The following is a 69,831-nucleotide window of genomic DNA, read 5'->3' on the forward strand; positions in this document are numbered from 1 at the left end:
TTTGAGGGCTGATTTCTTGTCCTGTGATAAAAAGCCTTCTGTTTCCATCGCCAAAGCTTTCAGGGGATCATTTGTAAGCTTCTGGCACCATTTTTGAGTGAATTGCCAAAAGTCAGATTTTTGCTGAAATTGTGATCCCGCGGCTTAGAGATTTTTTCAAAAAAATATTTTCTGCCGCTTAAGTTTTGGAGGGCTGATTTCTTGTCCTGTGATAAAAAGCCTTCTGTTTCCATCGCCAAAGCTTTCAGGGGATCCTTTGCAAGCTTCTGGCACCATTTTTGAGTGAATTGCCAAAAGTCAGATTTTTGCTGAAATTGTGACCCCGGGGCTTACGGATTTTTTCAAAAAAATATTTTCTGCCGGTTAAGTTTTTGAGGGCTGATTTCTTGTCCTGTGATAAAAAGCCTTCTGTTTCCATCGCCAAAGCTTTCAGGGGATCCTTTGCAAGCTTCTGGCACCATTTTTGAGTGAATTGCCAAAAGTCAGATTTTTGCTGAAATTGTGACCCCGGGGCTTAGGGATTTTTTCAAAAAAATATTTTCTGCCGGTTAAGTTTTTGAGGGCTGATTTCTTGTCCTGTGATAAAAAGCCTTCTGTTTCCATCGCCAAAGCTTTCAGGGGATCATTTGTAAGCTTCTGGCACCATTTTTGAGTGAATTGCCAAAAGTCAGATTTTTGCTGAAATTGTGATCCCGCGGCTTAGAGATTTTTTCAAAAAAATATTTTCTGCCGCTTAAGTTTTGGAGGGCTGATTTCTTGTCCTGTGATAAAAAGCCTTCTGTTTCCATCGCCAAAGCTTTCAGGGGAGCATTTTTAAGCTCTTGGAACCATTTTTGAGTGAACTGCCAAAAGTCAGATCTTTGCTGAAATTGTGACCCCGGGGCTTAGGGATTTTTTCAAAAAAATATTTTCTGCCGGTTAAGTTTTTGAGGGCTGATTTCTTGTCCTGTGATAAAAAGCCTTCTGTTTCCATCGCCAAAGCTTTCAGGGGATCATTTGCAAGCTTCTGGCACCATTTTTGAGTGAATTGCCAAAAGTCAGATTTTTGCTGAAATTGTGACCCCGGGGCTTAGGGATTTTTTCAAAAAAATATTTTCTGCCGGTTAAGTTTTTGAGGGCTGATTTCTTGTCCTGTGATAAAAAGCCTTCTGTTTCGAGTGCCAAACCTTTCAGGGGAGCATTTTTAAGCTCTTGGAACCATTTTTGAGTGAACTGCCAAAAGTCAGATCTTTGCTGAAATTGTGACCCCGGGGCTTAGGGATTTTTTCAAAAAAATATTTTCTGCCGGTTAAGTTTTTGAGGGCTGATTTCTTGTCCTGTGATAAAAAGCCTTCTGTTTCGAGTGCCAAACCTTTCACGGGATCATTTGCAAGCTTCTGGCACCATTTTGAGTGAATTGCCAAAAGTCAGATTTTTGCTGAAATTGTGACCCCGGGGCTTACGGATTTTTTCAAAAAAATATTTTCTGCCGGTTAAGTTTTTGAGGGCTGATTTCTTGTCCTGTGATAAAAAGCCTTCTGTTTCCATCGCCAAAGCTTTCAGGGGATCATTTGCAAGCTTCTGGCACCATTTTTGAGTGAATTGCCAAAAGTCAGATTTTTGCTGAAATTGTGACCCCGGGGCTTAGGGATTTTTTCAAAAAAATATTTTCTGCCGGTTAAGTTTTTGAGGGCTGATTTCTTGTCCTGTGATAAAAAGCCTTCTGTTTCGAGTGCCAAACCTTTCAGGGGAGCATTTTTAAGCTCTTGGAACCATTTTTGAGTGAACTGCCAAAAGTCAGATCTTTGCTGAAATTGTGACCCCGGGGCTTAGGGATTTTTTCAAAAAAATATTTTCTGCCGTTTAAATTTTTGAGGGCTGATTTCTTGTCCTGTGATAAAAAGCCTTCTGTTTCGAGTGCCAAACCTTTCACGGGATCATTTGCAAGCTTCTGGCACCATTTTTGAGTGAATTGCCAAAAGTCAGATTTTTGCTGAAATTGTGACCCCGGGGCTTAGGGATTTTTTCAAAAAAACATTTTCTGCTGGTTAAGTTTTTGAGGGCTGATTTCTTGTCCTGTGATAAAAAGCCTTCTGTTTCCATCGCCAAAGCTTTCAGGGGATCATTTGCAAGCTTCTGGCACCATTTTTGAGTGAATTGCCAAAAGTCAGATTTTTGCTGAAATTGTGACCCCGGGGCTTAGGGATTTTTTCAAAAAAATATTTTCTGCCGGTTAAGTTTTTGAGGGCTGATTTCTTGTCCTGTGATAAAAAGCCTTCTGTTTCCATCGCCAAAGCTTTCAGGGGATCATTTGCAAGCTTCTGGCACCATTTTTGAGTGAATTGCCAAAAGTCAGATTTTTGCTGAAATTGTGACCCCGGGGCTTATGGATTTTTTCAAAAAAATATTTTCTGCCGGTTAAGTTTTTGAGGGCTGATTTCTTGTCCTGTGATAAAAAGCCTTCTGTTTCCATCGCCAAAGCATTCAGGGGATCATTTGCAAGCTTCTGGCACCATTTTTGAGTGAATTGCCAAAAGTCAGAGTTTTGCTGAAATTGTGACCCCGGGGCTTAGGGATTTTTTCAAAAAAATATTTTCTGCCGCTTAAGTTTTTGAGGGCTGATTTCTTGTCCTGTGATAAAAAGCCTTCTGTTTCCATCGCCAAAGCTTTCAGGGGATCCTTTGCAAGCTTCTGGCACCATTTTTGAGTGAATTGCCAAAAGTCAGATTTTTGCTGAAATTGTGACCCCGGGGCTTACGGATTTTTTCAAAAAAATATTTTCTGCCGGTTAAGTTTTTGAGGGCTGATTTCTTGTCCTGTGATAAAAAGCCTTCTGTTTCCATCGCCAAAGCTTTCAGGGGATCCTTTGCAAGCTTCTGGCACCATTTTTGAGTGAATTGCCAAAAGTCAGATTTTTGCTGAAATTGTGACCCCGGGGCTTAGGGATTTTTTCAAAAAAATATTTTCTGCCGCTTAAGTTTTGGAGGGCTGATTTCTTGTCCTGTGATAAAAAGCCTTCTGTTTCCATCGCCAAAGCTTTCAGGGGAGCATTTTTAAGCTCTTGGAACCATTTTTGAGTGAACTGCCAAAAGTCAGATCTTTGCTGAAATTGTGACCCCGGGGCTTAGGGATTTTTTCAAAAAAATATTTTCTGCCGGTTAAGTTTTTGAGGGCTGATTTCTTGTCCTGTGATAAAAAGCCTTCTGTTTCCATCGCCAAAGCTTTCAGGGGATCATTTGCAAGCTTCTGGCACCATTTTTGAGTGAATTGCCAAAAGTCAGATTTTTGCTGAAATTGTGACCCCGGGGCTTAGGGATTTTTTCAAAAAAATATTTTCTGCTAGTTAAGTTTTGGAGGGCTGATTTCTTGTCCTGTGATAAAAAGCCTTCTGTTTCCATCGCCAAAGCTTTCAGGGGATCATTTGTAAGCTTCTGGCACCATTTTTGAGTGAATTGCCAAAAGTCAGATTTTTGCTGAAATTGTGATCCCGGGGCTTAGAGATTTTTTCAAAAAAATATTTTCTGCCGCTTAAGTTTTGGAGGGCTGATTTCTTGTCCTGTGATAAAAAGCCTTCTGTTTCCATCGCCAAAGCTTTCAGGGGAGCATTTTTAAGCTCTTGGAACCATTTTTGAGTGAACTGCCAAAAGTCAGATCTTTGCTGAAATTGTGACCCCAGGGCTTAGGGATTTTTTCAAAAAAATATTTTCTGCCGGTTAAGTTTTTGAGGGCTGATTTCTTGTCCTGTGATAAAAAGCCTTCTGTTTCCATCGCCAAAGCTTTCAGGGGATCATTTGCAAGCTTCTGGCACCATTTTTGAGTGAATTGCCAAAAGTCAGATTTTTGCTGAAATTGTGACCCCGGGGCTTAGGGATTTTTTCAAAAAAATATTTTCTGCTGGTTAAGTTTTTGAGGGCTGATTTCTTGTCCTGTGATAAAAAGCCTTCTGTTTCCATCGCCAAAGCTTTCAGGGGATCATTTGTAAGCTTCTGGCACCATTTTTGAGTGAATTGCCAAAAGTCAGAGTTTTGCTGAAATTGTGACCCCGGGCCTTAAGGATTTTTTCAAAAAAATATTTTCTGCCGGTTAAGTTTTTGAGGGCTGATTTCTTGTCCTGTGATAAAAAGCCTTCTGTTTCCATCGCCAAAGCTTTCAGGGGATCATTTGCAAGCTTCTGGCACCATTTTTGAGTGAATTGCCAAAAGTCAGATTTTTGCTGAAATTGTGACCCCGGGGCTTAGGGATTTTTTCAAAAAAATATTTTCTGCCGGTTAAGTTTTTGAGGGCTGATTTCTTGTCCTGTGATAAAAAGCCTTCTGTTTCCATCGCCAAAGCTTTCAGGGGATCATTTGCAAGCTTCTGGCACCATTTTTGAGTGAATTGCCAAAAGTCAGATTTTTGCTGAAATTGTGACCCCGGGGCTTACGGATTTTTTCAAAAAAATATTTTCTGCCGGTTAAGTTTTTGAGGGCTGATTTCTTGTTCTGTGATAAAAAGCCTTCTGTTTCCATCGCCAAAGCTTTCAGGGGATCATTTGCAAGCTTCTGGCACCATTTTTGAGTGAATTGCCAAAAGTCAGATTTTTGCTGAAATTGTGACCCCGGGGCTTAGGGATTTTTTCAAAAAAATATTTTCTGCCGGTTAAGTTTTTGAGGGCTGATTTCTTGTCCTGTGATAAAAAGCCTTCTGTTTCCATCGCCAAAGCTTTCAGGGGATCCTTTGCAAGCTTCTGGCACCATTTTTGAGTGAATTGCCAAAAGTCAGATTTTTGCTGAAATTGTGACCCCGGGGCTTAGGGATTTTTTCAAAAAAAAAATTTCTGCCGGTTAAGTTTTTGAGGGCTGATTTCTTGTCCTGTGATAAAAAGCCTTCTGTTTCGAGTGCCAAACCTTTCAGGAGAGCATTTTCAAGCTTTTTGCACCATTTTTGAGTGAATTGCCAAAAGTCAGATCTTTGCTGAAATTGTGACCCCGGGGCTTAGGGATTTTTTCAAAAAAATATTTTCTGCCGGTTAAGTTTTTGAGGGCTGATTTCTTGTCCTGTGATAAAAAGCCTTCTGTTTCCATCGCCAAAGCTTTCAGGGGATCATTTGCAAGCTTCTGGCACCATTTTTGAGTGAATTGCCAAAAGTCAGATTTTTGCTGAAATTGTGACCCCGGGGCTTAGAGATTTTTTCAAAAAAATATTTTCTGCCGCTTAAGTTTTTGAGGGCTGATTTCTTGTCCTGTGATAAAAAGCCTTCTGTTTCCATCGCCAAAGCTTTCAGGGGATCATTTGCAAGCTTCTGGCACCATTTTTGAGTGAATTGCCAAAAGTCAGATTTTTGCTGAAATTGTGACCCCGGGGCTTAGGGATTTTTTCAAAAAAATATTTTCTGCCGGTTAAGTTTTTGAGGGCTGATTTCTTGTCCTGTGATAAAAAGCCTTCTGTTTCCATCGCCAAAGCTTTCAGGGGATCATTTGCAAGCTTCTGGCACCATTTTTGAGTGAATTGCCAAAAGTCAGATTTTTGCTGAAATTGTGACCCCGGGGCTTAGGGATTTTTTCAAAAAAATATTTTCTGCCGGTTAAGTTTTTGAGGGCTGATTTCTTGTCCTGTGATAAAAAAGCCTTCTGTTTCCATCGCCAAAGCTTTCAGGGGATCATTTGCAAGCTTCTGGCACCATTTTTGAGTGAATTGCCAAAAGTCAGATTTTTGCTGAAATTGTGACCCCGCGGCTTACGGATTTTTTCAAAAAAATATTTTCTGCCGGTTAAGTTTTTGAGGGCTGATTTCTTGTCCTGTGATAAAAAGCCTTCTGTTTCAAGTGCCAAAGCTTTCAGGGGATCATTTGCAAGCTTCTGGCACCATTTTTGAGTGAATTGCCAAAAGTCAGATTTTTGCTGAAATTGTGACCCCGGGGCTTACGGATTTTTTCAAAAAAATATTTTCTGCCGGTTAAGTTTTTGAGGGCTGATTTCTTGTCCTGTGATAAAAAGCCTTCTGTTTCAAGTGCCAAACCTTTCACGGGATCATTTGCAAGCTTCTGGCACCATTTTTGAGTGAATTGCCAAAAGTCAGATTTTTGCTGAAATTGTGACCCCGGGGCTTAGGGATTTTTTCAAAAAAATATTTTCTGCCGGTTAAGTTTTTGAGGGATGATTTCTTGTCCTGTGATAAAAAGCCTTCTGTTTCCATCGCCAAAGCTTTCAGGGGATCATTTGCAAGCTTCTGGCACCATTTTTGAGTGAATTGCCAAAAGTCAGATTTTTGCTGAAATTGTGACCCCGGGGCTTAGAGATTTTTTCAAAAAAATATTTTCTGCCGCTTAAGTTTTTGAGGGCTGATTTCTTGTCCTGTGATAAAAAGCCTTCTGTTTCGAGTGCCAAACCTTTCAGGGGATCATTTGCAACCTTCTGGCACCATTTTTGAGTGAATTGCCAAAAGTCAGATTTTTGCTGAAATTGTGATCCCGGGGCTTAGAGATTTTTTCAAAAAAATATTTTCTGCCGCTTAAGTTTTGGAGGGCTGATTTCTTGTCCTGTGATAAAAAGCCTTCTGTTTCCATCGCCAAAGCTTTCATGGGAGCATTTTTAAGCTCTTGGAACCATTTTTGAGTGAACTGCCAAAAGTCAGATCTTTGCTGAAATTGTGACCCCGGGGCTTAGGGATTTTTTCAAAAAAATATTTTCTGCCGGTTAAGTTTTTGAGGGCTGATTTCTTGTGCTGTGATAAAAAGCCTTCTGTTTCGAGTGCCAAAGCTTTCAGGGGATCATTTGCAAGCTTCTGGCACCATTTTTGAGTGAATTGCCAAAAGTCAGATTTTTGCTGAAATTGTGACCCCGGGGCTTAGGGATTTTTTCAAAAAAATATTTTCTGCCGGTTAAGTTTTTGAGGGCTGATTTCTTGTCCTGTGATAAAAAGCCTTCTGTTTCCATCGCCAAAGCTTTCAGGGGATCATTTACAGGCTTCTGGCACCATTTTTGAGTGAATTGCCAAAGTCAGATTTTTGCTGAAATTGTGACCCCGGGGCTTAGGGATTTTTTCAAAAAAATATTTTCTGCTGGTTAAGTTTTTGAGGGCTGATTTCTTGTCCTGTGATAAAAAGCCTTCTGTTTCCATCGCCAAAGCTTTCAGGGGATCATTTGTAAGCTTCTGGCACAATTTTTGAGTGAATTGCCAAAAGTCAGAGTTTTGCTGAAATTGTGACCCCGGGCCTTAAGGATTTTTTCAAAAAAATATTTTCTGCCGGTTAAGTTTTTGAGGGCTGATTTCTTGTCCTGTGATAAAAAGCCTTCTGTTTCCATCGCCAAAGCTTTCAGGGGATCATTTGCAAGCTTCTGGCACCATTTTTGAGTGAATTGCCAAAAGTCAGATTTTTGCTGAAATTGTGACCCCGGGGCTTAGGGATTTTTTCAAAAAAATATTTTCTGCCGGTTAAGTTTTTGAGGGCTGATTTCTTGTCCTGTGATAAAAAGCCTTCTGTTTCCATCGCCAAAGCTTTCAGGGGATCATTTGCAAGCTTCTGGCACCATTTTTGAGTGAATTGCCAAAAGTCAGATTTTTGCTGAAATTGTGACCCCGGGGCTTACGGATTTTTTCAAAAAAATATTTTCTGCCGGTTAAGTTTTTGAGGGCTGATTTCTTGTCCTGTGATAAAAAGCCTTCTGTTTCCATCGCCAAAGCTTTCAGGGGATCATTTGCAAGCTTCTGGCACCATTTTTGAGTGAATTGCCAAAAGTCAGATTTTTGCTGAAATTGTGACCCCGGGGCTTAGGGATTTTTTCAAAAAAATATTTTCTGCCGGTTAAGTTTTTGAGGGCTGATTTCTTGTCCTGTGATAAAAAGCCTTCTGTTTCCATCGCCAAAGCTTTCAGGGGATCATTTGCAAGCTTCTGGCACCATTTTTGAGTGAATTGCCAAAAGTCAGATTTTTGCTGAAATTGTGACCCCGGGGCTTAGGGATTTTTTCAAAAAAATATTTTCTGCTAGTTAAGTTTTGGAGGGCTGATTTCTTGTCCTGTGATAAAAAGCCTTCTGTTTCCATCGCCAAAGCTTTCAGGGGATCATTTGTAAGCTTCTGGCACCATTTTTGAGTGAATTGCCAAAAGTCAGATTTTTGCTGAAATTGTGATCCCGGGGCTTAGAGATTTTTTCAAAAAAATATTTTCTGCCGCTTAAGTTTTGGAGGGCTGATTTCTTGTCCTGTGATAAAAAGCCTTCTGTTTCCATCGCCAAAGCTTTCAGGGGAGCATTTTTAAGCTCTTGGAACCATTTTTGAGTGAACTGCCAAAAGTCAGATCTTTGCTGAAATTGTGACCCCAGGGCTTAGGGATTTTTTCAAAAAAATATTTTCTGCCGGTTAAGTTTTTGAGGGCTGATTTCTTGTCCTGTGATAAAAAGCCTTCTGTTTCCATCGCCAAAGCTTTCAGGGGATCATTTGCAAGCTTCTGGCACCATTTTTGAGTGAATTGCCAAAAGTCAGATTTTTGCTGAAATTGTGACCCCGGGGCTTAGGGATTTTTTCAAAAAAATATTTTCTGCTGGTTAAGTTTTTGAGGGCTGATTTCTTGTCCTGTGATAAAAAGCCTTCTGTTTCCATCGCCAAAGCTTTCAGGGGATCATTTGTAAGCTTCTGGCACCATTTTTGAGTGAATTGCCAAAAGTCAGAGTTTTGCTGAAATTGTGACCCCGGGCCTTAAGGATTTTTTCAAAAAAATATTTTCTGCCGGTTAAGTTTTTGAGGGCTGATTTCTTGTCCTGTGATAAAAAGCCTTCTGTTTCCATCGCCAAAGCTTTCAGGGGATCATTTGCAAGCTTCTGGCACCATTTTTGAGTGAATTGCCAAAAGTCAGATTTTTGCTGAAATTGTGACCCCGGGGCTTAGGGATTTTTTCAAAAAAATATTTTCTGCCGGTTAAGTTTTTGAGGGCTGATTTCTTGTCCTGTGATAAAAAGCCTTCTGTTTCCATCGCCAAAGCTTTCAGGGGATCATTTGCAAGCTTCTGGCACCATTTTTGAGTGAATTGCCAAAAGTCAGATTTTTGCTGAAATTGTGACCCCGGGGCTTACGGATTTTTTCAAAAAAATATTTTCTGCCGGTTAAGTTTTTGAGGGCTGATTTCTTGTTCTGTGATAAAAAGCCTTCTGTTTCCATCGCCAAAGCTTTCAGGGGATCATTTGCAAGCTTCTGGCACCATTTTTGAGTGAATTGCCAAAAGTCAGATTTTTGCTGAAATTGTGACCCCGGGGCTTAGGGATTTTTTCAAAAAAATATTTTCTGCCGGTTAAGTTTTTGAGGGCTGATTTCTTGTCCTGTGATAAAAAGCCTTCTGTTTCCATCGCCAAAGCTTTCAGGGGATCCTTTGCAAGCTTCTGGCACCATTTTTGAGTGAATTGCCAAAAGTCAGATTTTTGCTGAAATTGTGACCCCGGGGCTTAGGGATTTTTTCAAAAAAAAAATTTCTGCCGGTTAAGTTTTTGAGGGCTGATTTCTTGTCCTGTGATAAAAAGCCTTCTGTTTCGAGTGCCAAACCTTTCAGGAGAGCATTTTCAAGCTTTTTGCACCATTTTTGAGTGAATTGCCAAAAGTCAGATCTTTGCTGAAATTGTGACCCCGGGGCTTAGGGATTTTTTCAAAAAAATATTTTCTGCCGGTTAAGTTTTTGAGGGCTGATTTCTTGTCCTGTGATAAAAAGCCTTCTGTTTCCATCGCCAAAGCTTTCAGGGGATCATTTGCAAGCTTCTGGCACCATTTTTGAGTGAATTGCCAAAAGTCAGATTTTTGCTGAAATTGTGACCCCGGGGCTTAGAGATTTTTTCAAAAAAATATTTTCTGCCGCTTAAGTTTTTGAGGGCTGATTTCTTGTCCTGTGATAAAAAGCCTTCTGTTTCCATCGCCAAAGCTTTCAGGGGATCATTTGCAAGCTTCTGGCACCATTTTTGAGTGAATTGCCAAAAGTCAGATTTTTGCTGAAATTGTGACCCCGGGGCTTAGGGATTTTTTCAAAAAAATATTTTCTGCCGGTTAAGTTTTTGAGGGCTGATTTCTTGTCCTGTGATAAAAAGCCTTCTGTTTCCATCGCCAAAGCTTTCAGGGGATCATTTGCAAGCTTCTGGCACCATTTTTGAGTGAATTGCCAAAAGTCAGATTTTTGCTGAAATTGTGACCCCGGGGCTTAGGGATTTTTTCAAAAAAATATTTTCTGCCGGTTAAGTTTTTGAGGGCTGATTTCTTGTCCTGTGATAAAAAAGCCTTCTGTTTCCATCGCCAAAGCTTTCAGGGGATCATTTGCAAGCTTCTGGCACCATTTTTGAGTGAATTGCCAAAAGTCAGATTTTTGCTGAAATTGTGACCCCGCGGCTTACGGATTTTTTCAAAAAAATATTTTCTGCCGGTTAAGTTTTTGAGGGCTGATTTCTTGTCCTGTGATAAAAAGCCTTCTGTTTCAAGTGCCAAAGCTTTCAGGGGATCATTTGCAAGCTTCTGGCACCATTTTTGAGTGAATTGCCAAAAGTCAGATTTTTGCTGAAATTGTGACCCCGGGGCTTACGGATTTTTTCAAAAAAATATTTTCTGCCGGTTAAGTTTTTGAGGGCTGATTTCTTGTCCTGTGATAAAAAGCCTTCTGTTTCAAGTGCCAAACCTTTCACGGGATCATTTGCAAGCTTCTGGCACCATTTTTGAGTGAATTGCCAAAAGTCAGATTTTTGCTGAAATTGTGACCCCGGGGCTTAGGGATTTTTTCAAAAAAATATTTTCTGCCGGTTAAGTTTTTGAGGGATGATTTCTTGTCCTGTGATAAAAAGCCTTCTGTTTCCATCGCCAAAGCTTTCAGGGGATCATTTGCAAGCTTCTGGCACCATTTTTGAGTGAATTGCCAAAAGTCAGATTTTTGCTGAAATTGTGACCCCGGGGCTTAGAGATTTTTTCAAAAAAATATTTTCTGCCGCTTAAGTTTTTGAGGGCTGATTTCTTGTCCTGTGATAAAAAGCCTTCTGTTTCGAGTGCCAAACCTTTCAGGGGATCATTTGCAACCTTCTGGCACCATTTTTGAGTGAATTGCCAAAAGTCAGATTTTTGCTGAAATTGTGATCCCGGGGCTTAGAGATTTTTTCAAAAAAATATTTTCTGCCGCTTAAGTTTTGGAGGGCTGATTTCTTGTCCTGTGATAAAAAGCCTTCTGTTTCCATCGCCAAAGCTTTCATGGGAGCATTTTTAAGCTCTTGGAACCATTTTTGAGTGAACTGCCAAAAGTCAGATCTTTGCTGAAATTGTGACCCCGGGGCTTAGGGATTTTTTCAAAAAAATATTTTCTGCCGGTTAAGTTTTTGAGGGCTGATTTCTTGTGCTGTGATAAAAAGCCTTCTGTTTCGAGTGCCAAAGCTTTCAGGGGATCATTTGCAAGCTTCTGGCACCATTTTTGAGTGAATTGCCAAAAGTCAGATTTTTGCTGAAATTGTGACCCCGGGGCTTAGGGATTTTTTCAAAAAAATATTTTCTGCCGGTTAAGTTTTTGAGGGCTGATTTCTTGTCCTGTGATAAAAAGCCTTCTGTTTCCATCGCCAAAGCTTTCAGGGGATCATTTACAGGCTTCTGGCACCATTTTTGAGTGAATTGCCAAAGTCAGATTTTTGCTGAAATTGTGACCCCGGGGCTTAGGGATTTTTTCAAAAAAATATTTTCTGCTGGTTAAGTTTTTGAGGGCTGATTTCTTGTCCTGTGATAAAAAGCCTTCTGTTTCCATCGCCAAAGCTTTCAGGGGATCATTTGTAAGCTTCTGGCACAATTTTTGAGTGAATTGCCAAAAGTCAGAGTTTTGCTGAAATTGTGACCCCGGGCCTTAAGGATTTTTTCAAAAAAATATTTTCTGCCGGTTAAGTTTTTGAGGGCTGATTTCTTGTCCTGTGATAAAAAGCCTTCTGTTTCCATCGCCAAAGCTTTCAGGGGATCATTTGCAAGCTTCTGGCACCATTTTTGAGTGAATTGCCAAAAGTCAGATTTTTGCTGAAATTGTGACCCCGGGGCTTAGGGATTTTTTCAAAAAAATATTTTCTGCCGGTTAAGTTTTTGAGGGCTGATTTCTTGTCCTGTGATAAAAAGCCTTCTGTTTCCATCGCCAAAGCTTTCAGGGGATCATTTGCAAGCTTCTGGCACCATTTTTGAGTGAATTGCCAAAAGTCAGATTTTTGCTGAAATTGTGACCCCGGGGCTTACGGATTTTTTCAAAAAAATATTTTCTGCCGGTTAAGTTTTTGAGGGCTGATTTCTTGTCCTGTGATAAAAAGCCTTCTGTTTCCATCGCCAAAGCTTTCAGGGGATCATTTGCAAGCTTCTGGCACCATTTTTGAGTGAATTGCCAAAAGTCAGATTTTTGCTGAAATTGTGACCCCGGGGCTTACGGATTTTTTCAAAAAAATATTTTCTGCCGGTTAAGTTTTTGAGGGCTGATTTCTTGTCCTGTGATAAAAAGCCTTCTGTTTCAAGTGCCAAAGCTTTCAGGGGATCATTTGCAAGCTTCTGGCACCATTTTTGAGTGAATTGCCAAAAGTCAGATTTTTGCTGAAATTGTGACCCCGGGGCTTAGGGATTTTTTCAAAAAAATATTTTCTGCCGGTTAAGTTTTTGAGGGCTGATTTCTTGTCCTGTGATAAAAAGCCTTCTGTTTCCATCGCCAAAGCTTTCAGGGGATCATTTGCAAGCTTCTGGCACCATTTTTGAGTGAATTGCCAAAAGTCAGATTTTTGCTGAAATTGTGACCCCGGGGCTTACGGATTTTTTCAAAAAAATATTTTCTGCCGGTTAAGTTTTTGAGGGCTGATTTCTTGTCCTGTGATAAAAAGCCTTCTGTTTCCATCGCCAAAGCTTTCAGGGGATCATTTGCAAGCTTCTGGCACCATTTTTGAGTGAATTGCCAAAAGTCAGATTTTTGCTGAAATTGTGACCCCAGGGCTTAGGGATTTTTTCAAAAAAATATTTTCTGCCGGTTAAGTTTTTGAGGGCTGATTTCTTGTCCTGTGATAAAAAGCCTTCTGTTTCGAGTGCCAAACCTTTCACGGGATCATTTGCAAGCTTCTGGCACCATTTTTGAGTGAATTGCCAAAAGTAAGATTTTTGCTGAAATTGTGACCCCGGGGCTTAGGGATTTTTTCAAAAAAACATTTTCTGCTGGTTAAGTTTTTGAGGGCTGATTTCTTGTCCTGTGATAAAAAGCCTTCTGTTTCCATCGCCAAAGCTTTCAGGGGATCATTTGCAAGCTTCTGGCACCATTTTTGAGTGAATTGCCAAAAGTCAGATTTTTGCTGAAATTGTGACCCCGGGGCTTAGGGATTTTTTCAAAAAAATATTTTCTGCCGGTTAAGTTTTTGAGGGCTGATTTCTTGTCCTGTGATAAAAAGCCTTCTGTTTCCATCGCCAAAGCTTTCAGGGGATCATTTGCAAGCTTCTGGCAGCATTTTTGAGTGAATTGCCAAAAGTCAGATTTTTGCTGAAATTGTGACCCCGGGGCTTAGGGATTTTTTCAAAAAAATATTTTCTGCCGGTTAAGTTTTTGAGGGCTGATTTCTTGTCCTGTGATAAAAAGCCTTCTGTTTCGAGTGCCAAACCTTTCAGGGGAGCATTTTTAAGCTCTTGGAACCATTTTTGAGTGAACTGCCAAAAGTCAGATCTTTGCTGAAATTGTGACCCCGGGGCTTAGGGATTTTTTCAAAAAAATATTTTCTGCCGGTTAAGTTTTTGAGGGCTGATTTCTTGTCCTGTGATAAAAAGCCTTCTGTTTCGAGTGCCAAACCTTTCACGGGATCATTTGCAAGCTTCTGGCACCATTTTTGAGTGAATTGCCAAAAGTCAGATTTTTGCTGAAATTCTGACCCCGGGGCTTAGGGATTTTTTCAAAAAAACATTTTCTGCTGGTTAAGTTTTTGAGGGCTGATTTCTTGTCCTGTGATAAAAAGCCTTCTCTTTCCATCGCCAAAGCTTTCAGGGGATCATTTGCAAGCTTCTGGCACCATTTTTGAGTGAATTGCCAAAAGTCAGATTTTTGCTGAAATTGTGACCCCGGGGCTTAGGGATTTTTTCAAAAAAATATTTTCTGCCGGTTAAGTTTTTGAGGGCTGATTTCTTGTCCTGTGATAAAAAGCCTTCTGTTTCGAGTGCCAAACCTTTCACGGGATCATTTGCAAGCTTCTGGCACCATTTTTGAGTGAATTGCCAAAAGTCAGAGTTTTGCTGAAATTGTGACCCCGGGGCTTACGGATTTTTTCAAAAAAATATTTTCTGCTGGTTAAGTTTTTGAGGGCTGATTTCTTGTCCTGTGATAAAAAGCCTTCTGTTTCCATCGCCAAAGCTTTCAGGGGATCATTTGTAAGCTTCTGGCACCATTTTTGAGTGAATTGCCAAAAGTCAGAGTTTTGCTGAAATTGTGACCCCGGGCCTTAAGGATTTTTTCAAAAAAATATTTTCTGCCGGTTAAGTTTTTGAGGGCTGATTTCTTGTCCTGTGATAAAAAGCCTTCTGTTTCCATCGCCAAAGCTTTCAGGGGATCATTTGCAAGCTTCTGGCACCATTTTTGAGTGAATTGCCAAAAGTCAAATTTTTGCTGAAATTGTGACCCCGGGGCTTAGGGATTTTTTCAAAAAAATATTTTCTGCCGGTTAAGTTTTTGAGGGCTGATTTCTTGTCCTGTGATAAAAAGCCTTCTGTTTCCATCGCCAAAGCTTTCAGGGGATCATTTGCAAGCTCTTGGCACCATTTTTGAGTGAATTGCCAAAAGTCAGATTTTTGCTGAAATTGTGACCCCGGGGCTTACGGATTTTTTCAAAAAAATATTTTCTGCCGGTTAAGTTTTTGAGGGCTGATTTCTTGTCCTGTGATAAAAAGCCTTCTGTTTCCATCGCCAAAGCTTTCAGGGGATCATTTGCAAGCTTCTGGCACCATTTTTGAGTGAATTGCCAAAAGTCAGATTTTTGCTGAAATTGTGACCCCGGGGCTTAGGGATTTTTTCAAAAAAATATTTTCTGCCGGTTAAGTTTTTGAGGGCTGATTTCTTGTCCTGTGATAAAAAGACTTCTGTTTCGAGTGCCAAACCTTTCACGGGATCATTTGCAAGCTTCTGGCACCATTTTTGAGTGAATTGCCAAAAGTCAGAGTTTTGCTGAAATTGTGACCCCGGGCCTTAAGGATTTTTTCAAAAAAACATTTTCTGCTGGTTAAGTTTTTGAGGGCTGATTTCTTGTCCTGTGATAAAAAGCCTTCTGTTTCCATCGCCAAAGCTTTCAGGGGATCATTTGCAAGCTTCTGGCACCATTTTTGAGTGAATTGCCAAAAGTCGGATTTTTGCTGAAATTGTGACTCCGGGGCTTAGGGATTTTTTCAAAAAAATATTTTCTGCCGGTTAAGTTTTTGAGGGCTGATTTCTTGTCCTGTGATAAAAAGCCTTCTGTTTCGAGTGCCAAACCTTTCACGGGATCATTTGCAAGCTTCTGGCACCATTTTTGAGTGAATTGCCAAAAGTCAGATTTTTGCTGAATTTGTGACCCCAGGGCTTAGGGATTTTTTCAAAAAAATATTTTCTGCCGGTTAAGTTTTTGAGGGCTGATTTCTTGTCCTGTGATAAAAAGCCTTCTGTTTCGAGTGCCAAACCTTTCACGGGATCATTTGCAAGCTTCTGGCACCATTTTTGAGTGAATTGCCAAAAGTCAGATTTTTGCTGAAATTGTGACCCCGGGGCTTACGGATTTTTTCAAAAAAATATTTTCTGCCGGTTAAGTTTTTGAGGGCTGATTTCTTGTCCTGTGATAAAAAGCCTTCTGTTTCCATCGCCAAAGCTTTCAGGGGATCATTTGCAAGCTTCTGGCACCATTTTTGAGTGAATTGCCAAAAGTCAGATTTTTGCTGAAATTGTGACCCCGGGGCTTAGGGATTTTTTCAAAAAAATATTTTCTGCCGGTTAAGTTTTTGAGGGCTGATTTCTTGTCCTGTGATAAAAAGCCTTCTGTTTCGAGTGCCAAACCTTTCACGGGATCATTTGCAAGCTTCTGGCACCATGTTTGAGTGAATTGCCAAAAGTCAGATTTTTGCTGAAATTGTGACCCCGGGGCTTAGGGATTTTTTCAAAAAAACATTTTCTGCTGGTTAAGTTTTTGAGGGCTGATTTCTTGTCCTGTGATAAAAAGCCTTCTGTTTCCATCGCCAAAGCTTTCAGGGGATCATTTGCAAGCTTCTGGCACCATTTTTGAGTGAATTGCCAAAAGTCAGATTTTTGCTGAAATTGTGACCCCGGGGCTTAGGGATTTTTTCAAAAAAATATTTTCTGCCGGTTAAGTTTTTGAGGGCTGATTTCTTTTCCTGTGATAAAAAGCCTTCTGTTTCGAGTGCCAAACCTTTCACGGGATCATTTGCAAGCTTCTGGCACCATTTTTGAGTGAATTGCCAAAAGTCAGATTTTTGCTGAAATTGTGACCCCGGGGCTTAGGGATTTTTTCAAAAAAACATTTTCTGCTGGTTAAGTTTTTGAGGGCTGATTTCTTGTCCTGTGATAAAAAGCCTTCTGTTTCCATCGCCAAAGCTTTCAGGGGATCATTTGCAAGCTTCTGGCACCATTTTTGAGTGAATTGCCAAAAGTCAGATTTTTGCTGAAATTGTGACCCCGGGGCTTAGGGATTTTTTCAAAAAAAAATTTTCCGCCGGTTAAGTTTTTGAGGGCTGATTTCTTTTCCTGTGATAAAAAGCCTTCTGTTTCGAGTGCCAAACCTTTCACGGGATCATTTGCAAGCTTCTGGCACCATTTTTGAGTGAATTGCCAAAAGTCAGATTTTTGCTGAAATTGTGACCCCGGGGCTTACGGATTTTTTCAAAAAAATATTTTCTGCTGGTTAAGTTTTTGAGGGCTGATTTCTTGTCCTGTGATAAAAAGCCTTCTGTTTCCATCGCCAAAGCGTTCAGGGGATCATTTGTAAGCTTCTGGCACCATTTTTGAGTGAATTGCCAAAAGTCAGAGTTTTGCTGAAATTGTGACCCCGGGCCTTAAGGATTTTTTCAAAAAAATATTTTCTGCCGGTTAAGTTTTTGAGGGCTGATTTCTTGTCCTGTGATAAAAAGCCTTCTGTTTCCATCGCCAAAGCTTTCAGGGGATCATTTGCAAGCTTCTGGCACCATTTTTGAGTGAATTGCCAAAAGTCAGATTTTTGCTGAAATTGTGAACCCGGGGCTTAGGGATTTTTTCAAAAAAATATTTTCTGCCGGTTAAGTTTTTGAGGGCTGATTTCTTGTCCTGTGATAAAAAGCCTTCTGTTTCGAGTGCCAAACCTTTCACGGGATCATTTGCAAGCTTCTGGCACCATTTTTGAGTGAATTGCCAAAAGTCAGATTTTTGCTGAAATTCTGACCCCGGGGCTTAGGGATTTTTTCAAATAAACATTTTCTGCTGGTTAAGTTTTTGAGGGCTGATTTCTTGTCCTGTGATAAAAAGCCTTCTGTTTCCATCGCCAAAGCTTTCAGGGGATCATTTGCAAGCTTCTGGCACCATTTTTGAGTGAATTGCCAAAAGTCAGATTTTTGCTGAAATTATGACCCCGGGGCTTAGGGATTTTTTCAAAAAAATATTTTCTGCCGGTTAAGTTTTTGAGGGCTGATTTCTTGTCCTGTGATAAAAAGCCTTCTGTTTCGAGTGCCAAACCTTTCACGGGATCATTTGCAAGCTTCTGGCACCATTTTTGAGTGAATTGCCAAAAGTCAGAGTTTTGCTGAAATTGTGACACCGGGGCTTAGGGATTTTTTCAAAAAAATATTTTCTGCCGGTTAAGTTTTTGAGGGCTGATTTCTTGTCCTGTGATAAAAAGCCTTCTGTTTCCATCGCCAAAGCTTTCAGGGGATCATTTGCAAGCTTCTGGCACCATTTTTGAGTGAATTGCCAAAAGTCAGATTTTTGCTGAAATTGTGACCCCGGGGCTTACGGATTTTTTCAAAAAAATATTTTCTGCTGGTTAAGTTTTTGAGGGCTGATTTCTTGTCCTGTGATAAAAAGCCTTCTGTTTCCATCGCCAAAGCGTTCAGGGGATCATTTGTAAGCTTCTGGCACCATTTTTGAGTGAATTGCCAAAAGTCAGAGTTTTGCTGAAATTGTGACCCCGGGCCTTAAGGATTTTTTCAAAAAAATATTTTCTGCCGGTTAAGTTTTTGAGGGCTGATTTCTTGTCCTGTGATAAAAAGCCTTCTGTTTCGAGTGCCAAAGCTTTCAGGGGATCATTTGCAAGCTTCTGGCACCATTTTTGAGTGAATTGCCAAAAGTCAGATTTTTGCTGAAATTGTGACCCCGGGGCTTAGGGATTTTTTCAAAAAAATATTTTCTGCCGGTTAAGTTTTTGAGGGCTGATTTCTTGTCCTGTGATAAAAAGCCTTCTGTTTCGAGTGCCAAACCTTTCACGGGATCATTTGCAAGCTTCTGGCACCATTTTTGAGTGAATTGCCAAAAGTCAGATTTTTGCTGAAATTCTGACCCCGGGGCTTAGGGATTTTTTCAAATAAACATTTTCTGCTGGTTAAGTTTTTGAGGGCTGATTTCTTGTCCTGTGATAAAAAGCCTTCTGTTTCCATCGCCAAAGCTTTCAGGGGATCATTTGCAAGCTTCTGGCACCATTTTTGAGTGAATTGCCAAAAGTCAGATTTTTGCTGAAATTGTGACCCCGGGGCTTAGGGATTTTTTCAATAAAATATTTTCTGCCGGTTAAGTTTTTGAGGGCTGATTTCTTGTCCTGTGATAAAAAGCCTTCTGTTTCGAGTGCCAAACCTTTCACGGGATCATTTGCAAGCTTCTGGCACCATTTTTGAGTGAATTGCCAAAAGTCAGAGTTTTGCTGAAATTGTGACACCGGGGCTTAGGGATTTTTTCAAAAAAATATTTTCTGCCGGTTAAGTTTTTGAGGGCTGATTTCTTGTCCTGTGATAAAAAGCCTTCTGTTTCCATCGCCAAAGCTTTCAGGGGATCATTTGCAAGCTTCTGGCACCATTTTTGAGTGAATTGCCAAAAGTCAGATTTTTGCTGAAATTGTGACCCCGGGGCTTACGGATTTTTTCAAAAAAATATTTTCTGCCGCTTAAGTTTTTGAGGGCTGATTTCTTGTCCTGTGATAAAAAGCCTTCTGTTTCCATCGCCAAAGCTTTCAGGGGATCATTTGCAAGCTTCTGACACCATTTTTGAGTGTACTGCCAAAAGTCAGATCTTTGCTGAAATTGTGACCCCGGGGCTTAGGGATTTTTTCAAAAAAATATTTTCTGCCGGTTAAGTTTTTGAGTGCTGATTTCTTGTCCTGTGATAAAAAGCCTTCTGTTTCCATCGCCAAAGCTTTCAGGGGATCATTTGCAAGCTTCTGGCACCATGTTTGAGTGAATTGCCAAAAGTCAGATTTTTGCTGAAATTGTGACCCCGGGGCTTAGGGATTTTTTCAAAAAAATATTTTCTGCCGGTTAAGTTTTTGAGGGCTGATTTCTTGTCCTGTGATAAAAAGCCTTCTGTTTCGAGTGCCAAAACTTTCAGGGGAGCATTTTTAAGCTCTTGGAACCATTTTTGAGTGAACTGCCAAAAGTCAGATCTTTGCTGAAATTGTAACCCCGGGGCTTAGGGATTTTTTCAAAAAAATATTTTCTGCCGGTTAAGTTTTTGAGGGCTGATTTCTTGTCCTGTGATAAAAAGCCTTCTGTTTCGAATGCCAAACCTTTCAGGGGAGCATTTTTAAGCTCTTGGAACCATTTTTGAGTGAACTGCCAAAAGTCAGATCTTTGCTGAAATTGTGACCCCGGGGCTTAGGGATTTTTTCAAAAAAATATTTTCTGCCGGTTAAGTTTTTGAGGGCTGATTTCTTGTCCTGTGATAAAAAGCCTTCTGTTTCGAGTGCCAAACCTTTCACGGGATCATTTGCAAGCTTCTGGCACCATTTTTGAGTGAATTGCCAAAAGTCAGAGTTTTGCTGAAATTGTGACACCGGGGCTTAGGGATTTTTTCAAAAAAACATTTTCTGCTGGTTAAGTTTTTGAGGGCTGATTTCTTGTCCTGTGATAAAAAGCCTTCTGTTTCCATCGCCAAAGCTTTCAGGGGATCATTTGCAAGCTTCTGGCACCATTTTTGAGTGAATTGCCAAAAGTCAGATTTTTGCTGAAATTGTGACCCCGGGGCTTAGGGATTTTTTCAAAAAAACATTTTCTGCTGGTTAAGTTTTTGAGGGCTGATTTCTTGTCCTGTGATAAAAAGCCTTCTGTTTCCATCGCCAAAGCTTTCAGGGGATCATTTGCAAGCTTCTGGCACCATTTTTGAGTGAATTGCCAAAAGTCAGATTTTTGCTGAAATTGTGACCCCGGGGCTTAGGGATTTTTTCAAAAAAAAAATTTCTGCCGGTTAAGTTTTTGAGGGCTGATTTCTTGTCCTGTGATAAAAAGCCTTCTGTTTCGAGTGCCAAACCTTTCACGGGATCATTTGCAAGCTTCTGGCACCATTTTTGAGTGAATTGCCAAAAGTCAGATTTTTGCTGAAATTGTGACACCGGGGCTTAGGGATTTTTTCAAAAAAATATTTTCTGCCGGTTAAGTTTTTGAGGGCTGATTTCTTGTCCTGTGATAAAAAGCCTTCTGTTTCCATCGCCAAAGCTTTCAGGGGATCATTTGCAAGCTTCTGGCACCATGTTTGAGTGAATTGCCAAAAGTCAGATTTTTGCTGAAATTGTGACCCCGGGGCTTAGGGATTTTTTCAAAAAAATATTTTCTGCCGGTTAAGTTTTTGAGGGCTGATTTCTTATCCTGTGATAAAAAGCCTTCTGTTTCCATCGCCAAAGCTTTCAGGGGATCATTTGCAAGCTTCTGGCACCATTTTTGAGTGAATTGCCAAAAGTCAGATTTTTGCTGAAATTGTGACCCCGGGGCTTACGGATTTTTTCAAAAAAATATTTTCTGCCGGTTAAGTTTTTGAGGGCTGATTTCTTGTCCTGTGATAAAAAGCCTTGTGTTTCCATCGCCAAAGCTTTCAGGGGATCATTTGCAAGCTTCTGGCACCATTTTTGAGTGAATTGCCAAAAGTCAGATTTTTGCTGAAATTGTGACCCCGGGGTGTAGGGATTTTTTCAAAAAAATATTTTCTGCCGGTTAAGTTTTTGAGGGCTGATTTCTTGTCCTGTGATAAAAAGCCTTCTGTTTTGAGTGCCAAACCTTTCACGGGATCATTTGCAAGCTTCTGGCACCATTTTTGAGTGAATTGCCAAAAGTCAGATTTTTGCTGAAATTGTGACCCCGGGGCTTAGGAATTTTTTCAAAAAAATATTTTCTGCCGGTTAAGTTTTTGAGGGCTGATTTCTTGTCCTGTGATAAAAAGCCTTCTGTTTCCATCGCCAAAGCTTTCAGGGGATCATTTGCAAGCTTCTGGCACCATGTTTGAGTGAATTGCCAAAAGTCAGATTTTTGCTGAAATTGTGACCCCGGGGCTTAGGGATTTTTTCAAAAAAATATTTTCTGCCGGTTAAGTTTTTGAGGGCTGATTTCTTATCCTGTGATAAAAAGCCTTCTGTTTCCATCGCCAAAGCTTTCAGGGGATCATTTGCAAGCTTCTGGCACCATTTTTGAGTGAATTGCCAAAAGTCAGATTTTTGCTGAAATTGTGACCCCGGGGCTTACGGATTTTTTCAAAAAAATATTTTCTGCCGGTTAAGTTTTTGAGGGCTGATTTCTTGTCCTGTGATAAAAAGCCTTGTGTTTCCATCGCCAAAGCTTTCAGGGGATCATTTGCAAGCTTCTGGCACCATTTTTGAGTGAATTGCCAAAAGTCAGATTTTTGCTGAAATTGTGACCCCGGGGCTTAGGGATTTTTTCAAAAAAATATTTTCTGCCGGTTAAGTTTTTGAGGGCTGATTTCTTGTCCTGTGATAAAAAGCCTTCTGTTTCCATCGCCAAAGCTTTCAGGGGATCATTTGCCAGCTTCTGGCACCATTTTTGAGTGAATTGCCAAAAGTCAGATTTTTGCTGAAATTGTGACCCCGGGGCTTACGGATTTTTTCAAAAAAATATTTTCTGCCGGTTAAGTTTTTGAGGGCTGATTTCTTGTCCTGTGATAAAAAGCCTTCTGTTTCCATCGCCAAAGCTTTCAGGGGATCATTTGCAAGCTTCTGGCACCATTTTTGAGTGAACTGCCAAAAGTCAGATCTTTGCTGAAATTGTGACCCCGGGGCTTAGGGATTTTTTCAAAAAAATATTTTCTGCCGGTTAAGTTTTTGAGGGCTGATTTCTTGTCCTGTGATAAAAAGCCTTCTGTTTCCATCGCCAAAGCTTTCAGGGGATCATTTGCAAGCTTCTGGCACCATGTTTGAGTGAATTGCCAAAAGTCAGATTTTTGCTGAAATTGTGACCCCGGGGCTTAGGGATTTTTTCAAAAAAATATTTTCTGCCGGTTAAGTTTTTGAGGGCTGATTTCTTGTCCTGTGATAAAAAGCCTTCTGTTTCGAGTGCCAAACCTTTCAGGGGAGCATTTTTAAGCTCTTGGAACCATTTTTGAGTGAACTGCCAAAAGTCAGATCTTTGCTGAAATTGTAACCCCGGGGCTTAGGGATTTTTTCAAAAAAATATTTTCTGCCGGTTAAGTTTTTGAGGGCTGATTTCTTGTCCTGTGATAAAAAGCCTTCTGTTTCGAGTGCCAAACCTTCCAGGAGAGCATTTTCAAGCTTTTTGCACCATTTTCGAGTGAATTGCCAAAAGTCAGATCTTTGCTGAAATTGTGACCCCGGGGCTTAGGGATTTTTTCAAAAAAATATTTTCTGCCGGTTAAGTTTTTGAGGGCTGATTTCTTGTCCTGTGATAAAAAGCCTTCTGTTTCGAGTGCAAACCGTTCACGGGATCATTTGCAAGCTTCTGGCACCATTTTTGAGTGAATTGCCAAAAGTCAGATTTTTGCTGAAATTGTGACCCCGGGGCTTAGGGATTTTTTCAAAAAAACATTTTCTGCTGGTTAAGTTTTTGAGGGCTGATTTCTTGTCCTGTGATAAAAAGCCTTCTGTTTCCATCGCCAAAGCTTTCAGGGGATCATTTGCAAGCTTCTGGCACCATTTTTGAGTGAATTGCCAAAAGTCAGATTTTTGCTGAAATTGTGACCCCGGGGCTTAGGGATTTTTTCAAAAAAAAAATTTCTACCGGTTAAGTTTTTGAGGGCTGATTTCTTGTCCTGTGATAAAAAGCCTTCTGTTTCGAGTGCCAAACCTTTCAGAAGAGCATTTTCAAGCTTTTTGCACCATTTTTGAGTGAATTGCCAAAAGTCAGATCTTTGCTGAAATTGTGACCCCGGGGCTTAGGGATTTTTTCAAAAAAATATTTTCTGCCGGTTAAGTTTTTGAGGGCTGATTTCTTGTCCTGTGATAAAAAGCCTTCTGTTTTGAGTGCCAAACCGTTCACGGGATCATTTGCAAGCTTCTGGCACCATTTTTGAGTGAATTGCCAAAAGTCAGATTTTTGCTGAAATTGTGACCCCGGGGCTTAGGGATTTTTTCAAAAAAATATTTTCTGCTGGTTAAGTTTTTGAGGGCTGATTTCTTGTCCTGTGATAAAAAGCCTTCTGTTTCTATCGCCAAAGCTTTCAGGGGATCATTTGCAAGCTTCTGGCACCATTTTTGAGTGAATTGCCAAAAGTCAGATTTTTGCTGAAATTGTGACCCCGGGGCTTAGGGATTTTTTCAAAAGAAAAATTTCTGCCGGTTAAGTTTTTGAGGGCTGATTTCTTGTCCTGTGATAAAAAGCCTTCTGTTTCGAGTGCCAAACCTTTCAGGAGAGCATTTTCAAGCTTTTTGCACCATTTTTGAGTGAATTGCCAAAAGTCAGATCTTTGCTGAAATTGTGACCCCGGGCCTTAAGGATTTTTTCAAAAAAATATTTTCTGCCGGTTAAGTTTTTGAGGGCTGATTTCTTGTCCTGTGATAAAAAGCCTTCTGTTTCCATCGCCAAAGCTTTCAGGGGATCATTTGCAAGCTTCTGGCACCATTTTTGAGTGAATTGCCAAAAGTCAGATTTTTGCTGAAATTGTGACCCCGGGGCTTAGGGATTTTTTCAAAAAAAAAATTTCTGCCGGTTAAGTTTTTGAGGGCTGATTTCTTGTCCTGTGATAAAAAGCCTTCTGTTTTGAGTGCCAAACCTTTCACGGGATCATTTGCAAGCTTCTGGCACCATTTTTGAGTGAATTGCCAAAAGTCAGATTTTTGCTGAAATTGTGACCCCGGGGCTTAGGGATATTTTCAAAAAAATATTTTCTGCTGGTTAAGTTTTTGAGGGCTGATTTCTTGTCCTGTGATAAAAAGCCTTCTGTTTCCATCACCAAAGCTTTCAGTGGATCATTTGTAAGCTTCTGGCACCATTTTTGAGTGAATTGCCAAAAGTCAGAGTTTTGCTGAAATTGTGACCCCGGGGCTTAGGGATTTTTTCAAAAAAATATTTTCTGCCGGTTAAGTTTTTGAGGGCTGATTTCTTGTCCTGTGATAAAAAGCCTTCTGTTTCGAGTGCCAAACCTTTCAGGAGAGCATTTTCAAGCTTTTTGCACCATTTTTGAGTGAATTGCCAAAAGTCAGATCTTTGCTGAAATTGTGACCCCGGGGCTTAGGGATTTTTTCAAAAAAATATTTTCTGCCGGTTAAGTTTTTGAGGGCTGATTTCTTGTCCTGTGATAAAAAGCCTTCTGTTTCGAGTGCCAAACCGTTCACGGGATCATTTGCAAGCTTCTGGCACCATTTTTGAGTGAATTGCCAAAAGTCAGATTTTTGCTGAAATTGTGACCCCGGGGCTTAGGGATTTTTTCAAAAAAACATTTTCTGCTGGTTAAGTTTTTGAGGGCTGATTTCTTGTCCTGTGATAAAAAGCCTTCTGTTTCCACCGCCAAAGCTTTCAGGGGATCATTTGCAAGCTTCTGGCACCATTTTTGAGTGAATTGCCAAAAGTCAGATTTTTGCTGAAATTGTGACCCCGGGGCTTAGGGATTTTTTCAAAAAAAAAATTTCTACCGGTTAAGTTTTTGAGGGCTGATTTCTTGTCCTGTGATAAAAAGCCTTCTGTTTCGAGTGCCAAACCTTTCAGGAGAGCATTTTCAAGCTTTTTGCACCATTTTTGAGTGAATTGCCAAAAGTCAGATTTTTGCTGAAATTGTGACCCCGGGGCTTAGGGATATTTTCAAAAAAATATTTTCTGCTGGTTAAGTTTTTGAGGGCTGATTTCTTGTCCTGTGATAAAAAGCCTTCTGTTTCCATCACCAAAGCTTTCAGTGGATCATTTGTAAGCTTCTGGCACCATTTTTGAGTGAATTGCCAAAAGTCAGAGTTTTGCTGAAATTGTGACCCCGGGGCTTAGGGATTTTTTCAAAAAAATATTTTCTGCCGGTTAAGTTTTTGAGGGCTGATTTCTTGTCCTGTGATAAAAAGCCTTCTGTTTCGAGTGCCAAACCTTTCAGGAGAGCATTTTCAAGCTTTTTGCACCATTTTTGAGTGAATTGCCAAAAGTCAGATCTTTGCTGAAATTGTGACCCCGGGGCTTAGGGATTTTTTCAAAAAAATATTTTCTGCCGGTTAAGTTTTTGAGGGCTGATTTCTTGTCCTGTGATAAAAAGCCTTCTGTTTCGAGTGCCAAACCGTTCACGGGATCATTTGCAAGCTTCTGGCACCATTTTTGAGTGAATTGCCAAAAGTCAGATTTTTGCTGAAATTGTGACCCCGGGGCTTAGGGATTTTTTCAAAAAAACATTTTCTGCTGGTTAAGTTTTTGAGGGCTGATTTCTTGTCCTGTGATAAAAAGCCTTCTGTTTCCATCGCCAAAGCTTTCAGGGGATCATTTGCAAGCTTCTGGCACCATTTTTGAGTGAATTGCCAAAAGTCAGATTTTTGCTGAAATTGTGACCCCGGGGCTTAGGGATTTTTTCAAAAAAAAAATTTCTACCGGTTAAGTTTTTGAGGGCTGATTTCTTGTCCTGTGATAAAAAGCCTTCTGTTTCGAGTGCCAAACCTTTCAGGAGAGCATTTTCAAGCTTTTTGCACCATTTTTGAGTGAATTGCCAAAAGTCAGATCTTTGCTGAAATTGTGACCCCGGGGCTTAGGGATTTTTTCAAAAAAACATTTTCTGCTTGTTAAGTTTTTGAGGGCTGATTTCTTGTCCTGTGATAAAAAGCCTTCTGTTTCCATCACCAAAGCTTTCAGTGGATCATTTGTAAGCTTCTGGCACCATTTTTGAGTGAATTGCCAAAAGTCAGAGTTTTGCTGAAATTGTGACCCCGGGGCTTAGGGATTTTTTCAAAAAAATATTTTCTGCTGGTTAAGTTTTTGAGGGCTGATTTCTTGTCCTGTGATAAAAAGCCTTCTGTTTCGAGTGCCAAACCTTTCAGGAGAGCATTTTCAAGCTTTTTGCACCATTTTTGAGTGAATTGCCAAAAGTCAGATCTTTGCTGAAATTGTGACCCCGGGGCTTAGGGATTTTTTCAAAAAAATATTTTCTGCCGGTTAAGTTTTTGAGGGCTGATTTCTTGTCCTGTGATAAAAAGCCTTCTGTTTCGAGTGCCAAACCGTTCACGGGATCATTTGCAAGCTTCTGGCACCATTTTTGAGTGAATTGCCAAAAGTCAGATTTTTGCTGAAATTGTGACCCCGGGGCTTAGGGATTTTTTCAAAAAAACATTTTCTGCTGGTTAAGTTTTTGAGGGCTGATTTCTTGTCCTGTGATAAAAAGCCTTCTGTTTCCATCGCCAAAGCTTTCAGGGGATCATTTGCAAGCTTCTGGCACCATTTTTGAGTGAATTGCCAAAAGTCAGATTTTTGCTGAAATTGTGACCCCGGGGCTTAGGGATTTTTTCAAAAAAAAAATTTCTACCGGTTAAGTTTTTGAGGGCTGATTTCTTGTCCTGTGATAAAAAGCCTTCTGTTTCGAGTGCCAAACCTTTCAGGAGAGCATTTTCAAGCTTTTTGCACCATTTTTGAGTGAATTGCCAAAAGTCAGATCTTTGCTGAAATTGTGACCCCGGGGCTTAGGGATTTTTTCAAAAAAACATTTTCTGCTTGTTAAGTTTTTGAGGGCTGATTTCTTGTCCTGTGATAAAAAGCCTTCTGTTTCTATCGCCAAAGCTTTCAGGGGATCATTTGCAAGCTTCTGGCACCATTTTTGAGTGAATTGCCAAAAGTCAGATTTTTGCTGAAATTGTGACCCCGGGGCTTAGGGATTTTTTCAAAAAAAAAATTTCTGCCGGTTAAGTTTTTGAGGGCTGATTTCTTGTCCTGTGATAAAAAGCCTTCTGTTTCGAGTGCCAAACCTTTCAAGATAGCATTTTCAAGCTTTTTGCACCATTTTTGAGTGAATTGCCAAAAGTCAGATCTTTGCTGAAATTGTGACCCCGGGGCTTAGGGATTTTTTCAAAAAAATATTTTCTGCCGGTTAAGTTTTTGAGGGCTGATTTCTTGTCCTGTGATAAAAAGCCTTCTGTTTCCATCGCCAAAGCTTTCAGGGGATCATTTGCAAGCTTCTGGCACCATTTTTGAGTGAATTGCCAAAAGTCAGATTTTTGCTGAAATTGTGACCCCGGGGCTTAGAGATTTTTTCAAAAAAATATTTTCTGCCGCTTAAGTTTTTGAGGGCTGATTTCTTGTCCTGTGATAAAAAGCCTTCTGTTTCGAGTGCCAAACCGTTCACGGGATCATTTGCAAGCTTCTGGCACCATTTTTGAGTGAATTGCCAAAAGTCAGATTTTTGCTGAAATTGTGACCCCGGGCCTTAAGGATTTTTTCAAAAAAATATTTTCTGCCGGTTAAGTTTTTGAGGGCTGATTTCTTGTCCTGTGATAAAAAGCCTTCTGTTTCCATCGCCAAAGCTTTCAGGGGATCATTTGCAAGCTTCTGGCACCATTTTTGAGTGAATTGCCAAAAGTCAGATTTTTGCTGAAATTGTGACCCCGGGGCTTAGGGATTTTTTCAAAAAAAAAATTTCTGCCGGTTAAGTTTTTGAGGGCTGATTTCTTGTCCTGTGATAAAAAGCCTTCTGTTTTGAGTGCCAAACCTTTCACGGGATCATTTGCAAGCTTCTGGCACCATTTTTGAGTGAATTGCCAAAAGTCAGATTTTTGCTGAAATTGTGACCCCGGGGCTTAGGGATATTTTCAAAAAAATATTTTCTGCTGGTTAAGTTTTTGAGGGCTGATTTCTTGTCCTGTGATAAAAAGCCTTCTGTTTCCATCACCAAAGCTTTCAGTGGATCATTTGTAAGCTTCTGGCACCATTTTTGAGTGAATTGCCAAAAGTCAGAGTTTTGCTGAAATTGTGACCCCGGGGCTTAGGGATTTTTTCAAAAAAATATTTTCTGCCGGTTAAGTTTTTGAGGGCTGATTTCTTGTCCTGTGATAAAAAGCCTTCTGTTTCGAGTGCCAAACCTTTCAGGAGAGCATTTTCAAGCTTTTTGCACCATTTTTGAGTGAATTGCCAAAAGTCAGATCTTTGCTGAAATTGTGACCCCGGGGCTTAGGGATTTTTTCAAAAAAATATTTTCTGCCGGTTAAGTTTTTGAGGGCTGATTTCTTGTCCTGTGATAAAAAGCCTTCTGTTTCGAGTGCCAAACCGTTCACGGGATCATTTGCAAGCTTCTGGCACCATTTTTGAGTGAATTGCCAAAAGTCAGATTTTTGCTGAAATTGTGACCCCGGGGCTTAGGGATTTTTTCAAAAAAACATTTTCTGCTGGTTAAGTTTTTGAGGGCTGATTTCTTGTCCTGTGATAAAAAGCCTTCTGTTTCCATCGCCAAAGCTTTCAGGGGATCATTTGCAAGCTTCTGGCACCATTTTTGAGTGAATTGCCAAAAGTCAGATTTTTGCTGAAATTGTGACCCCGGGGCTTAGGGATTTTTTCAAAAAAAAAACTTCTACCGGTTAAGTTTTTGAGGGCTGATTTCTTGTCCTGTGATAAAAAGCCTTCTGTTTCGAGTGCCAAACCTTTCAGGAGAGCATTTTCAAGCTTTTTGCACCATTTTTGAGTGAATTGCCAAAAGTCAGATCTTTGCTGAAATTGTGACCCCGGGGCTTAGGGATTTTTTCAAAAAAATATTTTCTGCCGGTTAAGTTTTTGAGGGCTGATTTCTTGTCCTGTGATAAAAAGCCTTCTGTTTCCATCGCCAAAGCTTTCAGGGGATCATTTGCAAGCTTCTGGCACCATTTTTGAGTGAATTGCCAAAAGTCAGATTTTTGCTGAAATTATGACCCCGGGGCTTAGAGATTTTTTCAAAAAAATATTTTCTGCCGCTTAAGTTTTTGAGGGCTGATTTCTTGTCCTGTGATAAAAAGCCTTCTGTTTTGAGTGCCAAACCGTTCACGGGATCATTTGCAAGCTTCTGGCACCATTTTTGAGTGAATTGCCAAAAGTCAGATTTTTGCTGAAATTGTGACCCCGGGGCTTAGGGATTTTTTCAAAAAAATATTTTCTGCCGGTTAAGTTTTTGAGGGCTGATTTCTTGTCCTGTGATAAAAAGCCTTCTGTTTCGAGTGCCAAACCTTTCAGGGGATCATTTGCAAGCTTCTGGCACCATTTTTGAGTGAATTGCCAAAAGTCAGATTTTTGCTGAAATTGTGACCCCGGGGCTTAGGGATTTTTTCAAAAAAACATTTTCTGCTGGTTAAGTTTTTGAGGGCTGATTTCTTGTCCTGTGATAAAAAGCCTTCTGTTTCTATCGCCAAAGCTTTCAGGGGATCATTTGCAAGCTTCTGGCACCATTTTTGAGTGAATTGCCAAAAGTCAGATTTTTGCTGAAATTGTGACCCCGGGGCTTAGGGATTTTTTCAAAAAAAAAATTTCTGCCGGTTAAGTTTTTGAGGGCTGATTTCTTGTCCTGTGATAAAAAGCCTTCTGTTTCGAGTGCCAAACCTTTCAGGAGAGCATTTTCAAGCTTTTTGCACCATTTTTGAGTGAATTGCCAAAAGTCAGATCTTTGCTGAAATTGTGACCCCGGGGCTTAGGGATTTTTTCAAAAAAATATTTTCTGCCGGTTAAGTTTTTGAGGGCTGATTTCTTGTCCTGTGATAAAAAGCCTTCTGTTTCCATCGCCAAAGCTTTCAGGGGATCATTTGTAAGCTTCTGGCACCATTTTTGAGTGAATTGCCAAAAGTCAGATTTTTGCTGAAATTGTGACCCCGGGGCTTAGAGATTTTTTCAAAAAAATATTTTCTGCCGCTTAAGTTTTTGAGGGCTGATTTCTTGTCCTGTGATAAAAAGCCTTCTGTTTCGAGTGCCAAACCGTTCACGGGATCATTTGCAAGCTTCTGGCACCATTTTTGAGTGAATTGCCAAAAGTCAGATTTTTGCTGAAATTGTGACCCCGGGCCTTAAGGATTTTTTCAAAAAAACATTTTCTGCTGGTTAAGTTTTTGAGGGCTGATTTCTTGTCCTGTGATAAAAAGCCTTCTGTTTCTATCGCCAAAGCTTTCAGGGGATCATTTGCAAGCTTCTGGCACCATTTTTGAGTGAATTGCCAAAAGTCAGATTTTTGCTGAAATTGTGACCCCGGGGCTTAGGGATTTTTTCAAAAAAAAAATTTCTGCCGGTTAAGTTTTTGAGGGCTGATTTCTTGTCCTGTGATAAAAAGCCTTCTGTTTCGAGTGCCAAACCTTTCAGGAGAGCATTTTCAAGCTTTTTGCACCATTTTTGAGTGAATTGCCAAAAGTCAGATCTTTGCTGAAATTGTGACCCCGGGGCTTAGGGATTTTTTCAAAAAAATATTTTCTGCCGGTTAAGTTTTTGAGGGCTGATTTCTTGTCCTGTGATAAAAAGCCTTCTGTTTCCATCGCCAAAGCTTTCAGGGGATCATTTGTAAGCTTCTGGCACCATTTTTGAGTGAATTGCCAAAAGTCAGATTTTTGCTGAAATTGTGACCCCGGGGCTTAGAGATTTTTTCAAAAAAATATTTTCTGCCGCTTAAGTTTTTGAGGGCTGATTTCTTGTCCTGTGATAAAAAGCCTTCTGTTTCGAGTGCCAAACCGTTCACGGGATCATTTGCAAGCTTCTGGCACCATTTTTGAGTGAATTGCCAAAAGTCAGATTTTTGCTGAAATTGTGACCCCGGGCCTTAAGGATTTTTTCAAAAAAATATTTTCTGCCGGTTAAGTTTTTGAGGGCTGATTTCTTGTCCTGTGATAAAAAGCCTTCTGTTTCCATCGCCAAAGCTTTCAGGGGATCATTTGCAAGCTTCTGGCACCATTTTTGAGTGAATTGCCAAAAGTCAGATTTTTGCTGAAATTGTGACCCCGGGGCTTAGGGATTTTTTCAAAAAAAAAATTTCTGCCGGTTAAGTTTTTGAGGGCTGATTTCTTGTCCTGTGATAAAAAGCCTTCTGTTTTGAGTGCCAAACCTTTCACGGGATCATTTGCAAGCTTCTGGCACCATTTTTGAGTGAATTGCCAAAAGTCAGATTTTTGCTGAAATTGTGACCCCGGGGCTTAGGGATATTTTCAAAAAAATAATTTCTGCTGGTTAAGTTTTTGAGGGCTGATTTCTTGTCCTGTGATAAAAAGCCTTCTGTTTCCATCACCAAAGCTTTCAGTGGATCATTTGTAAGCTTCTGGCACCATTTTTGAGTGAATTGCCAAAAGTCAGAGTTTTGCTGAAATTGTGACCCCGGGGCTTAGGGATTTTTTCAAAAAAATATTTTCTGCCGGTTAAGTTTTTGAGGGCTGATTTCTTGTCCTGTGATAAAAAGCCTTCTGTTTCCATCGCCAAAGCTTTCAGGGGATCATTTGCAAGCTTCTGGCACCATTTTTGAGTGAATTGCCAAAAGTCAGATTTTTGCTGAAATTGTGACTCCGGGGCTTACGGATTTTTTCAAAAAAATATTTTCTGCCGGTTAAGTTTTTGAGGGCTGATTTCTTGTCCTGTGATAAAAAGCCTTCTGTTTCCATCGCCAAAGCTTTCAGGGGATCATTTGCAAGCTTCTGGCACCATTTTTGAGTGAATTGCCAAAAGTCAGATTTTTGCTGAAATTGTGACCCCGGGGCTTAGGGATTTTTTCAAAAAAATATTTTCTGCCGCTTAAGTATTTGAGGGCTGATTTCTTGTCCTGTGATAAAAAGCCTTCTGTTTCCATCGCCAAAGCTTTCAGGGGATCATTTGCAAGCTTCTGGCACCATTTTTGAGTGAATTGCCAAAAGTCAGATTTTTGCTGAAATTGTGACCCCGGGGCTTAGGGATTTTTTCAAAAAAATATTTTCTGCCGGTTAAGTTTTTGAGGGCTGATTTCTTGTCCTGTGATAAAAAGCCTTCTGTTTCCATCGCCAAAGCTTTCAGGGGATCATTTGCAAGCTTCTGGCACCATTTTTGAGTGAATTGCCAAAAGTCAGATTTTTGCTGAAATTGTGACCCCGGGGCTTACGGATTTTTTCAAAAAAACATTTTCTGCTGGTTAAGTTTTTGAGGGCTGATTTCTTGTCCTGTGATAAAAAGCCTTCTGTTTCCATCGCCAAAGCTTTCAGGGGATCATTTGCAAGCTTCTGGCACCATTTTTGAGTGAATTGCCAAAAGTCAGATTTTTGCTGAAATTGTGACCCCGGGCCTTAAGGATTTTTTCAAAAAAATATTTTCTGCCGGTTAAGTTTTTGAGGGCTGATTTCTTGTCCTGTGATAAAAAGCCTTCTGTTTCCATCGCCAAAGCTTTCAGGGGATCATTTGCAAGCTTCTGGCACCATTTTTGAGTGAATTGCCAAAAGTCAGATTTTTGCTGAAATTGTGACCCCGGGGCTTAGGGATTTTTTCAAAAAAAAAATTTCTGCCGGTTAAGTTTTTGAGGGCTGATTTCTTGTCCTGTGATAAAAAGCCTTCTGTTTTGAGTGCCAAACCTTTCACGGGATCATTTGCAAGCTTCTGGCACCATTTTTGAGTGAATTGCCAAAAGTCAGATTTTTGCTGAAATTGTGACCCCGGGGCTTAGGGATATTTTCAAAAAAATATTTTCTGCTGGTTAAGTTTTTGAGGGCTGATTTCTTGTCCTGTGATAAAAAGCCTTCTGTTTCCATCACCAAAGCTTTCAGTGGATCATTTGTAAGCTTCTGGCACCATTTTTGAGTGAATTGCCAAAAGTCAGAGTTTTGTTGAAATTGTGACCCCGGGGCTTAGGGATTTTTTCAAAAAAATATTTTCTGCCGGTTAAGTTTTTGAGGGCTGATTTCTTGTCCTGTGAGAAAAAGCCTTCTGTTTCCATCGCCAAAGCTTTCAGGGGATCATTTGCAAGCTTCTGGCACCATTTTTGAGTGAATTGCCAAAAGTCAGATTTTTGCTGAAATTGTGACCCCGGGGCTTACGGATTTTTTCAAAAAAATATTTTCTGCCGGTTAAGTTTTTGAGGGCTGATTTCTTGTCCTGTGATAAAAAGCCTTCTGTTTCCATCGCCAAAGCTTTCAGGGGATCATTTGCAAGCTTCTGGCACCATTTTTGAGTGAATTGCCAAAAGTCAGATTTTTGCTGAAATTGTGACCCCAGGGCTTAGGGATTTTTTCAAAAAAATATTTTCTGCCGCTTAAGTTTTTGAGGGCTGATTTCTTGTCCTGTGATAAAAAGCCTTCTGTTTCCATCGCCAAAGCTTTCAGGGGATCATTTGCAAGCTTCTGGCACCATTTTTGAGTGAATTGCCAAAAGTCAGATTTTTGCTGAAATTGTGACCCCGGGGCTTAGGGATTTTTTCAAAAAAATATTTTCTGCCGGTTAAGTTTTTGAGGGCTGATTTCTTGTCCTGTGATAAAAAGCCTTCTGTTTCCATCGCCAAAGCTTTCAGGGGATCATTTGCAAGCTTCTGGCACCATTTTTGAGTGAATTGCCAAAAGTCAGATTTTTGCTGAAATTGTGACCCCGGGGCTTACGGATTTTTTCAAAAAAACATTTTCTGCTGGTTAAGTTTTTGAGGGCTGATTTCTTGTCCTGTGATAAAAAGCCTTCTGTTTCCATCGCCAAAGCTTTCAGGGGATCATTTGCAAGCTTCTGGCACCATTTTTGAGTGAATTGCCAAAAGTCAGATTTTTGCTGAAATTGTGACCCCAGGGCTTAGGGATATTTTCAAAAAAATATTTTCTGCTGGTTAAGTTTTTGAGGGCTGATTTCTTGTCCTGTGATAAAAAGCCTTCTGTTTCCATCACCAAAGCTTTCAGTGGATCATTTGTAAGCTTCTGGCACCATTTTTGAGTGAATTGCCAAAAGTCAGAGTTTTGTTGAAATTGTGACCCCGGGGCTTAGGGATTTTTTCAAAAAAATATTTTCTGCCGGTTAAGTTTTTGAGGGCTGATTTCTTGTCCTGTGATAAAAAGCCTTCTGTTTCCATCGCCAAAGCTTTCAGGGGATCATTTGCAAGCTTCTGGCACCATTTTTGAGTGAATTGCCAAAAGTCAGATTTTTGCTGAAATTGTGACCCCGGGGCTTACGGATTTTTTCAAAAAAAAATTTTCTGCCGGTTAAGTTTTTGAGGGCTGATTTCTTGTCCTGTGATAAAAAGCCTTCTGTTTCCATCGCCAAAGCTTTCAGGGGATCATTTGCAAGCTTCTGGCACCATTTTTGAGTGAATTGCCAAAAGTCAGATTTTTGCTGAAATTGTGACCCCAGGGCTTAGGGATTTTTTCAAAAAAATATTTTCTGCCGCTTAAGTTTTTGAGGGCTGATTTCTTGTCCTGTGATAAAAAGCCTTCTGTTTCCATCGCCAAAGCTTTCAGGGGATCATTTGCAAGCTTCTGGCACCATTTTTGAGTGAATTGCCAAAAGTCAGATTTTTGCTGAAATTGTGACCCCGGGGCTTAGGGATTTTTTCAAAAAAATATTTTCTGCCGGTTAAGTTTTTGAGGGCTGATTTCTTGTCCTGTGATAAAAAGCCTTCTGTTTCCATCGCCAAAGCTTTCAGGGGATCATTTGCAAGCTTCTGGCACCATTTTTGAGTGAATTGCCAAAAGTCAGATTTTTGCTGAAATTGTGACCCCGGGGCTTACGGATTTTTTCAAAAAAACATTTTCTGCTGGTTAAGTTTTTGAGGGCTGATTTCTTGTCCTGTGATAAAAAGCCTTCTGTTTCCATCGCCAAAGCTTTCAGGGGATCATTTGCAAGCTTCTGGCACCATTTTTGAGTGAATTGCCAAAAGTCAGATTTTTGCTGAAATTGTGACCCCGGGGCTTACGGATTTTTTCAAAAAAATATTTTCTGCCGGTTAAGTTTTTGAGGGCTGATTTCTTGTCCTGTGATAAAAAGCCTTCTGTTTCCATCGCCAAAGCTTTCAGGGGATCATTTGCAACCTTCTGGCACCATTTTTGAGTGAATTGCCAAAAGTCAGTTTTTTGCTGAAATTGTGACCCCGGGGCTTACGGATTTTTTCAAAAAAACATTTTCTGCTGGTTAAGTTTTTGAGGGCTGATTTCTTGTCCTGTGATAAAAAGCCTTCTGTTTCCATCGCCAAAGCTTTCAGGGGATCATTTGCAAGCTTCTGGCACCATTTTTGAGTGAATTGCCAAAAGTCAGATTTTTGCTGAAATTGTGACCCCGGGCCTTAAGGATTTTTTCAAAAAAATATTTTCTGCCGGTTAAGTTTTTGAGGGCTGATTTCTTGTCCTGTGATAAAAAGCCTTCTGTTTCCATCGCCAAAGCTTTCAGGGGATCATTTGCAAGCTTCTGGCACCATTTTTGAGTGAATTGCCAAAAGTCAGATTTTTGCTGAAATTGTGACCCCGGGGCTTAGGGATTTTTTCAAAAAAAAAATTTCTGCCGGTTAAGTCTTTGAGGGCTGATTTCTTGTCCTGTGATAAAAAGCCTTCTGTTTTGAGTGCCAAACCTTTCACGGGATCATTTGCAAGCTTCTGGCACCATTTTTGAGTGAATTGCCAAAAGTCAGATTTTTGCTGAAATTGTGACCCCGGGGCTTAGGGATATTTTCAAAAAAATATTTTCTGCTGGTTAAGTTTTTGAGGGCTGATTTCTTGTCCTGTGATAAAAAGCCTTCTGTTTCCATCGCCAAAGCTTTCAGGGGATCATTTGCAAGCTTCTGGCACCATTTTTGAGTGAATTGCCAAAAGTCAGATTTTTGCTGAAATTGTGACCCCGGGGCTTACGGATTTTTTCAAAAAAACATTTTCTGCTGGTTAAGTTTTTGAGGGCTGATTTCTTGTCCTGTGATAAAAAGCCTTCTGCTTCCATCGCCAAAGCTTTCAGGGGATCATTTGCAAGCTTCTGGCACCATTTTTGAGTGAATTGCCAAAAGTCAGATTTTTGCTGAAATTGTGACCCCGGGGCTTACGGATTTTTTCAAAAAAATATTTTCTGCCGGTTAAGTTTTTGAGGGCTGATTTCTTGTCCTGTGATAAAAAGCCTTCTGTTTCCATCGCCAAAGCTTTCAGGGGATCATTTGCAACCTTCTGGCACCATTTTTGAGTGAATTGCCAAAAGTCAGTTTTTTGCTGAAATTGTGACCCCGGGGCTTACGGATTTTTTCAAAAAAACATTTTCTGCTGGTTAAGTTTTTGAGGGCTGATTTCTTGTCCTGTGATAAAAAGCCTTCTGTTTCCATCGCCAAAGCTTTCAGGGGATCATTTGCAAGCTTCTGGCACCATTTTTGAGTGAATTGCCAAAAGTCAGATTTTTGCTGAAATTGTGACCCCGGGCCTTAAGGATTTTTTCAAAAAAATATTTTCTGCCGGTTAAGTTTTTGAGGGCTGATTTCTTGTCCTGTGATAAAAAGCCTTCTGTTTCCATCGCCAAAGCTTTCAGGGGATCATTTGCAAGCTTCTGGCACCATTTATGAGTGAATTGCCAAAAGTCAGATTTTTGCTGAAATTGTGACCCCGGGGCTTAGGGATTTTTTCAAAAAAAAAATTTCTGCCGGTTAAGTTTTTGAGGGCTGATTTCTTGTCCTGTGATAAAAAGCCTTCTGTTTTGAGTGCCAAACCTTTCACGGGATCATTTGCAAGCTTCTGGCACCATTTTTGAGTGAATTGCCAAAAGTCAGTTTTTTGCTGAAATTGTGACCCCGGGGCTTAGGGATATTTTCAAAAAAATATTTTCTGCTGGTTAAGTTTTTGAGGGCTGATTTCTTGTCGTGTGATAAAAAGCCTTCTGTTTCCATCGCCAAAGCTTTCAGGGGATCATTTGCAAGCTTCTGGCACCATTTTTGAGTGAATTGCCAAAAGTCAGATTTTTGCTGAAATTGTGACCCCGGGGCTTACGGATTTTTTCAAAAAAATATTTTCTGCCGGTTAAGTTTTTGAGGGCTGATTTCTTGTCCTGTGATAAAAAGCCTTCTGTTTCCATCGCCAAAGCTTTCAGGGGATCATTTGCAAGCTTCTGGCACCATTTTTGAGTGAATTGCCAAAAGTCAGATTTTTGCTGAAATTGTGACCCCAGGGCTTAGGGATTTTTTCAAAAAAATATTTTCTGCCGCTTAAGTTTTTGAGGGCTGATTTCTTGTCCTGTGATAAAAAGCCTTCTGTTTCCATCGCCAAAGCTTTCAGGGGATCATTTGCAAGCTTCTGGCACCATTTTTGAGTGAATTGCCAAAAGTCAGATTTTTGCTGAAATTGTGACCCCGGGGCTTAGGGATTTTTTTAAAAAAATATTTTCTGCCGGTTAAGTTTTTGAGGGCTGATTTCTTGTCCTGTGATAAAAAGCCTTCTGTTTCCATCGCCAAAGCTTTCAGGGGATCATTTGCAAGCTTCTGGCACCATTTTTGAGTGAATTGCCAAAAGTCAGATTTTTGCTGAAATTGTGACCCCGGGGCTTACGGATTTTTTCAAAAAAACATTTTCTGCTGGTTAAGTTTTTGAGGGCTGATTTCTTGTCCTGTGATAAAAAGCCTTCTGTTTCCATCGCCAAAGCTTTCAGGGGATCATTTGCAAGCTTCTGGCACCATTTTTGAGTGAATTGCCAAAAGTCAGATTTTTGCTGAAATTGTGACCCCAGGGCTTAGGGATATTTTCAAAAAAATATTTTCTGCTGGTTAAGTTTTTGAGGGCTGATTTCTTGTCCTGTGATAAAAAGCCTTCTGTTTCCATCACCAAAGCTTTCAGTGGATCATTTGTAAGCTTCTGGCACCATTTTTGAGTGAATTGCCAAAAGTCAGAGTTTTGTTGAAATTGTGACCCCGGGGCTTAGGGATTTTTTCAAAAAAATATTTTCTGCCGGTTAAGTTTTTGAGGGCTGATTTCTTGTCCTGTGATAAAAAGCCTTCTGTTTCCATCGCCAAAGCTTTCAGGGGATCATTTGCAAGCTTCTGGCACCATTTTTGAGTGAATTGCCAAAAGTCAGATTTTTGCTGAAATTGTGACCCCGGGGCTTACGGATTTTTTCAAAAAAATATTTTCTGCCGGTTAAGTTTTTGAGGGCTGATTTCTTGTCCTGTGATAAAAAGCCTTCTGTTTCCATCGCCAAAGCTTTCAGGGGATCATTTGCAAGCTTCTGGCACCATTTTTGAGTGAATTGCCAAAAGTCAGATTTTTGCTGAAATTGTGACCCCAGGGCTTAGGGATTTTTTCAAAAAAATATTTTCTGCCGCTTAAGTTTTTGAGGGCTGATTTCTTGTCCTGTGATAAAAAGCCTTCTGTTTCCATCGCCAAAGCTTTCAGGGGATCATTTGCAAGCTTCTGGCACCATTTTTGAGTGAATTGCCAAAAGTCAGATTTTTGCTGAAATTGTGACCCCGGGGCTTCGGGATTTTTTCAAAAAAATATTTTCTGCCGGTTAAGTTTTTGAGGGCTGATTTCTTGTCCTGTGATAAAAAGCCTTCTGTTTCCATCGCCAAAGCTTTCAGGGGATCATTTGCAAGCTTCTGGCACCATTTTTGAGTGAATTGCCAAAAGTCAGTTTTTTGCTGAAATTGTGACCCCGGGGCTTACGGATTTTTTCAAAAAAACATTTTCTGCTGGTTAAGTTTTTGAGGGCTGATTTCTTGTCCTGTGATAAAAAGCCTTCTGTTTCCATCGCCAAAGCTTTCAGGGGATCATTTGCAAGCTTCTGGCACCATTTTTGAGTGAATTGCCAAAAGTCAGATTTTTGCTGAAATTGTGACCCCAGGGCTTAGGGATTTTTTCAAAAAAATATTTTCTGCCGCTTAAGTTTTTGAGGGCTGATTTCTTGTCCTGTGATAAAAAGCCTTCTGTTTCCATCGCCAAAGCTTTCAGGGGATCATTTGCAAGCTTCTGGCACCATTTTTGAGTGAATTGCCAAAAGTCAGATTTTTGCTGAAATTGTGACCCCGGGGCTTAGGGATTTTTTCAAAAAAATATTTTCTGCCGGTTAAGTTTTTGAGGGCTGATTTCTTGTCCTGTGATAAAAAGCCTTCTGTTTCCATCGCCAAAGCTTTCAGGGGATCATTTGCAAGCTTCTGGCACCATTTTTGAGTGAATTGCCAAAAGTCAGATTTTTGCTGAAATTGTGACCCCGGGGCTTACGGATTTTTTCAAAAAAACATTTTCTGCTGGTTAAGTTTTTGAGGGCTGATTTCTTGTCCTGTGATAAAAAGCCTTCTGTTTCCATCGCCAAAGCTTTCAGGGGATCATTTGCAAGCTTCTGGCACCATTTTTGAGTGAATTGCCAAAAGTCAGATTTTTGCTGAAATTGTGACCCCGGGGCTTACGGATTTTTTCAAAAAAATATTTTCTGCCGGTTAAGTTTTTGAGGGCTGATTTCTTGTCCTGTGATAAAAAGCCTTCTGTTTCCATCGCCAAAGCTTTCAGGGGATCATTTGCAACCTTCTGGCACCATTTTTGAGTGAATTGCCAAAAGTCAGTTTTTTGCTGAAATTGTGACCCCGGGGCTTACGGATTTTTTCAAAAAAACATTTTCTGCTGGTTAAGTTTTTGAGGGCTGATTTCTTGTCCTGTGATAAAAAGCCTTCTGTTTCCATCGCCAAAGCTTTCAGGGGATCATTTGCAAGCTTCTGGCACCATTTTTGAGTGAATTGCCAAAAGTCAGATTTTTGCTGAAATTGTGACCCCGGGGCTTAGGGATTTTTTCAAAAAAAAAAATTCTGCCGGTTAAGTTTTTGAGGGCTGATTTCTTGTCCTGTGATAAAAAGCCTTCTGTTTCCATCGCCAAAGCTTTCAGGGGATCATTTGCAAGCTTCTGGCACCATTTTTGAGTGAATTGCCAAAAGTCAGATTTTTGCTGAAATTGTGACCCCGGGGCTTACGGATTTTTTCAAAAAAATATTTTCTGCCGGTTAAGTTTTTGAGGGCTGATTTCTTGTCCTGTGATAAAAAGCCTTCTGTTTCCATCGCCAAAGCTTTCAGGGGATCATTTGCAAGCTTCTGGCACCATTTTTGAGTGAATTGCCAAAAGTCAGATTTTTGCTGAAATTGTGACCCCGGGGCTTACGGATTTTTTCAAAAAAACATTTTCTGCTGGTTAAGTTTTTGAGGGCTGATTTCTTGTCCTGTGATAAAAAGCCTTCTGTTTCCATCGCCAAAGCTTTCAGGGGATCATTTGCAAGCTTCTGGCACCATTTTTGAGTGAATTGCCAAAAGTCAGATTTTTGCTGAAATTGTGACCCCGGGGCTTAGGGATTTTTTCAAAAAAAAAAATTTCTGCCGGTTAAGTTTTTGAGGGCTGATTTCTTGTCCTGTGATAAAAAGCCTTCTGTTTCCATCGCCAAAGCTTTCAGGGGATCATTTGCAAGCTTCTGGCACCATTTTTGAGTGAATTGCCAAAAGTCAGATTTTTGCTGAAATTGTGACCCCGGGGCTTACGGATTTTTTCAAAAAAATATTTTCTGCCGGTTAAGTTTTTGAGGGCTGATTTCTTGTCCTGTGATAAAAAGCCTTGTGTTTCCATCGCCAAAGCTTTCAGGGGATCATTTGCAAGCTTCTGGCACCATTTTTGAGTGAATTGCCAAAAGTCAGATTATTGCTGAAATTGTGACCCCGGGGCTTAGGGATTTTTTCAAAAAAATATTTTCTGCCGGTTAAGTTTTTGAGGGCTGATTTCTTGTCCTGTTATAAAAAGCCTTCTGTTTCCATCGCCAAAGCTTTCAGGGGATCATTTGCAAGCTTCTGGCACCATTTTTGAGTGAACTGCCAAAAGTCAGATCTTTGCTGAAATTGTGACCCCGGGGCTTAGGGATTTTTTCAAAAAAATATTTTCTGCCGGTTAAGTTTTTGAGGGCTGATTTCTTGTCCTGTGATAAAAAGCCTTCTGTTTCCATCGCCAAAGCTTTCAGGGGATCATTTGCAAGCTTCTGGCACCATGTTTGAGTGAATTGCCAAAAGTCAGATTTTTGCTGAAATTGTTACCCCGGGGCTTAGGGATTTTTTCAAAAAAATATTTTCTGCCGGTTAAGTTTTTGAGGGCTGATTTCTTGTCCTGTGATAAAAAGCCTTCTGTTTCGAGTGCCAAACCTTTCAGGGGAGCATTTTTAAGCTCTTGGGACCATTTATGAGTGAACTGCCAAAAGTCAGATCTTTGCTGAAATTGTAACCCCGGGGCTTAGGGATTTTTTCAAAAAAATATTTTCTGCCGGTTAAGTTTTTGAGGGCTGATTTCTTGTCCTGTGATAAAAAGCCTTCTGTTTCGAGTGCCAAACCTTTCAGGAGAGCATTTTCAAGCTTTTTGCACCATTTTTGAGTGAATTGCCAAAAGTCAGATCTTTGCTGAAATTGTGACCCCGGGGCTTAGGGATTTTTTCAAAAAAATATTTTCTGCCGGTTAAGTTTTTGAGGGCTGATTTCTTGTCCTGTGATAAAAAGCCTTCTGTTTCGAGTGCCAAACCGTTCACGGGATCATTTGCAAGCTTCTGGCACCATTTTTGAGTGAATTGCCAAAAGTCAGATTTTTGCTGAAATTGTGACCCCGGGGCTTACGGATTTTTTCAAAAAAATATTTTCTGCCGGTTAAGTTTTTGAGGGCTGATTTCTTGTCCTGTGATAAAAAGCCTTCTGTTTCCATCGCCAAAGCTTTCAGGGGATCATTTGCAAGCTTCTGGCACCATTTTTGAGTGAATTGCCAAAAGTCAGATTTTTGCTGAAATTGTGACCCCGGGGCTTAGGGATTTTTTCAAAAAAACATTTTCTGCTGGTTAAGTTTTTGAGGGCTGATTTCTTGTCCTGTGATAAAAAGCCTTCTGTTTCTATCGCCAAAGCTTTCAGGGGATCATTTGCAAGCTTCTGGCACCATTTTTGAGTGAATTGCCAAAAGTCAGATTTTTGCTGAAATTGTGACCCCGGGGCTTAGGGATTTTTTCCAAAAAAAAAATTTCTGCCGGTTAAGTTTTTGAGGGCTGATTTCTTGTCCTGTGATAAAAAGCCTTCTGTTTCGAGTGCCAAACCTTTCAGGAGAGCATTTTCAAGCTTTTTGCACCATTTATGAGTGAATTGCCAAAAGTCAGATCTTTGCTGCAATTGTGACCCCGGGGCTTAGGGATTTTTTCAAAAAAATATTTTCTGCCGGTTAAGTTTTTGAGGGCTGATTTCTTGTCCTGTGATAAAAAGCCTTCTGTTTCCATCGCCAAAGCTTTCAGGGGATCATTTGCAAGCTTCTGGCACCATTTTTGAGTGAATTGCCAAAAGTCAGATTTTTGCTGAAATTGTGACCCCGGGGCTTAGAGATTTTTTCAAAAAAATATTTTCTGCCGCTTAAGTTTTTGAGGGCTGATTTCTTGTCCTGTGATAAAAAGCCTTCTGTTTCGAGTGCCAAACCGTTCACGGGATCATTTGCAAGCTTCTGGCACCATTTTTGAGTGAATTGCCAAAAGTCAGATTTTTGCTGAAATTGTGACCCCGGGCCTTAAGGATTTTTTCAAAAAAATATTTTCTGCCGGTTAAGTTTTTGAGGGCTGATTTCTTGTCCTGTGATAAAAAGCCTTCTGTTTCCATCGCCAAAGCTTTCAGGGGATCATTTGCAAGCTTCTGGCACCATTTTTGAGTGAATTGCCAAAAGTCAGATTTTTGCTGAAATTGTGACCCCGGGGCTTAGGGATTTTTTCAAAAAAAAAATTTCTGCCGGTTAAGTTTTTGAGGGCTGATTTCTTGTCCTGTGATAAAAAGCCTTCTGTTTTGAGTGCCAAACCTTTCACGGGATCATTTGCAAGCTTCTGGCACCATTTTTGAGTGAATTGCCAAAAGTCAGATTTTTGCTGAAATTGTGACCCCGGGGCTTAGGGATATTTTCAAAAAAATATTTTCTGCTGGTTAAGTTTTTGAGGGCTGATTTCTTGTCCTGTGATAAAAAGCCTTCTGTTTCCATCACCAAAGCATTCAGTGGATCATTTGTAAGCTTCTGGCACCATTTTTGAGTGAATTGCCAAAAGTCAGAGTTTTGCTGAAATTGTGACCCCGGGGCTTAGGGATTTTTTCAAAAAAATATTTTCTGCCGGTTAAGTTTTTGAGGGCTGATTTCTTGTCCTGTGATAAAAAGCCTTCTGTTTCCATCGCCAAAGCTTTCAGGGGATCATTTGCAAGCTTCTGGCACCATTTTTGAGTGAATTGCCAAAAGTCAGATTTTTGCTGAAATTGTGACCCCGGGGCTTACGGATTTTTTCAAAAAAATATTTTCTGCCGGTTAAGTTTTTGAGGGCTGATTTCTTGTCCTGTGATAAAAAGCCTTCTGTTTCCATCGCCAAAGCTTTCAGGGGATCATTTGCAAGCTTCTGGCACCATTTTTGAGTGAATTGCCAAAAGTCAGATTTTTGCTGAAATTGTGACCCCGGGGCTTACGGATTTTTTCAAAAAAATATTTTCTGCCGGTTAAGTTTTTGAGGGCTGATTTCTTGTCCTGTGATAAAAAGCCTTCTGTTTCCATCGCCAAAGCTTTCAGGGGATCATTTGCAAGCTTCTGGCACCATTTTTGAGTGAATTGCCAAAAGTCAGATTTTTGCTGAAATTGTGACCCCGGGGCTTAGGGATTTTTTCAAAAAAATATTTTCTGCCGCTTAAGTTTTTGAGGGCTGATTTCTTGTCCTGTGATAAAAAGCCTTCTGTTTCCATCGCCAAAGCTTTCAGGGGATCATTTGCAAGCTTCTGGCACCATTTTTGAGTGAATTGCCAAAAGTCAGATTTTTGCTGAAATTGTGACCCCGGGGCTTAGGGATTTTTTCAAAAAAACATTTTCTGCTGGTTAAGTTTTTGAGGGCTGATTTCTTGTCCTGTGATAAAAAGCCTTCTGTTTCCATCGCCAAAGCTTTCAGGGGATCATTTGCAAGCTTCTGGCACCATTTTTGAGTGAATTGCCAAAAGTCAGATTTTTGCTGAAATTGTGACCCCGGGCCTTAAGGATTTTTTCAAAAAAATATTTTCTGCCGGTTAAGTTTTTGAGGGCTGATTTCTTGTCCTGTGATAAAAAGCCTTCTGTTTCCATCGCCAAAGCTTTCAGGGGATCATTTGCAAGCTTCTGGCACCATTTTTGAGTGAATTGCCAAAAGTCAGATTTTTGCTGAAATTGTGACCCCGGGGCTTAGGGATTTTTTCAAAAAAATATTTTCTGCCGGTTAAGTTTTTGAGGGCTGATTTCTTGTCCTGTGATAAAAAGCCTTCTGTTTTGAGTGCCAAACCTTTCACGGGATCATTTGCAAGCTTCTGGCACCATTTTTGAGTGAATTGCCAAAAGTCAGATTTTTGCTGAAATTGTGACCCCGGGGCTTAGGGATTTTTTCAAAAAAAAAATTTCTGTCGCTTAAGTTTTTGAGGGCTGATTTCTTGTCCTGTGATAAAAAGCCTTCTGTTTTGAGTGCCAAACCTTTCACGGGATCATTTGCAAGCTTCTGGCACCATTTTTGAGTGAATTGCCAAAAGTCAGATTTTTGCTGAAATTGTGACCCCGGGGCTTAGGGATATTTTCAAAAAAATATTTTCTGCCGGTTAAGTTTTTGAGGGCTGATTTCTTGTCCTGTGATAAAAAGCCTTCTGTTTCCATCGCCAAAGCTTTCAGGGGATCATTTGCAAGCTTCTGGCACCATTTTTGAGTGAATTGCCAAAAGTCAGATTTTTGCTGAAATTGTGACCCCGGGGCTTAGGGATTTTTTCAAAAAAATATTTTCTGCCGCTTAAGTTTTTGAGGGCTGATTTCTTGTCCTGTGATAAAAAGCCTTCTGTTTCCATCGCCAAAGCTTTCAGGGGATCATTTGCAAGCTTCTGGCACCATTTTTGAGTGAATTGCCAAAAGTCAGATTTTTGCTGAAATTGTGACCCCAGGGCTTAGGGATTTTTTCAAAAAAATATTTTCTGCCGGTTAAGTTTTTGAGGGCTGATTTCTTGTCCTGTGATAAAAAGCCTTCTGTTTCCATCGCCAAAGCTTTCAGGGGATAATTTGCAAGCTTCTGGCACCATTTTTGAGTGAATTGCCAAAAGTCAGATTTTTGCTGAAATTGTGACCCCGGGGCTTACGGATTTTTTCAAAAAAACATTTTCTGCTGGTTAAGTTTTTGAGGGCTGATTTCTTGTCCTGTGATAAAAAGCCTTCTGTTTCCATCGCCAAAGCTTTCAGGGGATCATTTGCAAGCTTCTGGCACCATTTTTGAGTGAATTGCCAAAAGTCAGATTTTTGCTGAAATTGTGACCCCGGGCCTTAAGGATTTTTTCAAAAAAATATTTTCTGCCGGTTAAGTTTTTGAGGGCTGATTTCTTGTCCTGTGATAAGAAGCCTTCTGTTTCCATCGCCAAAGCTTTCAGGGGATCATTTGCAAGCTTCTGGCACCATTTTTGAGTGAATTGCCAAAAGTCAGATTTTTGCTGAAATTTTTGCCCCGGGGCTTACGGATTTTTTCAAAAAAAAAATTTCTGCCGGTTAAGTTTTTGAGGGCTGATTTCTTGTCCTGTGATAAAAAGCCTTCTGTTTTGAGTGCCAAACCTTTCACGGGATCATTTGCAAGCTTCTGGCACCATTTTTGAGTGAATTGCCAAAAGTCAGATTTTTGCTGAAATTGTGACCCCGGGGCTTAGGGATATTTTCAAAAAAATATTTTCTGCTGGTTAAGTTTTTGAGGGCTGATTTCTTGTCCTGTGATAAAAAGCCTTCTGTTTCCATCACCAAAGCTTTCAGTGGATCATTTGTAAGCTTCTGGCACCATTTTTGAGTGAATTGCCAAAAGTCAGAGTTTTGCTGAAATTGTGACCCCGGGGCTTAGGGATTTTTTCAAAAAAATATTTTCTGCCGGTTAAGTTTTTGAGGGCTGATTTCTTGTCCTGTGATAAAAAGCCTTCTGTTTCGAGTGCCAAACCTTTCAGGGGAGCATTTTTAAGCTCTTGGCACCATTTTTGAGTGAATTGCCAAAAGTCAGATTTTTGCTGAAATTGTGACCCCGGGGCTTACGGATTTTTTCAAAAAAATATTTTCTGCCGGTTAAGTTTTTGAGGGCTGATTTCTTGTCCTGTGATAAAAAGCCTTCTGTTTCCATCGCCAAAGCTTTCAGGGGATCATTTGCAAGCTTCTGGCACCATTTTTGAGTGAATTGCCAAAAGTCAGATTTTTGCTGAAATTGTGACCCCGGGGCTTAGGGATTTTTTCAAAAAAATATTTTCTGCCGGTTAAGTTTTTGAGGGCTGATTTCTTGTCCTGTGATAAAAAGCCTTCTGTTTCCATCGCCAAAGCTTTCAGGGGATCATTTGCAAGCTTCTGGCACCATTTTTGAGTGAATTGCCAAAAGTCAGATTTTTGCTGAAATTGTGACCCCGGGGCTTAGGGATTTTTTCAAAAAAATATTTTCTGCCGGTTAAGTTTTTGAGGGCTGATTTCTTGTCCTGTGATAAAAAGCCTTCTGTTTCCATCGCCAAAGCTTTCAGGGGATCATTTGCAAGCTTCTGGCACCATTTTTGAGTGAATTGCCAAAAGTCAGATTTTTGCTGAAATTATGACCCCGGGGCTTACGGATTTTTTCAAAAAAACATTTTCTGCTGGTTAAGTTTTTGAGGGCTGATTTCTTGTCCTGTGATAAAAAGCCTTCTGTTTCCATCGCCAAAGCTTTCAGGGGATCATTTGCAAGCTTCTGGCACCATTTTTGAGTGAATTGCCAAAAGTCAGATTTTTGCTGAAATTGTGACCCCGGGGCTTACGGATTTTTTCAAAAAAATATTTTCTGCCGGTTAAGTTTTTGAGGGCTGATTTCTTGTCCTGTGATAAAAAGCCTTCTGTTTCCATCGCCAAAGCTTTCAGGGGATCATTTGCAAGCTTCTGGCACCATTTTTGAGTGAATTGCCAAAAGTCAGATTTTTGCTGAAATTGTGACCCCGGGGCTTAGGGATTTTTTCAAAAAAACATTTTCTGCTGGTTAAGTTTTTGAGGGCTGATTTCTTGTCCTGTGATAAAAAGCCTTCTGTTTCCATCGCCAAAGCTTTCAGGGGATCATTTGCAAGCTTCTGGCACCATTTTTGAGTGAATTGCCAAAAGTCAGATTTTTGCTGAAATTGTGACCCCGGGGCTTAGGGATTTTTTCAAAAAAAAAAGTTCTGCCGGTTAAGTTTTTGAGGGCTGATTTCTTGTCCTGTGATAAAAAGCCTTCTGTTTCCATCGCCAAAGCTTTCAGGGGATCATTTGCAAGCTTCTGGCACCATTTTTGAGTGAATTGCCAAAAGTCAGATTTTTGCTGAAATTGTGACCCCGGGGCTTACGGATTTTTTCAAAAAAATATTTTCTGCCGGTTAAGTTTTTGAGGGCTGATTTCTTGTCCTGTGATAAAAAGCCTTGTGTTTCCATTGCCAAAGCTTTCAGGGGATCATTTGCAAGCTTCTGGCACCATTTTTGAGTGAATTGCCAAAAGTCAGATTTTTGCTGAAATTGTGACCCCGGGGCTTAGGGATTTTTTCAAAAAAATATTTTCTGCCGGTTAAGTTTTTGAGGGCTGATTTCTTGTCCTGTTATAAAAAGCCTTCTGTTTCCATCGCCAAAGCTTTCAGGGGATCATTTGCAAGCTTCTGGCACCATGTTTGAGTGAATTGCCAAAAGTCAGATTTTTGCTGAAATTGTGACCCCGGGGCTTAGGGATTTTTTCAAAAAAATATTTTCTGCCGGTTAAGTTTTTGAGGGCTGATTTCTTGTCCTGTGATAAAAAGCCTTCTGTTTCCATCGCCAAAGCTTTCAGAGGATCATTTGCAAGCTTCTGGCACCATGTTTGAGTGAATTGCCAAAAGTCAGATTTTTGCTGAAATTGTGACCCCGGGGCTTAGGGATTTTTTCAAAAAAATATTTTCTGCCGGTTAAGTTTTTGAGGGCTGATTTCTTGTCCTGTGATAAAAAGCCTTCTGTTTCGAGTGCCAAACCTCTCAGGGGAGCATTTTTAAGCTCTTGGAACCATTTATGAGTGAACTGCCAAAAGTCAGATCTTTGCTGAAATTGTAACCCCGGGGCTTAGGGATTTTTTCAAAAAAATATTTTCTGCCGGTTAAGTTTTTGAGGGCTGATTTCTTGTCCTGTGATAAAAAGCCTTCTGTTTCGAGTGCCAAACCTTTCAGGAGAGCATTTTCAAGCTTTTTGCACCATTTTTGAGTGAATTGCCAAAAGTCAGATCTTTGCTGAAATTGTGACCCCGGGGCTTAGGGATTTTTTCAAAAAAATATTTTCTGCCGGTTAAGTTTTTGAGGGCTGATTTCTTGTCCTGTGATAAAAAGCCTTCTGTTTCGAGTGCCAAACCGTTCACGGGATCATTTGCAAGCTTCTGGCACCATTTTTGAGTGAATTGCCAAAAGTCAGATTTTTGCTGAAATTGTGACCCCGGGGCTTACGGATTTTTTCAAAAAAATATTTTCTGCCGGTTAAGTTTTTGAGGGCTGATTTCTTGTCCTGTGATAAAAAGCCTTGTGTTTCCATCGCCAAAGCTTTCAGGGGATCATTTGCAAGCTTCTGGCACCATTTTTGAGTGAATTGCCAAAAGTCAGATTTTTGCTGAAATTGTGACCCCGGGGCTTAGGGATTTTTTCAAAAAAATATTTTCTGCCGGTTAAGTTTTTGAGGGCTGATTTCTTGTCCTGTGATAAAAAGCCTTCTGTTTCGAGTGCCAAACCTTTCAGGGGAGCATTTTTAAGCTCTTGGAACCATTTTTGAGTGAATTGCCAAAAGTCAGATTTTTGCTGAAATTGTGACCCCGGGGCTTACGGATTTTTTCAAAAAAATATTTTCTGCCGGTTAAGTTTTTGAGGGCTGATTTCTTGTCCTGTGATAAAAAGCCTTCTGTTTCCATCGCCAAAGCTTTCAGGGGATCATTTGCAAGCTTCTGGCACCATTTTTGAGTGAACTGCCAAAAGTCAGATCTTTGCTGAAATTGTGACCCCGGGGCTTAGGGATTTTTTCAAAAAAATATTTTCTGCCGGTTAAGTTTTTGAGGGCTGATTTCTTGTCCTGTGATAAAAAGCCTTCTGTTTCCATCGCCAAAGCTTTCAGGGGATCATTTGCAAGCTTCTGGCACCATGTTTGAGTGAATTCCCAAAAGTCAGATTTTTGCTGAAATTGTGACCCCGGGGCTTAGGGATTTTTTCAAAAAAATATTTTCTGCCGGTTAAGTTTTTGAGGGCTGATTTCTTGTCCTGTGATAAAAAGCCTTCTGTTTCGAGTGCCAAACCTTTCAGGGGAGCATTTTTAAGCTCTTGGAACCATTTTTGAGTGAACTGCCAAAAGTCAGATCTTTGCTGAAATTGTAACCCCGGGGCTTAGGGATTTTTTCAAAAAAATATTTTCTGCCGGTTAAGTTTTTGAGGGCTGATTTCTTGTCCTGTGATAAAAAGCCTTGTGTTTCCATCGCCAAAGCTTTCAGGGGATCATTTGCAAGCTTCTGGCACCATTTTTGAGTGAATTGCCAAAAGTCAGATTTTTGCTGAAATTGTGACCCCGGGGCTTAGGGATTTTTTCAAAAAAATATTTTCTGCCGGTTAAGTTTTTGAGAGCTGATTTCTTGTCCTGTGATAAAAAGCCTTCTGTTTCCATCGCCAAAGCTTTCAGGGGATCATTTGCAAGCTTCTGGCACCATTTTTGAGTGAATTGCCAAAAGTCAGATTTTTGCTGAAATTGTGACCCCGGGGCTTACGGATTTTTTCAAAAAAATATTTTCTGCCGGTTAAGTTTTTGAGGGCTGATTTCTTGTCCTGTGATAAAAAGCCTTCTGTTTCCATCGCCAAAGCTTTCAGGGGATCATTTGCAAGCTTCTGGCACCATTTTTGAGTGAACTGCCAAAAGTCAGATATTGCTGAAATTGTGACCCCGGGGCTTAGGGATTTTTTCAAAAAAATATTTTCTGCCGGTTAAGTTTTTGAGGGCTGATTTCTTGTCCTGTGATAAAAAGCCTTCTGTTTCCATCGCCAAAGCTTTCAGGGGATCATTTGCAAGCTTCTGGCACCATGTTTGAGTGAATTGCCAAAAGTCAGATTTTTGCTGAAATTGTGACCCCGGGGCTTAGGGATTTTTTCAAAAAAATATTTTCTGCCGGTTAAGTTTTTGAGGGGTGATTTCTTGTCCTGTGATAAAAAGCCTTCTTTTTCGAGTTCCAAACCTTTCAGGAGAGCATTTTCAACCTTTTGGCACCATTTTTGAGTGAATTGCCAAAAGTCTGATTTTTGCTGAAATTGTGACCCCGGGGCTTAGGGATTTTTTCAAAAAAATATTTTCTGCCGGTTAAGTTTTCGAGGGCTGATTTCTTGTCCTGTGATAAAAAGCCTTCTGTTTCCATCGCCAAAGCTTTCAGGGGAGCATTTGTGAACGGTTGGCACCATTTTTGAGTGAACTGCCAAAAGTCAGATTTTTGCTGAAATTGTGACCCCGGGGCTTAGGGATTTTTTCAAAAAAATATTTTCTGCTGGTTAGGTTTTTGAGGGCTGATTTCTTGTCCTGTGATAAAAAGCCTTCTGTTTCGAGTGCCAAACCTTTCAGGGGAGCATTTTTAAGCTCTTGGAACCATTTTTGAGTGAACTGCCAAAAGTCAGATCTTTGCTGAAATTGTAACCCCGGGGCTTAGGGATTTTTTCAAAAAAATATTTTCTGCCGGTTAAGTTTTTGAGGGCTGATTTCTTGTCCTGTGATAAAAAGCCTTCTGTTTCGAGTGCCAAACCTTTCAGGAGAGCATTTTCAAGCTTTTTGCACCATTTTTGAGTGAATTGCCAAAAGTCAGATCTTTGCTGAAATTGTGACCCCGGGGCTTAGGGATTTTTTCAAAAAAATATTTTCTGCCGGTTAAGTTTTTGAGGGCTGATTTCTTGTCCTGTGATAAAAAGCCTTCTGTTTCGAGTGCCAAACCGTTCACGGGATCATTTGCAAGCTTCTGGCACCATTTTTGAGTGAATTGCCAAAAGTCAGATTTTTGCTGAAATTGTGACCCCGGGGCTTAGGGATATTTTCAAAAAAATATTTTCCGCTGCTTAAGTTTTTGAGGGCTGATTTCTTGTCCTGTGATAAAAAGCCTTCTGTTTCCATCACCAAAGCTTTCAGTGGATCATTTGTAAGCTTCTGGCACCATTTTTGAGTGAATTGCCAAAAGTCAGAGTTTTGCTGAAATTGTGACCCCGGGCCTTAAGGATTTTTTCAAAAAATATTTTCTGCCGGTTAAGTTTTTGAGGGCTGATTTCTTGTCCTGTGATAAAAAGCCTTCTGTTTCCATCGCCAAAGCTTTCAGGGGATCATTTGCAAGCTTCTGGCACCATTTTTGAGTGAATTGCCAAAAGTCAGATTTTTGCTGAAATTGTGACCCCGGGGCTTAGGGATTTTTTCAAAAAAATATTTTCTGCCGGTTAAGTTTTTGAGGGCTGATTTCTTGTCCTGTGATAAAAAGCCTTCTGTTTCCATCGCCAAAGCTTTCAGGGGATCATTTGCAAGCTTCTGGCACCATTTTTGAGTGAATTGCCAAAAGTCAGATTTTTGCTGAAATTGTGACCCCGGGGCTTACGGATTTTTTCAAAAAACATTTTCTGCTGGTTAAGTTTTTGAGGGCTGATTTCTTGTCCTGTGATAAAAAGCCTTCTGTTTCGAGTGCCAAACCTTTCAGGGGAGCATTTTTAAGCTCTTGGCACCATTTTTGAGTGAATTGCCAAAAGTCAGATTTTTGCTGAAATTGTGACCCCGGGGCTTAGGGATTTTTTCAAAAAAAAAATTTCTGCCGGTTAAGTTTTTGAGGGCTGATTTCTTGTCCTGTGATAAAAAGCCTTCTGTTTCGAGTGCCAAACCTTTCACGGGATCATTTGCAAGCTTCTGCCACCATTTTTGAGTGAATTGCCAAAAGTCAGATTTTTGCTAAAATTGTGACACCGGGGCTTAGGGATTTTTTCAAAAAAATATTTTCTGCTGGTTAAGTTTTTGAGGGCTGATTTCTTGTCCTGTGATAAAAAGCCTTCTGTTTCCATCGCCAAAGCTTTCAGGGGATCATTTGTAAGCTTCTGGCACCATTTTTGAGTGAATTGCCAAAAGTCAGAGTTTTGCTGAAATTGTGACCCCGGGCCTTAAGGATTTTTTCAAAAAAATATTTTCTGCCGGTTAAGTTTTTGAGGGCTGATTTCTTGTCCTGTGATAAAAAGCCTTCTGTTTCTAGTGCCAAACCTTTCAGGGGAGCATTTTTAAGCTCTTGGAACCATTTTTGAGTGAACTGCCAAAAGTCAGATCTTTGCTGAAATTGTGACCCCGGGGCTTAGGGATTTTTTCAAAAAAATATTTTCTGCCGGTTAAGTTTTTGAGGGCTGATTTCTTGTCCTGTGATAAAAAGCCTTCCGTTTCGAGTGCCAAACCTTTCACGGGATCATTTGTAAGCTCTTGGAAACATTTTTGAGTGAACTGCCAAAAGTCAGATCTTTGCTGAAATTGTGACCCCGGGCCTTACGGATTTTTTTAAAAAATATTTTCTGCCGGTTAAGTTTTTGAGGGCTGATTTCTTGTCCTGTGATAAAAAGCCTTCTGTTTCCATCGCCAAAGCTTTCAGGGGAGCATTTGCAAGCTTCTGGCACCATGTTTGAGTGAATTGCCAAAAGTCAGATTTTTGCTGAAATTGTGACCCCGGGGCTTAGGGATTTTTTCAAAAAAATATTTTCTGCCGGTTAAGTTTTTGAGGGCTGATTTCTTGTCCTGTGATAAAAAGCCTTCTGTTTCGAGTGCCAAACCTTTCAGGGGAGCATTTTTAAGCTCTTGGAACCATTTATGAGTGAACTGCCAAAAGTCAGATCTTTGCTGAAATTGTAACCCCGGGGCTTAGGGATTTTTTCAAAAAAATATTTTCTGCCGGTTAAGTTTTTGAGGGCTGATTTCTTGTCCTGTGATAAAAAGCCTTCTGTTTCGAGTGCCAAACCTTTCAGGAGAGCATTTTCAAGCTTTTTGCACCATTTTTGAGTGAATTGCCAAAAGTCAGATCTTTGCTGAAATTGTGACCCCGGGGCTTAGGGATTTTTTCAAAAAAATATTTTCTGCCGGTTAAGTTTTTGAGGGCTGATTTCTTGTCCTGTGATAAAAAGCCTTCTGTTTCGAGTGCCAAACCGTTCACGGGATCATTTGCAAGCTTCTGGCACCATTTTTGAGTGAATTGCCAAAAGTCAGATTTTTGCTGAAATTGTGACCCCGGGGCTTACGGATTTTTTCAAAAAAATATTTTCTGCCGGTTAAGTTTTTGAGGGCTGATTTCTTGTCCTGTGATAAAAAGCCTTGTGTTTCCATCGCCAAAGCTTTCAGGGGATCATTTGCAAGCTTCTGGCACCATTTTTGAGTGAATTGCCAAAAGTCAGATTTTTGCTGAAATTGTGACCCCGGGGCTTAGGGATTTTTTCAAAAAAATATTTTCTGCCGGTTAAATTTTTGAGGGCTGATTTCTTGTCCTGTGATAAAAAGCCTTCTGTTTCCATCGCCAAAGCTTTCAGGGGATCATTTGCAAGCTTCTGGCACCATTTTTGAGTGAATTGCCAAAAGTCAGATTTTTGCTGAAATTGTGACCCCGGGGCTTAGGGATTTTTTCAAAAAAATATTTTCTGCCGGTTAAGTTTTTGAGGGCTGATTTCTTGTCCTGTGATAAAAAGCCTTCTGTTTCCATCGCCAAAGCTTTCAGGGGATCATTTGCAAGCTTCTGGCACCATTTTTGAGTGAACTGCCAAAAGTCAGATCTTTGCTGAAATTGTGACCCCGGGGCTTAGGGATTTTTTCAAAAAAATATTTTCTGCCGGTTAAGTTTTTGAGGGCTGATTTCGTGTCCTGTGATAAAAAGCCTTCTGTTTCCATCGCCAAAGCTTTCAGGGGATCATTTGCAAGCTTCTGGCACCATGTTTGAGTGAATTCCCAAAAGTCAGATCTTTGCTGAAATTGTGACCCCGGGGCTTAGGGATTTTTTCAAAAAAATATTTTCTGCCGGTTAAGTTTTTGAGGGCTGATTTCTTGTCCTGTGATAAAAAGCCTTCTGTTTCGAGTGCCAAACCTTTCAGGGGAGCATTTTTAAGCTCTTGGAACCATTTTTGAGTGAACTGCCAAAAGTCAGATCTTTGCTGAAATTGTAACCCCGGGGCTTAGGGATTTTTTCAAAAAAATATTTTCTGCCGGTTAAGTTTTTGAGGGCTGATTTCTTGTCCTGTGATAAAAAGCCTTCTGTTTCGAGTGCCAAACCTTTCAGGAGAGCATTTTTAAGCTCTTGGAACCATTTTTGAGTGAACTGCCAAAAGTCAGATTTTTGCTGAAATTGTGACCCCGGGGCTTAGGGATTTTTTCAAAAAAAAAATTTCTGCCGGTTAAGTTTTTGAGGGCTGATTTCTTGTCCTGTGATAAAAAGCCTTCTGTTTCGAGTGCCAAACCTTTCACGGGATCATTTGCAAGCTTCTGGCACCATTTTTGAGTGAATTGCCAAAAGTCAGATTTTTGCTAAAATTGTGACACCGGGGCTTAGGGATTTTTTCAAAAAAATATTTTCTGCTGGTTAAGTTTTTGAGGGCTGATTTCTTGTCCTGTGATAAAAAGCCTTCTGTTTCCATCGCCAAAGCTTTCAGGGGATCACTTGTAAGCTTCTGGCACCATTTTTGAGTGAATTGCCAAAAGTCAGATTTTTGCTGAAATTGTGACCCCGGGGCTTAGGGATTTTTTCAAAAAAGTATTTTCTGCCGGTTAAGTTTTTGAGGGCTGATTTCTTGTCCTGTGATAAAAAGCCTTCTGTTTCGAGTGCCAAACCTTTCAGGGGAGCATTTTTAAGCTCTTGGAACCATTTTTGAGTGAACTGCCAAAAGTCAGATCTTTGCTGAAATTGTGACCCCGGGGCTTAGGGATTTTTTACAAAAAATATTTTCTGCCGGTTAAGTTTTTGAGGGCTGATTTCTTGTCCTGTGATAAAAAGCCTTCTGTTTCGAGTGCCAAACCTTTCAGGGGAGCATTTTTAAGCTCTTGGAACCATTTTTGAGTGAACTGCCAAAAGTCAGATCTTTGCTGAAATTGTGACCCCGGGGCTTAGGGATTTTTTCAAAAAAATATTTTCTGCCGGTTAAGTTTTTGAGGGCTGATTTCTTGTCCTGTGATAAAAAGCCTTCCGTTTCGAGTGCCAAACCTTTCACGGGATCATTTGTAAGCTCTTGGAAACATTTTTGAGTGAACTGCCAAAAGTCAGATCTTTGCTGAAATTGTGACCCCGGGGCTTAGGGATTTTTTTAAAAAATATTTTCTGCCGGTTAAGTTTTTGAGGGCTGATTTCTTGTCCTGTGATAAAAAGCCTTCTGTTTCCATCGCCAAAGCTTTCAGGGGAGCATTTGCAAGCTTCTGGCACCATGTTTGAGTGAATTGCCAAAAGTCAGATTTTTGCTGAAATTGTGACCCCGGGGCTTAGGGATTTTTTCAAAAAAATATTTTCTGCCGGTTAAGTTTTTGAGGGCTGATTTCTTGTCCTGTGATAAAAAGCCTTCTGTTTCGAGTGCCAAACCTTTCAGGGGAGCATTTTTAAGCTCTTGGAACCATTTATGAGTGAACTGCCAAAAGTCAGATCTTTGCTGAAATTGTAACCCCGGGGCTTAGGGATTTTTTCAAAAAAATATTTTCTGCCGGTTAAGTTTTTGAGGGCTGATTTCTTGTCCTGTGATAAAAAGCCTTCTGTTTCGAGTGCCAAACCTTTCAGGAGAGCATTTTCAAGCTTTTTGCACCATTTTTGAGTGAATTGCCAAAAGTCAGATCTTTGCTGAAATTGTGACCCCGGGGCTTAGGGATTTTTTCAAAAAAATATTTTCTGCCGGTTAAGTTTTTGAGGGCTGATTTCTTGTCCTGTGATAAAAAGCCTTCTGTTTCGAGTGCCAAACCGTTCACGGGATCATTTGCAAGCTTCTGGCACCATTTTTGAGTGAATTGCCAAAAGTCAGATTTTTGCTGAAATTGTGACCCCGGGGCTTACGGATTTTTTCAAAAAAATATTTTCTGCCGGTTAAGTTTTTGAGGGCTGATTTCTTGTCCTGTGATAAAAAGCCTTGTGTTTCCATCGCCAAAGCTTTCAGGGGATCATTTGCAAGCTTCTGGCACCATTTTTGAGTGTACTGCCAAAAGTCAGATCTTTGCTGAAATTGTGACCCCGGGGCTTAGGGATTTTTTCAAAAAAATATTTTCTGCCGGTTAAGTTTTTGAGGGCTGATTTCTTGTCCTGTGATAAAAAGCCTTCTGTTTCCATCGCCAAAGCTTTCAGGGGATCATTTGCAAGCTTCTGGCACCATTTTTGAGTGAATTGCCAAAAGTCAGATTTTTGCTGAAATTGTGACCCCGGGGCTTAGGGATTTTTTCAAAAAAATATTTTCTGCCGGTTAAGTTTTTGAGGGCTGATTTCTTGTCCTGTGATAAAAAGCCTTCTGTTTCGAGTGCCAAACCTTTCAGGGGAGCATTTTTAAGCTCTTGGCACCATTTTTGAGTGAATTGCCAAAAGTCAGATTTTTGCTGAAATTGTGACCCCGGGGCTTAGGGATTTTTTCAAAAAAATATTTTCTGCCGGTTAAGTTTTTGAGGGCTGATTTCTTGTCCTGTGATAAAAAGCCTTCTGTTTCTAGTGCCAAACCTTTCAGGGGAGCATTTTTAAGCTCTTGGAACCATTTTTGAGTGAACTGCCAAAAGTCAGATCTTTGCTGAAATTGTGACCCCGGGGCTTAGGGATTTTTTCAAGAAAATATTTTCTGCCGATTAAGTTTTTGAGGGCTGATTTCTTGTCCTGTGATAAAAAGCCTTGTGTTTCCATCGCCAAAGCTTTCAGGGGATCATTTGCAAGCTTCTGGCACCATTTTTGAGTGAACTGCCAAAAGTCATATTTTTGCTGAAATTGTGACCCCGGGGCTTAGGGATTTTTTCAAAAAAATATTTTCTGCCGGTTAAGTTTTTGAGGGCTGATTTCTTGTCCTGTGATAAAAAGCCTTCTGTTTCCATCGCCAAAGCTTTCAGGGGATCATTTGCAAGCTTCTGGCACCATTTTTGAGTGAATTGCCAAAAGTCAGATTTTTGCTGAAATTGTGACCCCGGGGCTTAGGGATTTTTTCAAAAAAATATTTTCTGCCGCTTAAGTTTTTGAGGGCTGATTTCTTGTCCTGTGATAAAAAGCCTTCTGTTTCCATCGCCAAAGCTTTCAGGGGATCATTTGCAACCTTCTGGCACCATTTTTGAGTGAATTGCCAAAAGTCAGATTTTTGCTGAAATTGTGATCCCGGGGCTTAGAGATTTTTTCAAAAAAATATTTTCTGCCGGTTAAGTTTTTGAGGGCTGATTTCTTGTCCTGTGATAAAAAGCCTTCTGTTTCGAGTGCCAAACCTTTCAGGGGAGCATTTTTAAGCTCTTGGAACCATTTTTGAGTGAACTGCCAAAAGTCAGATCTTTGCTGAAATTGTGACCCCGGGGCTTAGGGATTTTTTCAAAAAAATATTTTCTGCCGGTTAAGTTTTTGAGGATTGATTTCTTGTCCTGTGATAAAAAGCCTTCTGTTTCCATCGCCAAAGCTTTCAGGGGATCATTTGCAAGCTTCTGGCACCATTTTTGAGTGAATTGCCAAAAGTCAGATTTTTGCTGAAATTGTGACCCCGGGGCTTAGGGATTTTTTCAAAAAAATATTTTCTGCCGCTTAAGTTTTTGAGGGCTGATTTCTTGTCCTGTGATAAAAAGCCTTCTGTTTCGAGTGCCAAACCTTTCAGGGGAGCATTTTTAAGCTCTTGGAACCATTTTTGAGTGAACTGCCAAAAGTCAGATCTTTGCTGAAATTGTGACCCCGGGGCTTAGGGATTTTTTCAAAAAAATATTTTCTGCCGGTTAAGTTTTTGAGGGCTGATTTCTTGTCCTGTGATAAAAAGCCTTCTGTTTCCATCGCCAAAGCTTTCAGGGGATCATTTGCAAGCTTCTGGCACCATTTTTGAGTGAATTGCCAAAAGTCAGATTTTTGCTGAAATTGTGACCCCGGGGCTTAGGGATTTTTTCAAAAAAATATTTTCTGCCGGTTAAGTTTTGGAGGGCTGATTTCTTGTCCTGTGATAAAAAGCCTTCTGTTTCGAGTGCCAAACCTTTCATGGGAGCATTTTTAAGCTCTTGGAACCATTTTTGAGTGAACTGCCAAAAGTCAGATCTTTGCTGAAATTGTGACCCCGGGGCTTAGGGATTTTTTAAAAAAAATATTTTCTGCCGGTTAAGTTTTTGAGGGCTGATTTCTTGTCCTGTGATAAAAAGCCTTCTGTTTCCATCGCCAAAGCTTTCAGGGGATCATTTGCAAGCTTCTGGCACCATTTTTGAGTGAACTGCCAAAAGTCATATTTTTGCTGAAATTGTGACCCCGGGGCTTAGGGATTTTTTCAAAAAAATATTTTCTGCCGGTTAAGTTTTTGAGGGCTGATTTCTTGTCCTGTGATAAAAAGCCTTCTGTTTCCATCGCCAAAGCTTTCAGGGGATCATTTGCAAGCTTCTGGCACCATTTTTGAGTGAATTGCCAAAAGTCAGATTTTTGCTGAAATTGTGACCCCGGGGCTTAGGGATTTTTTCAAAAAAATATTTTCTGCCGCTTAAGTTTTTGAGGGCTGATTTCTTGTCCTGTGATAAAAAGCCTTCTGTTTCCATCGCCAAAGCTTTCAGGGGATCATTTGCAACCTTCTGGCACCATTTTTGAGTGAATTGCCAAAAGTCAGATTTTTGCTGAAATTGTGATCCCGGGGCTTAGAGATTTTTTCAAAAAAATATTTTCTGCCGGTTAAGTTTTTGAGGGCTGATTTCTTGTCCTGTGATAAAAAGCCTTCTGTTTCGAGTGCCAAACCTTTCAGGGGAGCATTTTTAAGCTCTTGGAACCATTTTTGAGTGAACTGCCAAAAGTCAGATCTTTGCTGAAATTGTGACCCCGGGGCTTAGGGATTTTTTCAAAAAAATATTTTCTGCCGGTTAAGTTTTTGAGGGCTGATTTCTTGTCCTGTGATAAAAAGCCTTCTGTTTCCATCGCCAAAGCTTTCAGGGGATCATTTGCAAGCTTCTGGCACCATTTTTGAGTGAATTGCCAAAAGTCAGATTTTTGCTGAAATTGTGACCCCGGGGCTTAGGGATTTTTTCAAAAAAATATTTTCTGCCGCTTAAGTTTTTGAGGGCTGATTTCTTGTCCTGTGATAAAAAGCCTTCTGTTTCGAGTGCCAAACCTTTCAGGGGAGCATTTTTAAGCTCTTGGAACCATTTTTGAGTGAACTGCCAAAAGTCAGATCTTTGCTGAAATTGTGACCCCGGGGCTTAGGGATTTTTTCAAAAAAATATTTTCTGCCGGTTAAGTTTTTGAGGGCTGATTTCTTGTCCTGTGATAAAAAGCCTTCTGTTTCCATCGCCAAAGCTTTCAGGGGATCATTTGCAAGCTTCTGGCACCATTTTTGAGTGAATTGCCAAAAGTCAGATTTTTGCTGAAATTGTGACCCCGGGGCTTAGGGATTTTTTCAAAAAAATATTTTCTGCCGGTTAAGTTTTGGAGGGCTGATTTCTTGTCCTGTGATAAAAAGCCTTCTGTTTCGAGTGCCAAACCTTTCATGGGAGCATTTTTAAGCTCTTGGAACCATTTTTGAGTGAACTGCCAAAAGTCAGATCTTTGCTGAAATTGTGACCCCGGGGCTTAGGGATTTTTTTAAAAAAATATTTTCTGCCGGTTAAGTTTTTGAGGGCTGATTTCTTGTCCTGTGATAAAAAGCCTTCTGTTTCGAGTGCCAAACCTTTCAGGGGAGCATTTTTAAGCTCTTGGAACCATTTTTGAGTGAACTGCCAAAAGTCAGATCTTTGCTGAAATTGTGACCCCGGGGCTTAGGGATTTTTTCAAAAAAATATTTTCTGCCGGTTAAGTTTTTGAGGGCTGATTTCTTGTCCTGTGATAAAAAGCCTTCTGTTTCGAGTGCCAAACCTTTCACGGGGTCATTTGCAAGCTTCTGACACCATTTTTGAGTGAATTGCCAAAAGTCAGATTTTTGCTGAAATTGTGACTCCGGGGCTTAGGGATTTTTTCAAAAAAATATTTTCTGCTGGTTAAGTTTTTGAGGGCTGATTTCTTGTCCTGTGATAAAAAGCCTTCTGTTTCCATCGCCAAAGCTTTCAGGGGATCATTTGCAAGCTTCTGGCACCATTTTTGAGTGAATTGCCAAAAGTCAGATTTTTGCTGAAATTGTGACCCCGGGGCTTAGGGATTTTTTCAAAAAAATATTTTCTGCCGGTTAAGTTTTTGAGGGCTGATTTCTTGTCCTGTGATAAAAAGCCTTCTGTTTCCATCGCCAAAGCTTTCAGGGGATCATTTGCAAGCTTCTGGCACCATTTTTGAGTGAATTGCCAAAAGTCAGATTTTTGCTGAAATTGTGACCCCGGGGCTTAGGGATTTTTTCAAAAAAATATTTTCTGCCGCTTAAGTTTTTGAGGGCTGATTTCTTGTCCTGTGATAAAAAGCCTTCTGTTTCGAGTGCCAAACCTTTCAGGGGAGCATTTTTAAGCTCTTGGAACCATTTTTGAGTGAACTGCCAAAAGTCAGATCTTTGCTGAAATTGTGACCCCGGGGCTTAGGGATTTTTTCAAAAAAATATTTTCTGCCGGTTAAGTTTTTGAGGGCTGATTTCTTGTCCTGTGATAAAAAGCCTTCTGTTTCCATCGCCAAAGCTTTCAGGGGATCATTTGCAAGCTTCTGGCACCATTTTTGAGTGAATTGCCAAAAGTCAGATTTTTGCTGAAATTGTGACCCCGGGGCTTAGGGATTTTTTCAAAAAAATATTTTCTGCCGGTTAAGTTTTGGAGGGCTGATTTCTTGTCCTGTGATAAAAAGCCTTCTGTTTCGAGTGCCAAACCTTTCATGGGAGCATTTTTAAGCTCTTGGAACCATTTTTGAGTGAACTGCCAAAAGTCAGATCTTTGCTGAAATTGTGACCCCGGGGCTTAGGGATTTTTTTAAAAAAATATTTTCTGCCGGTTAAGTTTTTGAGGGCTGATTTCTTGTCCTGTGATAAAAAGCCTTCTGTTTCGAGTGCCAAACCTTTCAGGGGAGCATTTTTAAGCTCTTGGAACCATTTTTGAGTGAACTGCCAAAAGTCAGATCTTTGCTGAAATTGTGACCCCGGGGCTTAGGGATTTTTTCAAAAAAATATTTTCTGCCGGTTAAGTTTTTGAGGGCTGATTTCTTGTCCTGTGATAAAAAGCCTTCTGTTTCGAGTGCCAAACCTTTCACGGGGTCATTTGCAAGCTTCTGGCACCATTTTTGAGTGAATTGCCAAAAGTCAGATTTTTGCTGAAATTGTGACTCCGGGGCTTAGGGATTTTTTCAAAAAAATATTTTCTGCTGGTTAAGTTTTTGAGGGCTGATTTCTTGTCCTGTGATAAAAAGCCTTCTGTTTCCATCGCCAAAGCTTTCAGGGGATCATTTGCAAGCTTCTGGCACCATTTTTGAGTGAATTGCCAAAAGTCAGATTTTTGCTGAAATTGTGACCCCGGGGCTTAGGGATTTTTTCAAAAAAATATTTTCTGCCGGTTAAGTTTTTGAGGGCTGATTTCTTGTCCTGTGATAAAAAGCCTTCTGTTTCCATCGCCAAAGCTTTCAGGGGATCATTTGCAAGCTTCTGGCACCATTTTTGAGTGAATTGCCAAAAGTCAGATTTTTGCTGAAATTGTGACCCCGGGGCTTAGGGATTTTTTCAAAAAAATATTTTCTGCCGGTTAAGTTTTTGAGGGCTGATTTCTTGTCCTGTGATAAAAAGCCTTCTGTTTCCATCGCCAAAGCGTCTGGGGATCATTTGCCAGCTTCTGGCACCATTTTTGAGTGAATTGCCAAAAGTCAGATTTTTGCTGAAATTGTGACCCCGGGGCTTACGGATTTTTTCAAAAAAATATTTTCTGCCGGTTAAGTTTTTGAGGGCTGATTTCTTGTCCTGTGATAAAAAGCCTTCTGTTTCGAGTGCCAAACCTTTCAGGGGAGCATTTTTAAGCTCTTGGAACCATTTTTGAGTGAACTGCCAAAAGTCAGATCTTTGCTGAAATTGTGACCCCGGGGCTTAGGGATTTTTTCAAAAAAATATTTTCTGCCGGTTAAGTTTTTGAGGGCTGATTTCTTGTCCTGTGATAAAAAGCCTTCTGTTTCCATCGCCAAAGCTTTCAGGGGATCATTTGCAAGCTTCTGGCACCATTTTTGAGTGAATTGCCAAAAGTCAGATTTTTGCTGAAATTGTGACCCCGGGGCTTAGGGATTTTTTCAAAAAAATATTTTCTGCCGCTTAAGTTTTTGAGGGCTGATTTCTTGTCCTGTGATAAAAAGCCTTCTGTTTCCATCGCCAAAGCTTTCAGGGGATCATTTGCAAGCTTCTGGCACCATTTTTGAGTGAATTGCCAAAAGTCAGATTTTTGCTGAAATTGTGATCGCGGGGCTTAGAGATTTTTTCAAAAAAATATTTTCTGCCGGTTAAGTTTTTGAGGGCTGATTTCTTGTCCTGTGATAAAAAGCCTTCTGTTTCGAGTGCCAAACCTTTCAGGGGAGCATTTTTAAGCTCTTGGAACCATTTTTGAGTGAACTGCCAAAAGTCAGATCTTTGCTGAAATTGTGACCCCGGGGCTTAGGGATTTTTTCAAAAAAATATTTTCTGCCGGTTAAGTTTTTGAGGGCTGATTTCTTGTCCTGTGATAAAAAGCCTTCTGTTTCGAGTGCCAAACCTTTCACGGGATCATTTGCAAGCTTCTGGCACCATTTTTGAGTGAATTGCCAAAAGTCAGATTTTTGCTGAAATTGTGACCCCGTGGCTTAGGGATTTTTTCAAAAAAATATTTTCTGCTGGTTAAGTTTTGGAGGGCTGATTTCTTGTCCTGTGATAAAAAGCCTTCTGTTTCCATCACCAAAGCTTTCAGGGGATCATTTGTAAGCTTCTGGCACCATTTTTGAGTGAATTGCCAAAAGTCAGAGTTTTGCTGAAATTGTGACCCCGGGCCTTAAGGATTTTTTCAAAAAAATATTTTCTGCCGGTTAAGTTTTTGAGGGCTGATTTCTTGTCCTGTGATAAAAAGCCTTCTGTTTCCATCGCCAAAGCTTTCAGGGGATCATTTGCAAGCTTCTGGCACCATTTTTGAGTGAATTGCCAAAAGTCAGATTTTTGCTGAAATTGTGACCCCGGGGCTTAGGGATTTTTTCAAAAAAATATTTTCTGCCGCTTAAGTTTTTGAGGGCTGATTTCTTGTCCTGTGATAAAAAGCCTTCTGTTTCGAGTGCCAAACCTTTCAGGGGAGCATTTTTAAGCTCTTGGAACCATTTTTGAGTGAACTGCCAAAAGTCAGATTTTTGCTGAAATTGTGACCCCGGGGCTTAGGGATTTTTTCAAAAAAATATTTTCTGCCGCTTAAGTTTTTGAGGGCTGATTTCTTGTCCTGTGATAAAAAGCCTTCTGTTTCGAGTGCCAAAGCTTTCAGGGGATCATTTGCAAGCTTCTGGCACCATTTTTGAGTGAATTGCCAAAAGTCAGATTTTTGCTGAAATTGTGACCCCGGGGCTTAGGGATTTTTTCAAAAAAATATTTTCTGCCGCTTAAGTTTTTGAGGGCTGATTTCTTGTCCTGTGATAAAAAGCCTTCTGTTTCCATCGCCAAAGCTTTCAGGGGATCATTTGCAACCTTCTGGCACCATTTTTGAGTGAATTGCCCAAAGTCAGTTTTTTGCTGAAATTGTGATCGCGGGGCTTAGAGATTTTTTCAAAAAAATATTTTCTGCTGGTTAAGTTTTTGAGGGCTGATTACTTGTCCTGTGATAAAAAGCCTTCTGTTTCCATCGCCAAAGCTTTCAGGGGATCATTTGCAAGCTTCTGGCACCATTTTTGAGTGAATTGCCAAAAGTCAGATTTTTGCTGAAATTGTGACCCCGGGGCTTAGGGATTTTTTAAAAAAAATATTTTCTGCCGGTTAAGTTTTTGAGGGCTGATTTCTTGTCCTGTGATAAAAAGCCTTCTGTTTCGAGTGCCAAACCTTTCACGGGATCATTTGCAAGCTTCTGGCACCATTTTTGAGTGAATTGCCAAAAGTCAGATTTTTGCTGAAATTGTGACCCCGGGGCTTACGGATTTTTTCAAAAAAATATTTTCTGCCGGTTAAGTTTTTGAGGGCTGATTTCTTGTCCTGTGATAAAAAGCCTTCTGTTTCGAGTGCCAAACCTTTCAGGGGAGCATTTTTAAGCTCTTGGAACCATTTTTGAGTGAACTGCCAAAAGTCAGATCTTTGCTGAAATTGTGACCCAGGGCTTAGGGATTTTTTCAAAAAAATATTTTCTGCCGGTTAAGTTTTTGAGGGCTGATTTCTTGTCCTGTGATAAAAAGCCTTCTGTTTCCATCGCCAAAGCTTTCAGGGGATCATTTGCAAGCTTCTGGCACCATTTTTGAGTGAATTGCCAAAAGTCAGATTTTTGCTGAAATTGTGACCCCGGGGCTTAGGGATTTTTTCAAAAAAATATTTTCTGCCGCTTAAGTTTTTGAGGGCTGATTTCTTGTCCTGTGATAAAAAGCCTTCTGTTTCCATCGCCAAAGCTTTCAGGGGATCATTTGCAACCTTCTGTCACCATTTTTGAGTGAATTGCCAAAAGTCAGTTTTTTGCTGAAATTGTGATCGCGGGGCTTAGAGATTTTTTCAAAAAAATATTTTCTGCCGGTTAAGTTTTTGAGGGCTGATTTCTTGTCCTGTGATGAAAAGCCTTCTGTTTCGAGTGCCAAACCTTTCAGGGGAGAATTTTTAAGCTCTTGGAACCATTTTTGAGTGAACTGCCAAAAGTCAGATCTTTGCTGAAATTGTGACCCCGGGGCTTAGGGATTTTTTCAAAAAAATATTTTCTGCCGGTTAAGTTTTTGAGGGCTGATTTCTTGTCCTGTGATAAAAAGCCTTCTGTTTCGAGTGCCAAACCTTTCACGGGATCATTTGCATGCTTCTGGCACCATTTTTGAGTGAATTGCCAAAAGTCAGATTTTTGCTGAAATTGTGACCCCGGGGCTTAGGGATTTTTTCAAAAAAATATTTTCTGCTCATTAAGTTTTGGAGGGCTGATTTCTTGTCCTGTGATAAAAAGCCTTCTGTTTCCATCGCCAAAGCTTTCAGGGGATCATTTGTAAGCTTCTGGCACCATTTTTGAGTGAATTGCCAAAAGTCAGAGTTTTGCTGAAATTGTGACCCCGGGCCTTAAGGATTTTTTCAAAAAAATATTTTCTGCCGGTTAAGTTTTTGAGGGCTGATTTCTTGTCCTGTGATAAAAAGCCTTCTGTTTCCATCGCCAAAGCTTTCAGGGGATCATTTGCCAGCTTCTGGCACCATTTTTGAGTGAATTGCCAAAAGTCAGATTTTTGCTGAAATTGTGACCCCGGGGCTTACGGATTTTTTCAAAAAAATATTTTCTGCCGGTTAAGTTTTTGAGGGCTGATTTCTTGTCCTGTGATAAAAAGCCTTCTGTTTCGAGTGCCAAACCTTTCAGGGGAGCATTTTTAAGCTCTTGGAACCATTTTTGAGTGAACTGCCAAAAGTCAGATCTCTGCTGAAATTGTGACCCCGGGGCTTAGGGATTTTTTCAAAAAAATATTTTCTGCCGGTTAAGTTTTTGAGGGCTGATTTCTTGTCCTGTGATAAAAAGCCTTCTGTTTCCATCGCCAAAGCTTTCAGGGGATCATTTGCAAGCTTCTGGCACCATTTTTGAGTGAATTGCCAAAAGTCAGATTTTTGCTGAAATTGTGACCCCGGGGCTTAGGGATTTTTTCAAAAAAATATTTTCTGCCGCTTAAGTTTTTGAGGGCTGATTTCTTGTCCTGTGATAAAAAGCCTTCTGTTTCCATCGCCAAAGCTTTCAGGGGATCATTTGCAACCTTCTGGCACCATTTTTGAGTGAATTGCCAAAAGTCAGTTTTTTGCTGAAATTGTGATCGCGGGGCTTAGAGATTTTTTCAAAAAAATATTTTCTGCTGGTTAAGTTTTTGAGGGCTGATTACTTGTCCTGTGATAAAAAGCCTTCTGTTTCCATCGCCAAAGCGTCTGGGGATCATTTGCCAGCTTCTGGCACCATTTTTGAGTGAATTGCCAAAAGTCAGATTTTTGCTGAAATTGTGACCCCGGGGCTTACGGATTTTTTCAAAAAAATATTTTCTGCCGGTTAAGTTTTTGAGGGCTGATTTCTTGTCCTGTGATAAAAAGCCTTCTGTTTCGAGTGCCAAAACTTTCAGGGGAGCATTTTTAAGCTCTTGGCACCATTTTTGAGTGAACTGCCAAAAGTCAGATCTTTGCTGAAATTGTGACCCCGGGGCTTAGGGATTTTTTCAAAAAAATATTTTCTGCCGGTTAAGTTTTTGAGGGCTGATTTCTTGTCCTGTGATAAAAAGCCTTCTGTTTCGAGTGCCAAACCTTTCACGGGATCATTTGCAAGCTTCTGGCACCATTTTTGAGTGAATTGCCAAAAGTCAGATTTTTGCTGAAATTGTGACCCCGGGGCTTAGGGATTTTTTCAAAAAAATATTTTCTGCCGCTTAAGTTTTTGAGGGCTGATTTCTTGTCCTGTGATAAAAAGCCTTCTGTTTCCATCGCCAAAGCTTTCAGGGGATCATTTGCAAGCTTCTGGCACCATTTTTGAGTGAATTGCCAAAAGTCAGATTTTTGCTGAAATTGTGATCGCGGGGCTTAGAGATTTTTTCAAAAAAATATTTTCTGCCGGTTAAGTTTTTGAGGGCTGATTTCTTGTCCTGTGATAAAAAGCCTTCTGTTTCGAGTGCCAAACCTTTCAGGGGAGCATTTTTAAGCTCTTGGAACCATTTTTGAGTGAACTGCCAAAAGTCAGATCTTTGCTGAAATTGTGACCCCGGGGCTTAGGGATTTTTTCAAAAAAATATTTTCTGCCGGTTAAGTTTTTGAGGGCTGATTTCTTGTCCTGTGATAAAAAGCCTTCTGTTTCGAGTGCCAAACCTTTCACGGGATCATTTGCAAGCTTCTGGCACCATTTTTGAGTGAATTGCCAAAAGTCAGATTTTTGCTGAAATTGTGACCCCGTGGCTTAGGGATTTTTTCAAAAAAATATTTTCTGCTGGTTAAGTTTTGGAGGGCTGATTTCTTGTCCTGTGATAAAAAGCCTTCTGTTTCCATCACCAAAGCTTTCAGGGGATCATTTGTAAGCTTCTGGCACCATTTTTGAGTGAATTGCCAAAAGTCAGAGTTTTGCTGAAATTGTGACCCCGGGCCTTAAGGATTTTTTCAAAAAAATATTTTCTGCCGGTTAAGTTTTTGAGGGCTGATTTCTTGTCCTGTGATAAAAAGCCTTCTGTTTCCATCGCCAAAGCTTTCAGGGGATCATTTGCCAGCTTCTGGCACCATTTTTGAGTGAATTGCCAAAAGTCAGATTTTTGCTGAAATTGTGACCCCGGGGCTTAGGGATTTTTTCAAAAAAATATTTTCTGCCGGTTAAGTTTTTGAGGGCTGATTTCTTGTCCTGTGATAAAAAGCCTTCTGTTTCGAGTGCCAAACCTTTCAGGGGAGCATTTTTAAGCTCTTGGAACCATTTTTGAGTGAACTGCCAAAAGTCAGATTTTTGCTGAAATTGTGACCCCGGGGCTTAGGGATTTTTTCAAAAAAATATTTTCTGCCGCTTAAGTTTTTGAGGGCTGATTTCTTGTCCTGTGATAAAAAGCCTTCTGTTTCGAGTGCCAAAGCTTTCAGGGGATCATTTGCAAGCTTCTGGCACCATTTTTGAGTGAATTGCCAAAAGTCAGATTTTTGCTGAAATTGTGACCCCGGGGCTTAGGGATTTTTTCAAAAAAATATTTTCTGCCGCTTAAGTTTTTGAGGGCTGATTTCTTGTCCTGTGATAAAAAGCCTTCTGTTTCCATCGCCAAAGCTTTCAGGGGATCATTTGCAACCTTCTGGCACCATTTTTGAGTGAATTGCCCAAAGTCAGTTTTTTGCTGAAATTGTGATCGCGGGGCTTAGAGATTTTTTCAAAAAAATATTTTCTGCTGGTTAAGTTTTTGAGGGCTGATTACTTGTCCTGTGATAAAAAGCCTTCTGTTTCCATCGCCAAAGCTTTCAGGGGATCATTTGCAAGCTTCTGGCACCATTTTTGAGTGAATTGCCAAAAGTCAGATTTTTGCTGAAATTGTGACCCCGGGGCTTAGGGATTTTTTAAAAAAAATATTTTCTGCCGGTTAAGTTTTTGAGGGCTGATTTCTTGTCCTGTGATAAAAAGCCTTCTGTTTCGAGTGCCAAACCTTTCACGGGATCATTTGCAAGCTTCTGGCACCATTTTTGAGTGAATTGCCAAAAGTCAGATTTTTGCTGAAATTGTGACCCCGGGGCTTACGGATTTTTTCAAAAAAATATTTTCTGCCGGTTAAGTTTTTGAGGGCTGATTTCTTGTCCTGTGATAAAAAGCCTTCTGTTTCGAGTGCCAAACCTTTCAGGGGAGCATTTTTAAGCTCTTGGAACCATTTTTGAGTGAACTGCCAAAAGTCAGATCTTTGCTGAAATTGTGACCCAGGGCTTAGGGATTTTTTCAAAAAAATATTTTCTGCCGGTTAAGTTTTTGAGGGCTGATTTCTTGTCCTGTGATAAAAAGCCTTCTGTTTCCATCGCGAAAGCTTTCAGGGGATCATTTGCAAGCTTCTGGCACCATTTTTGAGTGAATTGCCAAAAGTCAGATTTTTGCTGAAATTGTGACCCCGGGGCTTAGGGATTTTTTCAAAAAAATATTTTCTGCCGCTTAAGTTTTTGAGGGCTGATTTCTTGTCCTGTGATAAAAAGCCTTCTGTTTCCATCGCCAAAGCTTTCAGGGGATCATTTGCAACCTTCTGTCACCATTTTTGAGTGAATTGCCAAAAGTCAGTTTTTTGCTGAAATTGTGATCGCGGGGCTTAGAGATTTTTTCAAAAAAATATTTTCTGCCGGTTAAGTTTTTGAGGGCTGATTTCTTGTCCTGTGATGAAAAGCCTTCTGTTTCGAGTGCCAAACCTTTCAGGGGAGAATTTTTAAGCTCTTGGAACCATTTTTGAGTGAACTGCCAAAAGTCAGATCTTTGCTGAAATTGTGACCCCGGGGCTTAGGGATTTTTTCAAAAAAATATTTTCTGCCGGTTAAGTTTTTGAGGGCTGATTTCTTGTCCTGTGATAAAAAGCCTTCTGTTTCGAGTGCCAAACCTTTCACGGGATCATTTGCATGCTTCTGGCACCATTTTTGAGTGAATTGCCAAAAGTCAGATTTTTGCTGAAATTGTGACCCCGGGGCTTAGGGATTTTTTCAAAAAAATATTTTCTGCTCATTAAGTTTTGGAGGGCTGATTTCTTGTCCTGTGATAAAAAGCCTTCTGTTTCCATCGCCAAAGCTTTCAGGGGATCATTTGTAAGCTTCTGGCACCATTTTTGAGTGAATTGCCAAAAGTCAGAGTTTTGCTGAAATTGTGACCCCGGGCCTTAAGGATTTTTTCAAAAAAATATTTTCTGCCGGTTAAGTTTTTGAGGGCTGATTTCTTGTCCTGTGATAAAAAGCCTTCTGTTTCCATCGCCAAAGCTTTCAGGGGATCATTTGCCAGCTTCTGGCACCATTTTT

This window comes from Podarcis liolepis, assembly GCF_965112155.1.
Source record: "Podarcis liolepis genome assembly, chromosome: 17".
In the NCBI taxonomy this organism is placed as follows: domain Eukaryota; kingdom Metazoa; phylum Chordata; class Lepidosauria; order Squamata; family Lacertidae; genus Podarcis; species Podarcis liolepis.